Source organism: Aulonocara stuartgranti (assembly GCF_965226115.1).
Source record: "Aulonocara stuartgranti genome assembly, chromosome: 10".
Classification (NCBI taxonomy): Eukaryota; Metazoa; Chordata; class Actinopteri; order Cichliformes; family Cichlidae; genus Aulonocara; species Aulonocara stuartgranti.
In genome coordinates this window covers 21,641,220-21,702,167 of record NC_138946.1, presented here as the reverse complement: position 1 = coordinate 21,702,167, position 60,948 = coordinate 21,641,220, and the positions used below count along the sequence as shown (strand labels likewise).

The 60,948-nt window shown below is 41.4% G+C and overlaps 4 protein-coding genes across 7 annotated transcripts in view; 1 reads left to right on the top strand and 3 right to left on the bottom strand.

Annotated features, from left to right (window-relative positions):
* Positions 1-451: 451 nt before the first annotated feature.
* On the bottom strand, positions 452-14,288 carry adamts15a (ADAM metallopeptidase with thrombospondin type 1 motif, 15a). Its single transcript, XM_082550055.1, has 8 exons — positions 12,968-14,288; positions 8,143-8,275; positions 7,848-8,015; positions 5,826-6,109; positions 5,548-5,725; positions 5,276-5,448; positions 2,868-3,043; positions 452-2,722 (listed from the first exon to the last, which is right to left on the bottom strand). The coding sequence occupies exons 1-8, from the start codon at positions 13,895-13,897 to the stop codon at positions 1,930-1,932; spliced, it is 2,835 nt and encodes a 944-aa protein (XP_082406181.1). The 5' UTR covers positions 13,898-14,288; the 3' UTR covers positions 452-1,929.
* Positions 14,289-16,231: 1,943 nt separating this feature from the next.
* On the top strand, positions 16,232-22,614 carry stk36 (serine/threonine kinase 36 (fused homolog, Drosophila)). 3 transcript variants are annotated; one of them, XM_082548404.1, is made up of 20 exons: positions 16,232-16,860; positions 16,945-17,085; positions 17,188-17,265; positions 17,350-17,480; positions 17,557-17,806; positions 18,017-18,110; positions 18,214-18,401; positions 18,498-18,670; positions 18,746-18,851; positions 19,006-19,137; positions 19,225-19,401; positions 19,486-19,577; positions 19,694-19,757; positions 19,893-20,003; positions 20,091-20,165; positions 20,259-20,376; positions 20,467-20,593; positions 20,689-20,869; positions 21,101-22,027; positions 22,319-22,614. In XM_082548404.1, the coding sequence occupies exons 1-20, from the start codon at positions 16,777-16,779 to the stop codon at positions 22,436-22,438; spliced, it is 3,369 nt and encodes a 1,122-aa protein (XP_082404530.1). In that variant the 5' UTR covers positions 16,232-16,776; the 3' UTR covers positions 22,439-22,614. The 3 variants fall into 3 exon arrangements, with proteins under 3 accessions (XP_082404530.1, XP_082404531.1, XP_082404532.1); XM_082548405.1 differs by having other exon boundaries at positions 16,761-16,849; XM_082548406.1 differs by lacking the exon at positions 16,232-16,860 and having other exon boundaries at positions 17,047-17,085; positions 17,213-17,265.
* Positions 22,615-23,284: 670 nt separating this feature from the next.
* Positions 23,285-28,384, bottom strand: atf5a (activating transcription factor 5a). Its single transcript, XM_082548035.1, has 5 exons — positions 28,213-28,384; positions 27,995-28,116; positions 26,818-27,066; positions 25,293-26,481; positions 23,285-25,206 (listed from the first exon to the last, which is right to left on the bottom strand). The coding sequence occupies exons 3-5, from the start codon at positions 26,957-26,959 to the stop codon at positions 25,020-25,022; spliced, it is 1,518 nt and encodes a 505-aa protein (XP_082404161.1). The 5' UTR covers positions 26,960-27,066; positions 27,995-28,116; positions 28,213-28,384; the 3' UTR covers positions 23,285-25,019.
* Positions 28,385-37,375: 8,991 nt separating this feature from the next.
* phldb1a (pleckstrin homology-like domain, family B, member 1a) overlaps positions 37,376-60,948 on the bottom strand; it is a 29,446-nt gene continuing 5,873 nt past the window's right edge. Inside the window, exons 3-25 of one of the 2 annotated variants that reach the window (XM_082548033.1) lie at positions 60,929-60,948; positions 60,023-60,193; positions 58,900-59,022; positions 56,676-57,736; positions 52,757-52,984; positions 52,545-52,676; positions 52,245-52,382; positions 51,576-51,704; positions 49,688-49,843; positions 49,493-49,603; positions 49,278-49,367; positions 49,030-49,167; positions 48,568-48,690; positions 48,231-48,392; positions 47,916-48,056; positions 47,458-47,568; positions 47,302-47,380; positions 46,611-46,755; positions 46,224-46,314; positions 44,565-44,711; positions 42,463-42,682; positions 38,933-39,018; positions 37,376-38,329 (exon numbers count right to left, since the gene is read on the bottom strand). The exon at positions 60,929-60,948 is cut by the window's right edge and continues 104 nt beyond it. In XM_082548033.1, the coding sequence (XP_082404159.1) occupies positions 38,189-38,329; positions 38,933-39,018; positions 42,463-42,682; positions 44,565-44,711; positions 46,224-46,314; positions 46,611-46,755; positions 47,302-47,380; positions 47,458-47,568; positions 47,916-48,056; positions 48,231-48,392; positions 48,568-48,690; positions 49,030-49,167; positions 49,278-49,367; positions 49,493-49,603; positions 49,688-49,843; positions 51,576-51,704; positions 52,245-52,382; positions 52,545-52,676; positions 52,757-52,984; positions 56,676-57,736; positions 58,900-59,022; positions 60,023-60,193; positions 60,929-60,948 (3,943 nt within the window). In that variant the 3' untranslated portion in view covers positions 37,376-38,188. The remainder of the gene's footprint in view (positions 38,330-38,932; positions 39,019-42,462; positions 42,683-44,564; positions 44,712-46,223; positions 46,315-46,610; positions 46,756-47,301; positions 47,381-47,457; positions 47,569-47,915; positions 48,057-48,230; positions 48,393-48,567; positions 48,691-49,029; positions 49,168-49,277; positions 49,368-49,492; positions 49,604-49,687; positions 49,844-51,575; positions 51,705-52,244; positions 52,383-52,544; positions 52,677-52,756; positions 52,985-56,675; positions 57,737-58,899; positions 59,023-60,022; positions 60,194-60,928) is intronic. The other variant, XM_082548034.1, reaches the window with a different exon arrangement.

Here is a 60,948-nt window from a genome sequence, read left to right as displayed (position 1 = left end):
GCATATCTCAGCTGTTATACAGCAAGAGGCACGGTACATCCTGGACAAGCTAGGCTAACACAGAGACAGACAAACATTCACACCTACAGCCAGTTTATTGTCACATGATCTCATCTCGTTTATGTCTTTGGACTGTGGGAGGAAGCCAGAAGCCGGCGCAGGGAGAACAGAACTCCACTCAGAGAGGCCCCTTGCAGCACTAGTTAACAGGTATCCTGGGCAATGCACCCACAGAGTCCGTGGAAGCACCTTTGTGAATAAGCTTACTAGCTTGCTTAGAAGCCAGAGGCAATTGACTAATATTCACCTTCCCTAAAAATTAAAGCAAGATGACTTTGGCTATGTCCACCTTTTTACAGTCTATTGTGAAAAGCGGACGTCTTTCACCAACCGAATGAAGACTGATATTGACATTATATATCTACAGAGTTGAGAAAAGAAAAACAAAGCATCAGTTACAACGGTAATGACTTTATTTTTGGAATAAATACACTAGTCTCAAAGACCATTACAAATGCCTGTGTAAAAAAAAAAAGATTTTTTAAAAAAAGAGTATTTACATTATTTTTTGCACAGAGCTGAATAAATGTATACATAGTATACAGTACAGCCTGTGTAAGTCATTGGTTTCTTTTGCTGTACAAAGTGCAAAAGCGGATTTAAAAACAAACAAACAAAAAAACAGCCAACTAACATGAGACTTACCCTGTAGTCGGATGTTGGACTGGTGAATGTGACCCCTTCAAATAAAACAGAACATAATGGATTACAGGATTCCGAGTCTGTCGACAGAACAGCTTGGCTCAGGCTGTGAGGCCATAAGAAGATGGGGATCCAGGAAAACACATTCTGTCTGTGATTGTGTTATTGTTATATTGATAATAAATTAGCTGTGCTAACTGTGCCGGACGAGCATGACTTAACAGGCTTCACGACTGGCTGAACACTATGAACTACGAATAATGTTGCTGAGGTCAAATGAAGGAAGTGATCACGAGAGAGAGGATCTCAATGCAGTCTGTGTGTATTTGCGTGTTTATAGTATCTGGCTAGGCCGCTATCTTAGGTCAGTGTTTCCTGGCCTGTGTTGTTTAGTCAGTGTGACTTCATATTCAACCTTAAATTGAAACATGATGTGTACAACGAAGGTGATCTCTGTTCATGTTTTGAAGAAATCCTGGCTACATGATAATCGTATGTTTTGCATCTTTAACTCCTAAAACGTCGCAGTAATAGCAGTCTTGATTGACTGCAGGAGTTAATTACCAAACTGTAAACGGGTGGTGGTAGGAATAAACAGTGCCACATAAGTATTCACACAGCAATGAAAATGATATCAGTTTCATTTCAGAATCAGTTGGAAGATTTTAAAATTCCTTGTGATTCAAAAAAAAAAAAAGATGGCCGATAAAACATAAACATGCGTGAGATATTTTGAAACTATGTTTTAGTCAAACTGTTATTCATACATGTCACTCTTGGTATAGTTGCTATTTGAAAAATGACTGGAGTCGTTTTGTAAACTACCCACAGCTTTCACTAATCTGCAGCCTGCACAGTTAAAGTATTATGAAATGAAATGGGTTCCAGACTCAAAAGGTAAACTAGATTGATTGCTTGCAAATGGACATTCTGTATCTGCTGACAGTACAAGGAATTCAACTAAATTTTATTTGACCTTGATTATCTTGTATTGCCATAAAACGTACTCCTGAATAATGCTTAAAGTAAGTGGCAGTGAAAGATAACTTTCAGCATTCATCTTCCAGGTTTGAGTGTTGATATTCTTCCAAGCAGGTGTCCATCATCCTCTAACAGCCCAAGTGGAAAAATCCATGTCTGACAGATAGAAAAGATACTTGCAGATGGAATCAATTCACCCTTTTAAAACAGAAAAAAAACACTTGTGTCGCTTATAGGTTTAAGTTACTAGCAAGGCGTCATGTTACAGAAGTCCAGCTCCTGTGGTTTACGAACGCCAGTGCAGTGATCTCTTGTGAGAAGATGCCCAGTTTGGCTTTGGCAGTGCAGTGGTCGTCTCTTGAAGCCCTTCCCGCAGGTTATGGAGCACGGTGACCACTGGCCAATATACCACTCAGGACATGGCCCTTCACAAACCCTGGTGGCTGGAGGTCTGTGCGAAGAGTCACAGTTCCACCCTGGCTTCCCGTCTGGTTTCAAACACTGCACCATCCTCCTCTGGATCCCACGGCCGCAGGAAACGGAGCAATCATCCCAGCCTGTGGTAACCCACTTGTCCAGAATGGGCTCCTCCTTTTTGTAAGACATCTTTAGGGTATCTGTGTCTTTCTCCTTGACACTATCTTCACCCAGGACACTGTTTTGAGAGTTTACCCTCTCATTCTTCTTCAGAGTCTTGTCTTCCTTGACCTGACGGGCGAGGTAGAAGGAGTAGCGGATGCGAGGAGGTGTCAACTTGCCTGCACACAGGACCTCCACCGTCAGGGCTTCTCCCAAGGGCTTCATGGCCTGTATGGTCTCGGAGAGGCCGACTGTGCCACTGTAGCGCAGCAAGCTTCCCTTTACAAAGATGTCCTTCTCGCCAGTTGACACTATGTAGTTCCCATTGAGCAGGTAATGGCTGTCACTGTTCTTCACGGCCAAGTAGTTATCATCACTGACCATTCCCTTGTAGCCTCGCTGGCGGATGTCTATATTGGCTGCACCCACTGGCAACATGACAACGAAGTTGTAGCCATGCCTGCAAGCCAAAACATTTTAGAGTCAGTGGGGGCTTGTAATAATGGAGCGAAAATGATAAAGTTATGTTGAAGTGAGTGGGGGAAAAAGAATGACCTAAGCAACGCTTTGTAGAGCCCGTCCCATGATGACATAGTGATACTCACACAGGCTTTGTGAAGAGTCCAGACACTTTCTTGCAGCCCTTGTTGTCACCTCCACAGATTCCACAATTATCAAACTTTTTAGTGGAGCCAATTTTGCTGTCACAGCCGGTCTTAATGCACTTCCCCTGGACACACACTCCCGTGGAATCTGGTGAACATGGAGTCCCATCAACAACCTTGGATGTAAAAACACACGAAGCGTTAGCTTCTGCATTCACATCAAAAAACTGTTACAAATGAGTTCACTTGTTCCTTTTATACTGGGACAATAAACTACAGGGAGTGCAGAATTATTAGGCAAATGAGTATTTTGTCCACATCATCCTCTTCATGCATGTTGTCTTACTCCAAGCTGTATAGGCTCGAAAGCCTACTACCAATTAAGCATATTAGGTGATGTGCATCTCTGTAATGAGAAGGGGTGTGGTCTAATGACATCAACACCCTATACCAGGTGTGCATAATTATTAGGCAACGTCCTTTCCTTTGGCAAAATGGGTCAAAAGAAGGACTTGACGGGCTCAGAAAAGTCAAAAATAGTGAGATATCTTGCAGAGGGATGCAGCAGTCTCAAAATTGCAAAGCTTCTGAAGCGTGATCATCGAACAATCAAGCGTTTCATTCAAAGTAGTCAACAGGGTCGCAAGAAGCGTGTGGAAAAACCAAGGTGCAAAATAACTGCCCATGAACTGAGAAAAGTCAAGCGTGCAGCTGCCAAGATGCCACTTGCCACCAGTTCGGCCATATTTCAGAGCTGCAACATCACTGGAGTGCCCAAAAGCACAAGGTGTGCAATACTCAGAGACATGGCCAAGGTAAGAAAGGCTGAAAGACGACCACCACTGAACAAGACACACAAGCTGAAACTTCAAGACTGGGCCAAGACATATCTCAAGACTGGTTTTTCTAAGGTTTTATGGACTGATGAAATGAGAGTGAGTCTTGATGGGCCAGATGGATGGGCCTGTGGCTGGATTGGTAAAGGGCAGAGAGCTCCAGTCCGACTCAGACGCCAGCAAGGTGGAGGTGGAGTACTGGTTTGGGCTGGTATCATCAAAGATGAGCTTGTGGGACCTTTTCAGGTTGAGGATGGAGTCAAGCTCAACTCCCAGTCCTACTGCCAGTTTCTGGAAGACACCTTCTTCAATCAGCGGTACAGGAAGAAGTCTGCATCGTTCAAGAAAAACATGATTTTCATGCAGGACAATGCTCCATCACACGCGTCCAAGTACTCCACAGCGTGGCTGGCAAGAAAGGGTATAAAAGAAGAAAAACTAATGACATGGCCTCCTTGTTCACCTGATCTGAACCCCATTGAGAACCTGTGGTCCATCATCAAATGTGAGATTTACAAGGAGGGAAAACAGTACACCTCTCTGAACAGTGTCTGGGAGGCTGTGGTTGCTGCTGCACGCAATGTTGATGGTGAACAGATCAAAACACTGACAGAATCCATGGATGGCAGGCTTTTGAGTGTCCTTGCAAAGAAAGGTGGCTATATTGGTCGCTGTTTTGTTTTTGTTTTGTTTTTGAATGTCAGAAATGTATATTTGTGAATGTGGAGATGTTATACTGGTTTCACTGGTAAAAATAAATAATTGAAATGGGTATATATTTGTTTTTTGTTAAGTTGCCTAATAATTATGCACAGTAATAGTCACCTGCACACACAGATATCCCCCTAAAATAGCTAAAACTAAAAACAAACTAAAAACTACTTCCAAAGACATTCAGCTTTGATATTGATGAGTTTTTTGGGTTCATTGAGAACATGGTTGTTGTTCAATAATAAAATTATTCCTCAAAAATACAACTTGCCTAATAATTCTGCACTCCCTGTATTTGTTATATCAGGTAAACTACCTACATGACTTCGTAAGCGTACACAGAATGTCATAGTATAGTGCATGTTTTGAGATCAGCCCTATTTCCAGTGTGTATGCAAATGTGATATAGAAAAAGTGTGCAAGGTTTTTTCATCCTTAACTATTAACTTCAGCGCATTTTTTAAACTAAATTCTACATAAAGCCTGCTGCCGGCTAACTTTTAAAGCTGTGAGTCAGTGGTTAAAACATCCAGCTGACCTGTGCTGAGCTGATCTACGTGTCCCCTGAGTTCTCCCTATCTGCTCCTTCTCAGCTGATTTGATGGACTGAAGTGCGAACTCTGTCTCTCTGCTGCAAAAGCTCACTCTACGCCCTGCTATCTGAAAAAGATAAACTGTCCTCCTCCTCCTCTTCTTCATTCTTTCCCCTGCTCTGTTCAGAGACCAGAGGCAGCTGGATGACATATATTCTCTTTGCTATCGCTGCCTCTAAAAATAAAAGGATTTTAAGTGCTAATGTATTTTGACTTTTGACTGATCGTCAATCAGATTTTCTGTCTCTCGAGTGCACCTTATTCTTACCTTTGATTCCAGGACGTTGAAGTAGCCCGTACCATTAGCCCTGCAGATTAGTTTGCACCTGTCACTGAGGGACACTCCAGAGTACTTTGGTATCCACACCACTGAGTGGCTGATACGGTTACTGCTGAATCTCTGGCCGCTACTCTCACACTGCTCTTCACGGTATGTCTTACCTACACAGAGAAGGAGGGACGACATACAAGGTGAGAGGTGGGATTGCTCTAGCATAAATACGTAACTGGATATACTTGTCTGTGTTGAGAGATTTGTACCTGTGTCAGGGCAGCTGTTCAGGTTGCAAGAGCGGTATTTGACCCGAACTCCTTGGCAGTATTTACCCCCATTTGATGGAACTGGGTTGTTACACTCTCTTTTTGACAGCTGGACACCACCACCACATGTGCGTGAACAGGTACTGAACAGTCCCCACTTGCCCCAGCGGCCGTCCACCTGAAAATAAGAATGCATAAATAAAAATGCAAATAAATACTATTATTATTCATATCCTCATAAAGGTATGTCCTGACAGAAAGAACTGCTTGAATCTTACCTTCAAGTTGTGAAGCTGCTTGTCAGTGCAGACCCCTCGGTCGCAGACCTGTCCGTCCCCACACTGAGTGCCATCTGCCCAGGGAAAGTGCCGAGTCATACACACTAAATGTCCGCTGGACTTTCCAGTGCACCACAAACGACTGCATGGCGGCTGCATGAAGGGACAAGGCTTAGAGCCTTCACCAAAGGCGAGCTCACACTGGCGTTCGAGCTTGTAGGATGATCCTGGCAGCGTGTCAGGTAGGACTAGCGGTTTCTGAGGCTGGTCGAGCAAACAATCACCTAAGAAGAGGGAGATTCAATAAGCCACACAACGACGCAGTATGACCTTCTTCTTCTGTGGAGACTTTATGACACACAGGTATAAAAGATGCAACCAAAATACACAAATGCACGAAAAACACAATGAAAAACAATGTGTTTATGCTTATTCTCAAATATTTATATGGTCCTCTTCATTAAATGTGTGCTTTTTCTGCATGTTGTGTTGTGGTGGGTGGGATTGTGGGTGGGCACAGGAAGCAGTCATTGCCCTTGTGATTTGGCCTTTGATGCAGTATATGCAATGTATGCCACACACACAGAAACATGCATGAGCACACCACACACAGTCATCCCCACCCCAGTCCCTTCCTCAAACTCCCCCTAAAAACCCACAAGCCTCTCCTCTTATTTTCCATCCCAGCCTTGTTGCATGACTTGCAGTTAGACTAGAATATTGATAAAAAGGATATGAAGCTAGATAGTGCTGCAAAAGTCAAAGGCATCAAAAGCTACAAATACATACCTTTCTGGGAACAGACTAATATTAGGAAGAGTTTGGCAAGTAGGTGCAAAATGGAATCACGAAAGGCCAACATGAGTGGATGAAAAAGGTTTCCAGGAGAAGTTTTTTTATCCCCCAGAAACATGCAGAACTTCGCACTCTTATGGGGAATTTTCACATACAAACACATTAATCTGCGCTTGGAAAAACTGGGTTCCCCCACTTGAACTGTTGAGTATGCCATTCATGTTGTGGTGAATTCGCAGCACATTATAAGCGAACTGCGGTGTGGTGGTAACAGTCCCACAGATGTAGCAGAAAAACACACTGATTATCAGATAAGGCAATGCTGTACAAACAAATCACTCTACGCCAAAAAAGCTCAACCTCATCTCTTCCTTCCTAGTCTCTCTCCATAGAGCAATCATGGAAACAATAGCTGGTGGTGTGTGTGTGTTTAAACAGGTTACAAATAGGTCTGGACACAGCGCTGAATGAAAATTACCACAAGCATGTGGCAACATGCTTTTTCCACCCCACTGCTTTTTGAAGTTTAGATTTATGACAGATGGCCAGGAGAAACCAGGTTACGATGCTGTCACAGAAATCACTCCCTGATATCCCTCTAAACTAGTACTTTTGTCCACAGATTATTTCCAAAATGAATAGAGAGAAGCAACAAACAAAAAATGTCTATTTGGAGTAAACCTGCATGGGAAACATTGTGCAGATACACTTAGTGGTCCAAACCGCTGTGGTGACTCTCCCCAGACAAAAAGGCCTGTAATTTGGGACAGATGTGGGGGCAGTTTTAAAATAAAAGTTTAGAATTGCTCCAAGGCCAAGTGCTGTGGTCTGTCCTGTTTGGCAAACAATCTGCATCCAAATGAATGAATTTCTTCTTGGCTATTGCAAGCCTGTTTTTTAAGAGAGGTTTGGCAGATGTGAGAAATCAAGCATAGGTGGATATTGAAATGAATCCATTCTCTCGCTTGCATTTATCCAAAAAATGATTTCAGTAATGTTTGGAATCAGGGCTTGCTCTTCAAAAACAAAAGCACGGTTGTCATTTGAACAAAACACAGCTGTGTGACCAACACAGTGAGGACAATGCCTTGCTGTATGTTTGTAAGTCATTACTGCTTCAAGATTGTTTACAACTATCTATCCAACTCTGGCTTTCGACCTTTTCAAGCATGCTATGAGGCTGCTTTCAGGCTGGAAACACTGAGGTCAGAGGTCAAGAGTACTCACCATGCCCGCCGTCCAGAAATTCAGTGATGATTGCGGCACTGCAGGGGGACCAGGGGCTGGTACGGTTGATCTGAATAAGTGTGGGTGACATCATGTGGTTCTCCTGCATTTTTCCGAACAGGTCCTCACAGGATCTCACATTGTCATGTGGCATGTTGAACACATGCCCTGTGGAGAGGGAGTGAGATCTCAGATGTCTTTCATGAGTGCACAGACTGTGATTATGCATATACACTTTCAGGGACACTGAGATATTAATGTGGACTGAATGAAGGATGACGTCGACGGAGCATACCGAGCTCATGAGCAGTGGTGAAAGCTGAAGGAAGGCCGTCGTCTTCGATTACAGAGCAGCTCCTCTTGGGGTCGCACATGGTGCCAACATCTGCCATGCCAAGTGTGTCACAGGTGGAGGCGCCGCAGAGGTCCTGGATGAAAAAAGACATTAGCATGATTACATCTGAAACAATGACAGCTAAAGGCAAAGTCAAACATGGGCTTGCATCCATCCTTCCTCTTAACCAAAGTCTGAATCACAATGGTGCTCAAGGCTAGCCAAGCTAAGTTTGTCTCTCTATGACACAGAGACACAAAGAGAGTTACAATATTTGTCTTCATTTATCGTTTTAGTCACTTCTGGGTAGTGGGTACTATTTATAAATTTACCGCTGACATATTAACACCCTTTTCATTGAGTTAAAAACTCATTAACATACTTTAGCTGCCTATTTTACACAACAAGGAGTAAGTGTTGTTTAAGGTCAACATATTTGTGTTTTTAGCTGCTTTTTTGGCAACTTTGTTCGGTACACTAGAAAAAAAATGATGCCCAAAATGCTGACCTTAACTAATTGAATTACATGTAATTTTTCCATGTGATTTTGCTACATAAGTAAAATGTAAAACATTTAATTTAATGGACTCTGATCAAATGGAAGCACATTTTTCGTAATGATTAATTATTTCAATAGGTAAACTTTTTATTTTATATATTTCAGTTTCATTTTATTCAAGATTATTGCTTCATGATTGTAATTGTGTCACTTGTTATTGGTCTTTGATGTGTGATACTGAGAAACAAAATGGGCTGCAGTGGATTAACGGTAAATCAAAGTGGTAACAACTGTGTGCCAAACATTTAAACAGCACAGCGGCCTAAGACACTCCACTTTGTTTTGATAATGGCATTTGATGTATTTTTAAGATAACATAAAATCCAGTTGTAGCTAAATTAGACAATGATTTCTGTCGATGATCACAGAATGGCTCCCACTGAGTTATTTGCAGTGTTATGGGAAAGTGTGACAAAGCTAAATAAAGGTTATTCACACAAGATGGCTCAAGAGTTGGCAGTTTGTCTTGTAATCGGAAGGTTGCCGGTTCGAGTCCCGGCTCCGATAGCCTTGGTCGTTGTGTCCTTGGGCAAGACACTTCACCTGTTGCCTACTGGTGGTGGTCAGAGGAGAGGGTCTGGTGGTGCCAGTGTCTGGTAGCCTCGCCTCTGTCAGTGCGCCCCAGGGCAGCCGTGGCTACAATGTAGCTTGCCATCACCAGTGTGTGAATGGGTGGATGACTGAAAGTAGTGTAAAGCGCTTTGGGGTCCATAGGGACTAAGTAAAGCGCTATACAAATACAGGCCATTTACCAAGACATTTATTTTCAAGTGATCAGCGTGACCCCAGACAGTTTGGGTTATGAATCTGTTATTGGTCTGCATTTTTCTTTCTCAGAGATTGAAGTTTGTTTGAAACTGGACTGCAGCTTATCCTCATTCTTGCCCTGTCTGGCTTTTTTGTGGTGATGTCACCTTGTTCCCAGACGTCGACAATTAACTTGTCTGAGTGCGATGCTATTAGGCCGGTTGAAATCATGTCCAGTTTATGAAAGTACAATTATTAAATTATCCTTTATGTTGTCTTGATGTCATCGCAGCAAAATCTTCGTTTAAGAAATTGGGAAATTATTCAGTCGTGTCAAGCACTGCTTTCCACCACCCAGTCTTTAAATCTTTTTAGTGGGAAACAGTGTTTAGAGCACACCTTCTCCAATGAGGTAATTTAAATAACCCCAACCATAACATTTCCATGCCAGAGCAGAGTTTCCAGATGACCTATTTCTCTACCACAGGTTTTAAAATCCAGTCTTAGCGAGTATGCATTTGGAGCTGAACCTCCTAATCACAGGACAACTTCGGCAGTAACCGCTGCAAAGAACCACCCATCTGCCTGTTCCCTAAACAGCACTGTCCCTACATACCCCAAAACACAGAAAACCAGTGGTGGTCAGCTGTTACAGATAAAACACCAGCTGAGTCTCCTGCAGCCCCTGCAATCCTCAGCCGTGCTTAATGTAACCATTAAACACGGGGCCAAGTGAAGACCTCGAGTGCTATGACAAATCATTCCTAGAATAAACCACAAAACCACAATTGTACACCAGTGCAAATCTAATCCAGATGTCCTCATGTGCTTGGAGGACATCTGAAAGTTTGGGCCATTTCAGTAAAAAAAAATAGAAGAACTGCAAGATGAACAGGGGAGAAGAAACACCCAAGTCAATGAGTTTGTTGTTTGCTATGACCTACTTCCCACATCTGTCATCTGTCTTTGCAATTTTGGTGTTCCTGCGAATTAACAAAAAAGAATAGAAAAACAATACTTACCTCAGCGGACTAAAATTCCCATTTTGTTTTGTGTACAGATTTTATTGCTTTTAAATCCCATCCAGCCTGTTACCTGTTTGTGCTTTGGAAACAATATTCAAAAAGCTTTGAAAAAGGTGCATCTCAGAGTTTTATAGGTCTGATGCAGTATCCTGGACCGAGTTTATGACATCTGGACATTCTTTGGTGAGCTCTTTTCTTTCTCAGCCCATTATCTATCATGTAAGAAAAGGCTGTGAGCTAAAGTACAGTCACCTCCTCTCTCCCCGGGGGAACTTGCATTCTAGCAGATTTATGGTCAGATTTTATCTTTTGGCTGCTCTCCTACAATAAACATTCTGTGCAACTTAGCACACTTTGCGGCATTCTTTGCACAAAAATCACGCTGACTATACTGTTTCGGGACAACCGCAGTTGCCTCCGGACAACACAGAGTTGGTCTTCATAAAACCTACAAAATTACACAATGGGCTGGTGTTAAGTGGAGAATGAATGGGCTTTGAAATATCTGTTAAAAACTGTAGTAAACAAAGGAAAATACTACTCACTAATTGGACAGACTTAAAGTCATTGTGTCATGATGTAGCAGAATTGTTAGCAGACATGTCAGCAGAATCCTTGAGTTTAAGAGGGGAGACCGTTTAGGCCTAAACTGAGAAGAAAATAAAAAAGGAAAAAATATATGTCAATCTAATTGCAGTGAACAAAGCCTGACAGGTTTAACTACAATCTCATGATCAGTAAAGGCCTCTCATGCAGTACACCGGACCTTGAAATATTTAGAGCTTGTTAGGTACATGTTTGCAAACCCCACTATTTTATTTATTGCTTCAGGAAACAGTGATTGTGCTAATAGATTCAATATGAAACTGACTGTAAAAGGTCAGTGAAGGCCTGTATCCTCTAGATTCCTGGTGTTGAGCATGAGTTTGATTGGGTGGTACTGTAAAGAAAGTTTTATGCACCACAAGCCACTGTTTAGACTTTTCATTTGTACACTATGTTAGCATTCGCTCATAAACTCCATGTTTTGTTTTGTATACACTTTATATGTGATATTACACCAGGAATCTGTTGTTCAACACACAATGGTTAGAGGTGAGATTCCTTTGTTCAACCTGCTGTGTTAAAAGGAGGCTTTTTTCTGAATCCCTGCACTTGTTACACCTCACTAAACCTTTGATTGCTTGATGCCTGTCTTTTTGCTTTATATAGTAAATTACATCCTTGTGACTCTCCAAGCTGACTTGGGTCGTGTCAAGTGGCTGCAGAGTTTATAACATCAGCTTTAAACTGATGTTTAAAGCTGATGTTTAAAGCTGAATGTTACATTCTTGTAACATTCTTGTTTTTGGAACACTTTTATGGAAAATGCTGACCATCTTAAGCTGTCGATATCTATTCAGCTAGGACATACTGTAAAAACTTGTGCAGAACCACCGTGGCAAAAGAAATGGAGGAAGCATGTGACAGACTGAAGAATTGCCAGGGAAAGATGCAGTCCAGCTGCTGATGTGGAGGAGTTTGTTTCAACATAAAGCGAACAGGTGAGTCCAAAACATGCAGGCCTGTAACTCTGACATCCACAAAGGACCCCACCGCCACCACCCTCAGTCCCTCCATCCCATCCCTTCAGGGGCCTGTTTAATGAGGAGCAGGCAGCTGCAGCAGAATGGGAACAGCTGAGAAAAATAACACATCCACACAGTACATCCCCAAGGGCACTGACGCTCATTATATTCAGTAAATTTGCAGGTATAACAAGCAATAGTTCACTTATCATTATGTACTACTAAGGCTGACAGAATAGTACTATGTTACCATTGGCTCTTTTAACTCTGATAGCACAGGTTTTAAGACGACCTTGTGACTGCAAGCTAAAAACTTTCACTGTAACTAAATCAGTTGGGCTGACTTGTCAGCTTTATTGCAAGTTTTCACAGTGGTAATGGAAGCGCATACATCACACTGACCAATGAATGTGAGCAATGACTTCATCTCTGACCTTGTGTCATCTTGCAAATATTTGGGAGTGCAGGGAGAAGTCAGAGGTGGTTTGCAAGTCTATAAAACTGCCCTCTAAGGATCTATGACGAGCAATCAAGTCTGGTGCTCTGTTCAGCTCTGTGTGACCCAGCCTTGGTGTCAAAGCTGTGATGCTATTGGTGGACTGCCTGCATGCTCCCTGAGTTCACGAGAGGCGGAGAGTGTTTTCAGAGCAAATCAAAAACGCGTCAACTGGAGTTTTACTTATCACAAAGTTATAAGAGTACATTGCACATTTTCCTTCTCAAGATCAGAGGTTGCTTTACAGTATGTCACTCATTAAGGTGACACAATGCATGTGCGAAAAACAAACATTTACGTTTTCTGTGCGTAATTGCGCTTACAGAACATATCCCGCTCTGGTTTTACCCCAAACATGTGTAACATGAACGATACTAAAAGTTCTCTTTACCTGTCTGGTGAAAAGAATAGCTGTGTCCCAGTACTCGGGATGCTTGTCGTTGTTTTTGTTCATCTTTTTTTGCCAAGTGCAAAAGTTCCGCAGCGTCATGGCTGCGTTCCCGGACACCTTGGGTCCTTTGTCCTCCTCGGATATAATCATGATCTTCACAACTGTAATGCTGATGGAGTTGAGGATGCTGGGATGCTTGTACAGCTTCGCTGCCACTGCCATCAGTGTCAAGAGGTAGTGCTTTAAGTCATCTCCGTGGAATTTCGCCATGGACTCGTCCGCCACAACAAGCGTCTCCACGTATCTGGGGACTGAGGCGAACCTTTTGGCTCTCCCCATCCTATTCAGCATCGTTTCTGTCACATTGCTGTGGTCCGCCAGTCGCTTGTATTTCTCCAAGGACTGCGCAGCCTGGAGGCTTATGTCGCTGTCCACTGCGCACCTGGAGGTAGAGCTGGGCTTCAGGTTGTTGCTGGCTCTGCGCCGGACGATGTGCGCGCTCTCTGCGCTTCTGGTGTCATTTTGTACCGGGCTGATAAAATATTCCCAGCCGTGGAAGCCAAATGCACCTTGCACACCTTTGCAGAGACTGAGAGCGGCATAAGAGTACTGATCAGCGTTCACATATCCAGAATAAAAACACCGGGTCAGGTCAGTGGTGACATCGGTATCGGAGAGCCACAGTGCGCCTTGGTTAGAGATGGAAGGGGCAATGAAATTAGAGTCTCGCTGTAAATCGATCACTAATTCCTGCTTGAAAGCTTTAATCTTTAGGACATATTTTCTATTAAGGAAATCCACGTCGTTATCAGAATCCGTCCTTTCATCACTATTCATTCTAATCGGGAAGCAAAGTTCACTCTCCATGCAACGAGCGAGCTTTAAGAGTGAGACCACAAAGTAAAGGAGAAAAGTTGATCTGATAAACATGACGATGTTTGCATTAATCAAAGATTGCAATGACCAACGGGGGGGAAGAAAGAAAATCAGAATGATGAAGAATCTACAAGCTCAGTGGCGGCGGCGAGAGGATCGGGATGAAGAGCATAATCCAAAGCGCTAAAACAGTGCAGGTCGTACAAGTCCACTCAGAGAAAACTCCTCCTGGTCATTCTCCACGTGTGTACTCAGTCGACTGCTGCCTTGTGTGGAGCTTATGCATTTGGTCATGTGTAAAAATATGGAAACACAACCTTTCTTTGCTGGGGGAAGTCTTTCGAGGCGCTCATTGGATGAGCTTCAGCCTTTTCTTCTTCTTCTTCTTCTTTTTTTTTTCTTTTTTTTCTTGCCGCCTCTTAAAACTCATCAAACAGGCCAATCAATAAGTCACAACGTACAAAATATGGTGAATTAGCAGATCTTGCACTTTACACTCAGACTACTGCACATCCACTACTCCATTAAATCTTTAGCTTTTGGTCACATGGAGTGAATAAAAATCTTTAATGCCACATGCATATTCAACAGAAATCCCTGCACTTCATTTGTAGTTCATAAGGCGAATAAGAGCTACAAGTACTGCATGTTTAACGGAACACCGGACAACGGGCAGCAGGAAAATAACAGGCATGATTAAATAAGGGGTGACACAGGCCACTATCATACTGCAGCTGAAGTTCCTCGGAGGAAGATTATAAGTTGTAAGGATTCAGCATCACTTTTTCTCCATGTTGTGATTAGGTCCGTTTCTGAGAGAATCACATACGACATCTTGTGGACAGAATAATAATTCTATAGCAGGGGTCCGAGGGTATTCTTTTAAGACTGCCAGAAAATGTTAGAAAGTAACTACTCTAATTATTTTTACTCAGCTACAGCCTAATTTGATTTAATTTTACTTCTATACAGGTGGATGGGGCTGTTGCTAAATGATACTTCTTTATTATTTCTTTACGGATTAAAATCTTATTTGCAAAAAGTATCAGCATTTGAATTAAAGTTGTTATGTGAGACATATTTTGTACTATTATACATTTTAAATGCATTATACATACCTTACGGAGATCTAATATTAACAGTGCAGCTAAAGTTACTGTACTTCGGTTTTGTTAGTCAAACATAGATAAAAGAAATAAAGCTGAAATTAAAACACAAATCAAATCAAATCACTTTTATTGTCACATCACATGTGCAGGTACATTGGTACAGCACATGTGAGTGAAATTCTTGTGTGCGAGCTTCACAAGCAACAGAGTTGTGCAAAATACAATAATGTAAACAAGCAAAATACAAGCTACATCTGAAACTAATAAATATATGTACAATATGTAATAGTATATGCATTTCTGGATGTGTATACTAAATATTTTTCTACGTGTGTGTGTGTGTGTGTGTGTGTGTGTGTGTGTGTGTGTGTGTGTGTGTGTGTGTGTGTACACATATTTTACAAATTAAATAGAGTAAACAATAAATAAAATGTATAAAATAAATAAAATAAAATATACAGAGTTGAGACATGTGCAAAACAGTGGCATTACTGTACAGTATGGAGTGCATAATGTTAAAGTTCCAGTAGTGAAGCTGAGGTGTCTATGACGTGTTCAGCAGTCTGATGGTCTGATGGAAAAAGCTGTCTCTCAGTCTGCTGGTACGGGACCGGATGCTGCAGAACCTCCTTCCTGATGGAAGTAGTCTGAACAGTTTATGGCTGGGGTGACTGGAGTCCTTGATGATCCTCCCCGCTTTCCTCAGGCACCGCTTCCTGTAGATGTCTTGGAGGGAGGGAAGCTCACCTCCAATTATCCGTTCAGAGCACCGCACTACTCGCTGGAGAGCTTTGCAGTTGTAGGCGGTGCTGTTGCCATACCAGGTGGTGATGCATCCAGTGAGGATGCTCTCAATGGCACAGTGATAGAAGGTCCTGAGGATGCGGGGGCTCATGCCGAATCTTTTCAGTCTCCTGAGAAAGAAGAGGCGCTGCTGCGCCTTCTTCACTGTTTTGTTTGTGTGTACTGACCACGTAAGATCCTCAGCCAGATGTACACCAAGGAACCGGAAGCTGCTCACTCTCTCCACAGCAGCGCCGCTGATGGTGATGGGGGTGTGTACTTCTCTGCACCTCCGGAAGTCCACTATCAACTCCTTTTTGTTTTGTGTGTTGTCGTGTAAAAGTCTGTGGAAATCTTCATCTCATCCGTCTGTAGTAGTAAATATGATGATTGTGACTTTATGTGGTCTACTACTAGCTTTGCATCCACAGACAGACTTGGGCCACTTCCCTCAACCATAAGGATTTTTTAAAATATATTTATAATAATTTGTGGTATAAAATTTCTAATATGGCCCCAACGGGGTGAAAATAGTAATGTTGACTCTGGGAGTTATATCATTTTATTTAACGTTTAGCTTTGTTTGCGACGTGGTTGCTATGAACGCAGCTGCCGTTGCTAGACTGAGGACCCCTGCTTTTAAGTTGTCCACACAGAAGCCGGTCTTGATTTTGGCATTCTATCGTTAAAAACAGTTGAAAACCACGTTTGATGTCAAAATAAGCGGAAAAAAGTCGCATATTTGAATACTGAGTGTATGCAAACGACTTATCACACTTTGTTATATGTTCTGCGTCACTTTTTTGAATTGGCAGCTAAACTGGCAAGCGTCTGTGCTATTCGTTGACACCCTGCACACCGAAAAAATAACACTACTGAAGAGTAACCTCTGCTACCCGTCATAAGTTGTGAGTTTTAAAGTTAAAAAGTAAAACATTTTACATCCAAGCGTCTATTGTAACAAGAGCAATAATTTACCAATGGTCACAGTTTGAAAGTTACGGGGATTTTTGGGCTCTAACGGAACCAGCTGCCGCCGAAATGAACTGGTATCACGTTTTGTCGCTGGTGGGAGAGGGCTCATTTGGACGGGTTTACAAGGGAAGGAGAAAAGGTAGTGGCATGGTAAGCATCTACAGGAGCACAGTTTAGTTTCCTGTTTGTTTAACGACACTGCTTCACATCGTCTCTTCATCTTTGTCCCATGAGGTGGTGGCTCTTAAGTTCATGCCAAAGCTGGGTCGCTCGGAAAACCAGCTACAAAGTCTCAAAAGGGAAATTGAAATTATGAGGGACCTTCGGCATCCCAATATTGTCCAGCTCTTTGACAGTTTTGAGACTGAAACTGAGGTATTCTCCCATTTTCTCAAAACTCTCAAATAAGTTGCTGTCAACTAATTATCTTTACATAATCCCATGATCATTATAACCCCCTATATATGTTAATGACAGGTTGTGATTGTCACTGAGTACGCAGAGGGCCAGCTGTTCCAGATCCTTGAGGATGATGGAAACTTACCAGAGAGCCAGGTTTTCACTGTTTTTACACAATTGAACCAGATGTGAAGCTTTATTTAATGTTACGTTATTAAACTAGTCTTCCCTTCTTTCAAGGTCCGTGCGATTGCCTGCCAGTTGGTCTCTGCTCTGTACTATTTACATTCCCATCGCATTCTTCACCGTGACATGAAACCCCAAAACATCCTGCTAGAAAAAAGCGGTGTGGTGAAGCTCTGCGACTTTGGGTATGTTGATAGTTGCAAAGAAAAAAGTTTCAATCGTTTCTAAAAGAATAAATGACATGATGCAATCTTGCTGTAGGTTTGCCAGAGCGATGAGCGTCTCCACCTTAGTGCTTACTTCTATCAAGGGAACGCCCCTGTACATGTCCCCTGAGCTGGTGGAGGAGAAACCATATGACCACACTGCTGATCTGTGGTCTTTGGGATGCATCCTTTATGAACTCCACACGGGGGCGCCTCCGTTCTACACCAACTCCATCTTCAAGCTAGTGCAGCTCATTGTGAAAGACCAAGTGAAATGGCCAGACACCATGAGCAGCACTTGCACGGTACAGTAAAGCTACACTTTACTCACCTTGTGTTACATTTAGGTTGAAGCCAACATCTTCAATATGTTGCTAGCTTGAAAATTTTAAGCCTGTAAAAGATTATGTTGCAATTATAAGTCCCTTGAAGGGTTTATTGGAGACAAACCTTACACAAATTGTTTCCTAATGCAAAGTCTTCTATATTATTACTATCCAATGATTTCTTTGCAGAGCTTCCTGAAAGGCTTGTTGACCAAAGACCCCCAGAAACGGTTGTCATGGCCAGACCTCTTGTACCATCCCTTTGTTGCTGATGGTGTTCTAGGTGATTCTTAAAACTCCTGATTTTAGTAGAAAGCTTTCAAATGTTAATGACACATTCTCATGTCTGACATTCATGATTTTATTCCCATGTGATGTGTTTGCAGTTTTGCCAGCCACAAATGTGTCCAGGCCCTTGACGGTCACACCCAGCCCTGACATGCTGGCGTTGAAACTCCAACAAGTGGCAGAGAAGACTGTACCAGCTTCTGCAGAAAGCAGATTGTTGCGAAAGGTCAGGGAACAAACAGAAAACTGTAGTAAGAGGAAACCACCAGGAAAGGACAGTGCCAAAGTAAGTAATCAGTAATTATGATTATTTTATTATTTGTAAACGTTTGTATGGTGAGATCAGCGGAGGGCCCTAAACCTGTTTTGTGTGCACTGACAGAAAAATAAGGATGAAAGGGAAAATGGTGCGATGGCAGCAGCAATGTCCCCTAGAGTGTGCAACCCCATGCCCTCTTGTGGCGATGTTTCTGTTACCTCGGGTCAGCTGGATATGATGGCTGCTAATCAAAGCCTCGGACCGAAGATTCAAGCTAGCTCAACATCAAAGCACAGGTGTTAATGAAGGTTCAAAGTAACGATGAGTTATGCTATCATAAACAAATGTGTTTATAGTTCCTTTCTCTACAGGGGTCAGATAAGCATAGACTACGAACGGGAATTTCCCTGTATAGATATCGGGCCGCGACTTGTGCGGAGATGCAGGGAGGAAAGCCACACCTCACAGCGATTGCAGGTCAGAGACAGCTGCCTTTTCCACTCATTAGAAATTATTTACATATTATCTGTCAGTAGAGGATCTGCTTTGATAACACGCACAAAAAAAACTTGCTTTCTTAAATTAATATATTAATATATACCTGACACTGAGTCATTTCTTGTTCTTTCAGAATGTAAACAACAAAGAATACTGGGAGAATCTGGCCCAACTGTCCGATCCAAGCAGACAAACGAGAGAGATATTAGATTACAGCATAATTATATCTCAAATTAAATCAAAGATCCAGGAATTTAAAGCTCAGGTAATGTTTCAGCATTTCATTCGGCGTGAATTTTTTCTTCTTCAAAAGAGTTTTGCATCTACTCCTTTTTTTTCTTTGTTTGGGCAGCTAAAAGGGGGCGTGGTAAAAGAAGTTCAGCAGATTCAGCAACCAATGAGGGTTCTACATAATCTGCTAGTGATGGCCGAGGTTGAGAAGTTGAACGACGTCGGCCGTGAACTTGGGCTACCCCGTGTCCTCTTTGGCCTGATCCAGGATACTGTAGAAAGCTCAGATTTCATTAAGGTTGCTACCCTGGATTGAAACAGTGTTTCACAATGAACTGATCCTGCAACAATGTTTCTCACTTCTACTTTGGTACTTTGTCAGCATCAGCAGAGTATCCCCGTCCTTCAAGAAATGATCACAGTGGTCCTGGTCTACTGGGAGAAGAACTGTGCCTGGGTGGAACAGGAACAAAGGTTTGATGAGTCTTTTTTTCCCTCGCTGAAACTGACTTTGTTCATTTGTGAAATACTCAGTGCATACACACGAGATTCCAACTACAGCAGCTCACCATCTGCTTCTCACGCTTTAGCCTGGAAGAGTTCACAGAGTCCTTCAAAACAATTCTTAGTCAACCAAATCTCAGTCGTCTGGTCGTGAGTACCCACTGACATATTTCAACAGCATCAACCATGTTCAGCATGGTTTACATATAATATCCTGTGTCTGTACCTTTTTGATATGCATTCAGCTGGTCTGTTGTGTGAAACGCTCAATTATCTGTCTTTTAGCCTCTGGCTGCTTGTGTTTTGTCTCTCTTCACACAACACAATGTTGATGTCAAAGTTGATGTGGAGCATCTAGCATCCTTGCTGAAAACTCTGGTCTTGAACCCATGTGAGGTACTGAGCTCATGTAAACCTGGCAGTAATATGAAAGCTTGAAGGGACCTGAAAATGTATGATCCATTTATTTTTCTACATTATCAGCCCCACATTTCTCCACCCTCCGGTTGGGGACTCTGTGATGGCCTGCTGTCTTTGTTCCTAGATGCACTTAATGAGGTCAGACTGCAGATGAAGTTTGGTTAAACATGTATTAGTACAGATATTAGCAACGTATCTGTACTAAATGTCTGTGCTTTCTTGTTTAAACAGCATGAGAATGGCCCTTTGCCCTCGGGTTTAAATGAAGTTTTCTTTCTGAATCTGTGGAAAAAGATCGGTGCTTCCCTAAGAAGTGCAACATCAGACTCTGACTTCTGTTCAGCAAATGGTAATTGTACTCATCCTGTGAAACCCATGATGTCTGAAAACACTTCTAATGAAAAAGCAAACCTTGCTTCTTTGTGTGTGTCTGTTACAGGACTGTATTTCTTTCTCTCTGCTTTACTGTTTGCCTTCTGCAAGGATGCATATTCGTGCATTCCTGTGTTTTGTGATGTTGGATCAGAATGTGTGTACGCTCTTGGCCGCCTGCTGGGCACCGAGTGGTTAGTGTTGAGATGTCTTAATTAAACGAAATAATTTGTATTACAAGCCAGCTACAATGCCTGGAGCTAACAATAGCATCTTTTATACCCTACAGTCTTCATTTGTTTGCCAAGGGCAATCCTGGGAGGCCCAGGGTGGATCTGAGTCACAACACTTTATCCACACTGAGCTGCCACTTGTTATGTTTTCCATTCGCCCTGGACCTGCCTCCACGCACCATGTCCACAGTTCTCCAGTTGTACGACAGCTGTGGTATTGTTACAAGCCTCCTGCAGGTTAGGGCCTTATTTTGCTCCAATAAAGACCTCGCCGACAAACATAATTCTCTGATGCAACACAGGATAACTCTTGCACTAGTTTTGTGTCTGGCATGCAGTACTGTACACCTGGATGTGTCTGTACTTTTTTAAGAGCACTGTGTTGTTGTTTGTTGTTGCCTGTTTGATGTATGACGAGTTGTCTGTGTGATTTTATTTTTTATTATTATTTTTTTTGTGCTTTGGCAGGTAATTCAAACCCTTCCTCTTCATCTACTGGAGCTGCCTCTCTCCCTTCTGAGCCGCTTGCTCCTGTGTGATCCCCCCCGCTCAATTGACCACCTCACAAAAGCAGCTTCTTGCTTTTTCTTGCCATCCTGGGACGATCAGCTCCCTGCCTCCAGCCGTCAGAGTCCTCCAACCAGAACTGCCTGCTCTCTGCTCCCCGAACTCCTGCAGCTGGAAATTCTGTGGGAAGCTGCTGTGGAGCTCCTCACTCTATTGTCTGGGATAGCCCGTTGTCCCTCCTGCCCACTGCAACTTTATGTAGAAACCTCAGTGCTGCAGCATGCACTGGCTCACTCGTATGAGCAGATCAGGGCTGCCACGTGTAGATTTTTAGGAAATTTGGATCCATTCAGGCCTCTCACACAACACACCCTAAAACCTGACATTTTCAAAGCCATGATAAACTGCCTTAATGATTCCTGCATGCCTGTCCGGCAGGTTGCTTGCCGGTCAGTTGGAAACTGGTTGGGCTATATTGCAGCTGGGCTGCATATGGACAGACCCAGTGAAAAGGGGATACATAGAGGGAGATGGTGCATAGAAAAGCAACAAAATAAACAGACGTACTCAGATATTGAGGCAGCAAGTGATTTGGAAACATTAAGAGAGCAGAGAATGGAGGAGGAAGAAAGAAGGTGGACACATGAAGCCAGGAGGACAGTGGCCATGCTGGTAACTCTAATCTATGATCCTGATGCCCTCACACGTCGTCACTGCTGCGCCGCCCTGGGAAACCTGCTAAATGTTGATGGAGCCATATCCTTGTTGCTGGAGGAAAATGTGCCCAGCTTACTTCTAAGAACTGCATGCACAGATTACCACAGTGCAGTGAGAGAAGCTGCCATAGGATCTTTATACCTGTACAGCCAGCAGGATGCCATGCGTCAGGTAACGAGCAAGTCACAGCATCGCACATGCTCACATTACAATAAAACAATCTCTGTTTGGAGAATTTGGTGCTTTTGAAATAGTTCATTTTTACTTTTTAATTAGAAAAGCAGAAAACAGTTCACACCTCCTGGTATTGAATTTAAAGCTGTGCTCTTACGCCCAGAGCTTGTTCTGTCCTTTAGATAAATTTTGTTCACTGTTTAATCTTTCACAAGTCAGTAACACACTTTGAAACACACATTTATTGATTTATTTAGATTATTGCTCTTCTTTTGCATTCATTCAAAGGTCCTGATGTCTCTTGATGCCAGTAAGAAGCTTGTTCAGGCTTCACAACATGCTCCTCCACAGTGTGACTATCAGCGGCTCATTGGACAGCTGACTGCACCAGAAAAGTCAACAGCTTAAAAACCTGCTCCCTGTTTAACTTTACAGCAACATATTTGTCTGAAGCCATGTGTTAGTGAACGACCGAGTCCCCGTTTATGAATCAAAATAAAACTGTTTTACTGTTTAACGTCTCGGTTTGTGACAGCAAGCTGTTCTAATTTCACGAGAAAAAGGAAACGATGTAACTTCGTAAAAATCACGGTAGGTTTTCTTTTTCATCGATAAAATTGTCATAACAATAATTCAGTCTGTATAAAAGTGGCGAATGAGGAGTTTCATTCATTTCTGAGTTATGAGTATTTCTGCTGGCACCGCAGCGTGCTGTCGATTTTTGGAAAGCTTTTGTTTAGGTGTAGCGAACATTATTGATGGATTTTAAAAATGTTCCATATGCAGATCAACATGTGAATTTAGAGGCATTCGCATTTCAAAGCCCTTCGAGGTCTTCTAGAAGTCTGTGAATTTGGGCTAAATAAAGTAGAAAACAACGAAGCCGAATTTCCGAGGACTGGACGTCGAAAGCGTTTTTATGTGGTTTTATGTTAAATGTTGTATCGACTAAACTAGAAGAGATCGATACCCATGAAAGTTTTCAGTCCTCTCTGTATAACCGTCTGTCAGCTGTCTGCTCAGCGGGGCAGGGTGAGAAAAGAAGCGCTTGTCAGTGTCTGTCGGGCCCTGACCGGACTTTACTTTGATTTCCCTTAAAAAAAAATAAATAAAATGAAAACCCCGCGGATTTATTAAATCCAAAAACCAAGCACTTATTTTCACGCTCAGGCCGCAGATTGTACTTCGGATAACGCAGACAAAAAATAAAAATAAATCCCAGTAAAAGCACCAAAAAGAAAAAGCACAGCGGGCCAAGTTGATGATACACTTTATTTTTTTTAAAAGCAAAAAGATTGACATCAGACGAAGTTAATTTGTATCTATGATAAAATTGCGTTAAAAACACAACGCGCTAAATGTGCTGTTAGTACACACTTTTGGTTTAACCATCGGGATTGATAGTGCACCGCAGGGGGCTAAAAAAAAAAAAAGAAGCACAAATTAAACCCCATAAATAATTACGATAGTTTCGCTGTTATATTCAAGATTGTCTTAAAATAAATATGCATAGAAAAACAACTATCCTTGGTATAAGCATGGAGCAAATGACAGTAACAATGATTATTTGCTTATATGAAAAAAAGAATTGAGACCTCTTACACCAAAGCTAAAGCTGCAAAAGCTTTAAGAAACAACAAAATTAGGATTTTTTTTCCCAATAATTTTATAGAAAGAAAAGGTTAACACACTCCACTCCCTGAACATACAAAAGTTGTTACAAATTAGTGCAGATCAGCCAGAGGCCTATAAAACTTATTGCTTTAACAAGCAGTTTAGAGAGAGAATTATTTCTGAAACCCTAAATTTTCTATTCCAGAGAGTACATTTATGCAAAGGCATGCAGAGGAAGGCTGTTAGAATGATACTAGTTACAATATTTGTACACATTTGGAAATAAAGAAAAAAACAACAGTTTTATATGAGGAAACCCTGCAAGCTTCAAGTCTGTAATCTCCTCCCATGATTATCTACTGATGTTTGTAGAACTGGCGGATTAACATGTATCCTGAGCTGCAAAACAGATTGTACATTTTGCAAAATGCGAGGGAAGAATATCTTACTGCCACCACATGATAAAATGTTACACATTTAAAAATAATATGAAAAAAAACAGTTTTGGTCACAGAATGCATAATGCCGACATTATTTGAAGCCATTGCTAAAAGAAAGATAGCAAAGGTTATATTTGTTACATTTAAAGGGATGAAAATTAAACAAATGTAAATACAGAAGACAAAGTAATGTTTCCAACAAAGCTGGCTAAAATACTCTAAACATACAAATAAAATAATTCTGTTATTGACTGAAATAAACTGGAAGCAAATCAAATGTTTTACAGAAAAACAAACAACAAAATACACAATAAAGTTTCACGACTCTTTTGTACGTTAGCCGCTCTTTCTGCAATTGTAAAAGTCAAAGGATATTCAAGGTCAGTTCTAATAATTTTAGTATTAATGCCAATTAGTTTTTGCTGTTGCATAAACGCAGTTGATTTGAAATATTTGTCCACACTGAAATATCAACACCCAATAACGTGATCCAGCAACTGAGCATGAAAATAATTAAAAAAGAAAGAAAAAAAAACCCTCAAACAAACATGAGTTTCTATTGCTGACATCAATTTTAACGTAAGGCTATTACAAATATAAAACCTGCATAATGAGTTACATTACTTCTGAAATTACCTTATTTCAATAGTAGATTCACGAAGTGCGAGAGCTATCGAAAATGATTGTCATCTTAAAGCATTGCTATGCCACAGTGCCGGCTCAAGTGATTCGAGTACGAAAGCGATGGAAGAATTGGATAGTGTTGATTTAAAATGTAAAAAAGATTTCATATTAGCAAAGCATGCTTTTAACCCCTCGCTACAGAAAAAAAAAGAAAAAAAATTAACATTTGATTCAGGACAAACTTAAAGACAGAAAGAGCTGCTGATTCTCCCTGTTATGCTCTCTCTAAGTGTACTCGCAGAAGCTTGGTGTTACGCTGTTGTGTCCTGCTTAAGCCTTTGGCTACGGGCCTTGTAAACTTCAATCAGCAGGTCTTTAACGTACTGGATTTCACGTTCTACGGACTCTGCTTTGTCCCGGAGCTCCCGGTTCCTCCCTTCAAGGCAGTGCAGTTGTTCCTCCAAAGAATCGAGCTCCGCCCTTTTTCGCTGGCGATACCTGCATCGACCAAAAACGAAGACTCTGTGAAAATGTAAACTCGTGAAACTTTGATAACATTGACATTTCATCGAGAAGAATCTCACCTGTGAGCGGCAGTTTTGTTCTGATCTCTTTTCTTTTGTTTGCGCTCCCCGCCTTCACCTGGAATGATGTCCACTTCGTATTTCATTGCACAGTGGTCTTCCTTCAGCCGACATGCTTGTCTGTGCCCCGAAGATTCCAGGTTCAAACTATCCCTAGCCATTAAAAGACACTCTGGGCCCTGATCCTCAAGGAAATTACAGTGTAGATCATGCTGAGCTATCTGTAGACTCTCTGTTTTCACCTGCTCGTTGATGTTGCCCAAGAAGCTATGGTAGGCCTCAGACTGTGATGTTGTTGGAAGATAACAACCTTCGCTGCTCTCGGCTTTCCAAGAAACGGTGGCTTTTGTCACCTCCACACTAGTTTTGATACTGTTCAGCACATCACTGTTACCAGCACCTCCACTGACTTCCCTCATGCTATACATCAACAGATCCTCTTTCTTATGGGGGACCTCCAGTGATCCACCAAAGCCAAATCCACCACCAACAATCTTCCCACCACCTATCACATCTTGAGTGAAACAGCAATTTTTCTCTTCTTTTGGTATAACAGCACATCGTCTGAGCTCAACCGCACTACCCAAGCAGTAGCTTTTCCCTACCAACTGGTCGTCCTCTACACAGCCATAATTACCTGTAAGGGTCACAGCTGAGTTACCTGAGTTACTTCCTTTGGAACTCAACAAACTGCTGTCACAGCCTTCGCTGAACCTCGAACCATCAGGAACTCTTTTCCTACCACACCCACTGGGTCGACTGCAGCTATATGGGGCGTGTCTTGGAATTTTGGAGCGCCCAATGGGCCCGCCACAGATGCTGAGCAAGTCCAGTTCTCCGGTTGCCAAGGTAACAAGAAGTGGGCTGGATTCCGATTGGTTGGATGTAGCGTATGATGCGTATGGCAGCTGAGTGAATGGCGGAGGACCCGCAGGCAGTGGACCCCTGTCGCATTTTCCCAGCCTCGGCCCTTTCTCGGGCAGTGGCTCAGACAGGAAGTAGTCCTCTAGTTGGGCGAGTTCCTCTTGCAGCAGAGAGGTCATGACCTCCAAGTCAGAGGGCACCTGGATATCATTCTGAAGGGGTGAAGGGGGAAGGGAGGCATTAGTAGAGGAGGGAGGGGAAGGAGGGTTTGGGAGGTACGAGGAGAAATCCACTTCTTCCGTCATCCAGTCAGTGTTACCATCACCTATTGAGGAGGGGGGAAAAATTGCATCGGTTACAAGATGTTTGTCGGAAGGAAATAATGCTGCTAAAAAAAATAAAATAAAAAAATAACGTTCATGCAAAAAAAAAAAAAAAATCCATCAGTGCACGAAGCAGTTTCCCAAAATAACAATCAGATTTATAATAATAATAATAAAGGCAAATCAGATTGGGGGGTTTTGCCGATAAAGTTGCAGCGTTTTAATATAACAGACGTAGCTAGTTTATTACTTACTGCTCAAGAAGGACGAATGTGCTGCAGTGCCGAGCCCACCTGAAATGAGGAAAAATATAAAAAAGCGTACACGCTGCAACTCACCAATTAAGTGCTGACTCTCCTCTGACACCTCCCCCCTGCACCCCTGTGATTGGCTGTGGTTAGCCTGTGGGTGAGAGAGAGCGAGGGGGTCTGCCGGGCAGACACGAAGAGTCTTCCAAACAGGCGCTGATGTTGCCATCATTTTGTCTGTTGGTGCTTTGATTCAGTCCAAGTCCAAGCATATGCTGAGAGCAAGCAGGGTCTGAGAGATGGGCCACAGTGAGCAGGTCTGGGTGAGCATAATGAAACCTAGAGGGTAAGCAGAAAGAAAAAAAGGGGGATCAGATATATCTGAGAAAGATACGGCGTACTCAGTCGACTAATGGGGATCATCAGATGGGATTCTGTCTGTGCTGCCCTCTGCAAGTTTCTCTGCATGGTTTTAATGAGAGGCAACAAAGAAAAAATCACTTTCTGGTCCTCACTTAATTCATTTTCACACAAATACACTTTTTCATCTTTTAAACAAAAAGGCTTTACAGTAAATACCAAATACTGAAAAGCAGAAAAGTACATTATTCCCAAAACCAAGCCTCAGATGTGACACAGTGGGTGATAGAAAAGTGGGAGCAGTGTCCTGTGGGCTTTAATCTGGCTCAAAGCAAAATTAACCTGACGTCCTCAAAACACGTGGGACCCAGTGACGCTGTCAAGGGCCCAACTGTTGACAAGAAGCACCACAAGAGCTACCTCTACTCTGTAGGTGAGCTGCCCTGCTGGTCAAAGAGGATGAATGCTGATGAGCTGCTTCCAATCGCATGTTCCTTTTAAAATTAATTACCAATTCTTTTTTTTAATCACTTAAACAGATTGGACTCGATTACAGCAATGAGAGCTAAATTAAACATTGAAAGATTAAACGCTGGAAGTGACAGACGTGATGTATCTCCAGTTAGTGCACAGACTGAAGGCAATACATTTAGAGTAGAGGAAAAATCAATAAAAATCAAACTAAAACTGACCACAAAGCAACCACAATCAGTCAAACTCCATGAGTGATCGTAGTTTAAAAATAAAAAATAAAAAAGAAGAAAAAAGATGTTTGAATTTGTCAAAAAGGTTCATTTAAAGCGACGAAACCAAACAAGATGTAGCCACTTTACACCAAAATGATAACAACAACAACAGCAACAACAAAACAGCTCTATGTACAGCCAGTAGAGAGACTTTCACTTACTCCATTCTTGCAGAAAAAATTGTAGAGCACTTGGGGGTGCGTTGCTAAAGCAAAGCACGACGACTTTTCGGGTCCAACAACTTAACAAAAGATTAAAGAGCCATATTTCAGCTCGGAATATCCTAGACAAGGCAAACAGAGAGAGGTGCTGCTTTGTTGTGGTCGACCTGTAAACTGAGGAGCCGCTTAATTGTGACAAAGCATCACTTCATTCACACCTAGCAACCGACTGCGTCACCGGGGTAAACCAGGCTCCTCCGCGCGTGCAGATCCCTCCGCCCCCTCCCTCCGCGGCTCACCCAAGGACGTCCCACACTCTCGCTGCCCACACTTTTATAAAAGTATTGAGCTACTTTTTTGTTGTTGTTTCTGTAAAAGTAACACAGCTGCTCATTCAGGTGAGTAATGCTATTATTTATAGTAATAAATATATAGATAATAAATATACTAATAAAAAAGAAAATACTAAATTCAAACTGTGCAATTCAAGATACAAGTAACAACTGGTTTAAAAAGGGAATCTGAAAAGTAGCCTTTTAGCTAGACATTGTGCTAGTTTTTAAGCTCTAAAGGGTATAACCTCGTCTTTAAATTAAATAACGAAGTGAGAGGATTTGGTTTACGCGAACGCGATCTGTCGAGAAAACTACAGCTCAGACACTGTACTTTACAATAAGGCGTGCCGCTGTTTTGTTTAAAGCGCTATATGGCTCATAACACACTTTGTTGTTTAGAAGAAGTCTGTTGCATCTCCGTTGCATCAGTGGTCCACGAACAGTACCATTGGCTGCACGGGCTCAGACTGTCGTTCTGTGATTGGCTCAAAACGGCTACTTCTGAAATATGATTGGTCGGTGGTAGGCAAGGCAAAGCACCACCGTGTTGTCATCTTTCTCTCTCCCTCTGTCTGCAGTGCAGACTGTGCACATGTTTCATGTCAACAAACCGGGCGTGGAGGTCGGTGCTGCAGTTTTTGAAAGCAGAGAATATCGTTGACACTTTGTGATACAGTTTAAACAAACTCAGACACTGATACAGCATTCAGCTTGTAATGACTTAATCTGGCCGATTATGTCGCGATAACTAATGAACATGCAGCATATATCATTTATTACATAATTTAAATTAGAAAGTACTTAGAATTACATAATTGCTAGTCACCGTTGTGGATGTAATGTCTCTGTTTTATTCGTTTATTTTAATTTAGCTTGCAACTACTCTATTGTGATTATGTCTCATTTCACTTTTATTTTGTTGACTTGTTCATTTGTCTACCCAAAGCTTCCCAGGTGCAAAATTACACTAAGTCAGTGAATAATGGAAGATAAATTATTCATCCCTTGTGGTTGGCTGTCAGCCTAATACACTTTGCGAATCCTTATTTTTGTGACTAATTTGGTGAGACACAGCTGGTGGAACTAAATGAAGTTACTGGTAATGACTGTCAATTACATTTATGTTAGGAATAAAGCTTTGTTTTCCTCCTTTCAGCAAATCCCGAAGCTGAGCAAGTGTGCTGTTCTCCTGTTGCTATAGTAATAGCGGACACTGCCCCCTATTTTAGACTTGTTGTCTGGTTGCTGTTGCCATGGGATTTGCATCTCTCTCTTTTTCCCTTTCTCTCTCTCTCTCTCTCTCTCTCCCCCTACTGTTTTCCTTTTACCTCACATTTGTTTTGGCACTCCTAACAACCCAGCCATTCTCCATCCTATTTGCTGAGTTGCATTTCTGTTACTCTATCATTTTACCAAAACCAACAGGTTTATTTCCAGCTTTGCTGAATTAATAAATTGATTTGGCACTATGATTTAGCCTCTAATAGATTTGTCCACAGAGAAGCATGTCTGTGCGTTGAGTGAACATCTGAAAGTCGAATCGATCGCACAGAATCACATTATCCAGGATGGCTCCAGGGGAAGTTGTTTTCACACCAAGTGAAACATGTTCTTTGAAAAAGACCAGATGAAATTGAATTTGAGTGAAATGTCCCAAGTCTAATATACGCTGTCCGTCTGTGTCGATCTGATGCCTTTAAAAGGATGGCCCTGTTACAGCGGCGCTATTCAGCAAAACGCCCACCATGTGGTTGTTACCATAGGAGTGGAGCTCTGAGAGATTTGTAGAAAGGCAGCCTGATGCAATCGAGATAAATGTGGTCGTAATGGAGACCAGATTGAGATACTAGTAGCTGGTGAAGTTGGCAGGTCTCCCGGGAAAATCGCTGACTGCTCTCTCTGTCTGTATTAATTGGTCCACTGAGGGATTCCTGTTTGCGCATCATGAGAGAAATCTAAGGTGCTCCTTATGACAGCATGGCTGGATTTCCCTGCAGTCTCCACTATTAAGTACAGTTTCCTCTGTCATTATTTAGGAAGACATGTAAAATGTGTTATTTGCGCAGCAAAACACCTTCATGTCTCCCCCTCCTTCCTCTGGAAAATCTTAACAACCTCAGTATCCATTTGCAAAAACTGGAATAGATAAACTTTCCGACTTGTTAAAACAACACAGGAAAACGAGCCAAAGTAAACAACTCTGGATCAAACTAGACTTCAGATACTCTTGAAATATTTATTGTCGGTTTTTCTATAGCGGGAGTTGGAAGTCCATCACTCGATACCCAAATTCATTGTCTGAATATTGTGGATGAGCAGAGAAGTCAGAAAAGTCAATGCTGCATGCCAAGTGCATGTATGGCACGTTAGTAAGGGTTACACCATCATTTCATCATCATCTCTCTCAGAATTTATTGTCCTCAACTTTTGCCCCTCTTTGAACATACGAAGAAAACATGGAATTCAGTTACGACTTGTGAATGGAAGCCTCTCAGAGGGGATTTGTGGACGTTTCTGTGTGTGTTCAGCCTGCTGATCACTTGAATTTGTTTTTCGGTTTGCCGTGAAAACATGTAATCAAGTCTCAGGAAAGTGACAAGCATAGTATAATTTTTCATTCACGGATGTTTAAAGCAACTTCATTTGCATTCAGCTGTGACAGATAGGAACCAGTCAGTCATAGGGTTCTGTTTATTTGCTATTCCTCAAGGACTTCGTGGTATATTAGAGGTGTTTGATGTAAAGAACTCACTACAGCATCTGCTTTGTCTTCCTGTGGGATCTCACAGCTTTTAGTAGATCACTCATACCTAACTCCAACTTCTGAAAGCATGTTGAATGAAGCCGTGCGTGGCATACAGTGTAAGGTCTGTAAAAGAAAACAGTGCTACAATAACAGCAGGACAACAAAGAAAGTAAACGAATTGTTGCATATCACAGCTTTTTATTCATACTTATTGTCCGTGCATCACTTGTGTTCTCCAGAATTTCAGCTCTTTAAGCAAATGGGTCCCAAGTGGTTCCTCTGTGTCATTTACAGCACTCAGGCTGTGTGATGCTGCGCTGCAGAAACATTTAAAACCCCTGAGGCTCAGCGTCTGTCACCTATGAGTTTTACACAGCCGATAACCATCCAGGCCATATGCTTCGTGCTCATGAAAAAACTTAAACTGTTCACTCATCAGAGCTTAAGTTAACTCGTGCTGAACTTTGAATTCTAATTGTTAGTTTGGTAAGGCATGTTAACACTAGTTTACAATGTTATCTTCCATTGTTTGACTGTTTGTCATGGGGTCTCTGCTTTCTGCAAAGTCACTTTATTTAACAGTATATTTGCAAGCAAACAGTCCTTTACTTTGATGTGGAGCATAAGACAAAGTGTTAAGTGTTAAGCAACATAAAGACAAAAGAAATGCATCCACTCACTGACCACTTTATTAGATGCACTTTACTAGTTGGAACCCCCATTTTTTAAAATTCTTTGTTTCGATTCAACAAGGTGCTGCAAACATATTGACATGACAGCATCACACAGTTTAGCAGTTTTAAGGCTGCACAACCACAATGTTATTCTTCACGTCCCAAAGACGCTCTACTGAACTGAGATCTGGTGGCTGTGAAGGCCATTTGCATACAGTGAACTCATTTTCATGTCCAAGAAACCAGTTTGAGGTTATTTGACATTTTTCATGATATTTTTTCCCCATTCAAAGCATCCATCAGAAGATGCGTATGCTGTGGTCCCAAAAGAATGGCTATGGTCAGCAGCAATACTCTAGTAAGCTGTCGAGTTTAACTCATGCTTACTTGGTACTAAGTTGTCCAAAGTGTGCTTTTACCTCATTACAACACTACAGGCAGCCTAAACTGTTGAAACAGGACATAATGGATCCATGCTAACACATTGTCTACACCAAATTATGACCCTACCCTCTAAATGTGGCAGCAGAAATTACGACTCCTCAGAACAGGCAACACATTTCCAATCTGCTGTTGTCTGATTTTGTCAAAATCCAAATTGTAGCTTCAGTTTTCTGACTGACATCTTTTGCGGTCCCATTTGCTTCAAGGTTTGGCACATTCATTCAGAGATATTCCTCTGCATATCTCAGTTGTAATAAGTGGTTATTTGAGTGATTCTTGTCTTTCTATTAGCTTGAAGCAGTCAGATTGTGCTCCTCTGCCTTCTTGCTTCAACCAGCCATTTTTACCCAGAGAACTGAGGCTCACTGCATGTTTTCTCTTTTTCAGATGATTCTCTGTAAACCCTAGAGATGGTTAGAGAGATGTTGGAAAATTCCAGTAAATCAGCAGTTTCTGAAATGCTGATACCAGCCCATCAGGCATCAATAATCATACCATGGTCAAAGTCACCTAAATCACATTTTTTCCTCATTGTGATAGTCAGCTGGAACTTCAGCAGGTCGTCTCAGTCATCTCGACATGCCTAAATGCATTGATTTGCATGTAATTGGCTGGTTAAATATGTGGGTTAACATTTAGTTGAGCAAATGAACCTTTAAAGAAAAACAAGTGACCAGCGAGTTTAATTCTGCATCTAAAAATCGGAGCAGCAGCATATTTAATTTATGTCATGTTCCAGGTATGTGCTGATATTTTCCTGTTGATGAAGAGTGATGTAATAGCTTGACTTTCTAAAAAGAATTTTTTTCATACCTGCAATAGCACTAAAGAGCCTGTTTTAAGGTAGTGAAAATACTACTAGAGGTGCAGAACATTTCAAATTAAATTGAATTATTCTTGAAACACCGCTACATTGTATCCAACTTAAACCTGTCAGCTGACCTTAATACGGGAAGTCATGTCACGCAAAGTTTAACTTATTCAGTTTTTCTTACTCACTGCTTAATGGTCATTTTCATCAGTAATATTTCTAAACATTGTTAAAAGTGGTTATGATGCTGATATTTTTTGGCATAATTTAACCGTAACTGTTACAACATGACCAGTTTTTATGGTTTCTTCATTCTGTTTCTACAGTTTCTTCAGTTTTTTCTATTTTTTTCTGCTTTTCTTCATACGATTCTTTCACATCATTATATATCACTTCCTTCTCTTTCTTTTTTTTCACCTTATGCATGTCTTTATTCCTTTATTGTACTTTGTCACATTTGGCTTGTAACTCCTGATTTTTCCTCAGCATTTCATGAAGTGCACGCTTTTTATGTGTTTCCATCATCACTTCTCTTTATGCATGTCACCATTTCTCAGAACCTAAACTGTATATCGGTCCATATTTTCTCCAGGTGTTCCTTCTCCTCCTCTGTTTCAGTGTTTTTGTCTTTTGCTTTGTTATAAAATACTCACAGTTCTGTATTTTTCCTCTCGGAGTCTTGGAGAATACTCTGCATTTCTCTCTGTGTTTCTTCCTGTTGTTCCCTCTCTTTCTTTTTTCTGCATTTCAGTGTTACTTTGTAGTGCTTCATCAAACATTACTTGCAACCCTTCTTCTTTTTTTCCCCATGTCTTGGAGCTTACACTGCAGTATTCAGTGTATTTCCTCCTGTTGTTCCTTCTCTTTGTGCATTTCTGTATTCTTTGCAGTGCATTTTTTCAAGCTCCCTCTCTCACCCGCTCCCTTTTTACTGTCTGAGTGTGTCGATTCACTTTTCCCGTTGAGCTTGGCTGGCACACCTGTTTTCAATCAGGAGTTACCTGTGCATAAAAGAACCAGCTCTTCATCAACTCATCACCAGCTTGTTACAGCATGCAGTACAATAGCTAGTCTAGCTCTAGGAAGTCTTGTTGACTATTTTCTCCATCTGCTTTGGATCCCCTCTGGTATTCTCGTCTGCATTCCCTTGTTCAGGGGAACAAACAGTCTCTGTGAAAAGAAAACCTGTCTGCAAGAAAACTCACTTGTGGACACTCGCCTACCTGCCCACTCAAACCTCTTATGTAATAAAACTAGTGAGGCTGGTACTTCTCTCAATGCTTGCTTATGGGTCCAAAAACCTTACCAGTTATGACAGTTATGATAAACGGAACCAAAATCTGTGTCCGTTATGGTGGGAGACGTGTAATGTCTGTTAAATAGGGAAATTCTGATTGAAAGTTGTGGCCACTGTTTTAAAGGAGGGAATGTGGATGGGACTAGATGACCTTCAGCAAATATTTCCTTTAGGGCCTCTGTGGTGTCTCTGAAGTGCAGACACATGACTCATCAGACTAGGCAAGTTTTTTATTTTTATTTTTTTTAACTTCTGTTGTCCAATTTTGATGAGCCTGTGTGAACTAAAGCTTCACTTTCCAGTTCTTAGCTGACAGAAGTGGCACATAGCGTGGTCTTGTGCTGCTCAAACCCATCTGCCTAATTAGTGGTTATTTAAGATACCGTTGCCTAGGGCTGTTCGATATAACGATATATATCGGATGACGACATAAAGACGTCTATCGTTTCATTTTACGCTATCGTTTGTTTCGTGGTGTCGCAAAATAAACTGTTTACGGCAATATTTTTTCATCGTTTTGATGGTCACTGTAGTGGCTATATTAATTTCTTAAAGTTTTCTCTTTCTCTTATATTTTATATAACCACACTACAGACGGACAAGCGCCTGTTTTTATGCGTTGTCGTTAGCAACAAGACGGTAACACCATAGCGTGTCCGCTTGTTTATGTTCCACACAAACCTTTCACAATAAAGCTCAAGATCCTGTTGAGACTTTTCAAAATAACTTGAATCACGTGAAAGAGTAGATTATTTACGGATGAGAAGTAAAAAAAAAGAGCCGCCAGGTGCTAAAAAATAAACCTTAGACTTAAACGTTAGAACAGGCTTTTCCCCGCAGCACGCCGTGTAATAAATACTCACTCAATACTCAAAATGTGTAGTTTCATGCATCTGTTAAAACACTCGACTCCAGCTACATGACGCGCACCTGGAAACACTTCACGCAAGTCGAGCTGCCCGAGATTCACAGAATTTACAGAAAATGTTACATTTGTGTGATTTATATCGTTATCGGGACGATGGAATTCTTATATCGGGATATGAGATTTTGGTCATATCGCACAGCCCTACCGTTGCCTTCCTTTCAGATTGAAGCAACCTGGCTATTTTCCTCTGACATCACCTTTCTTCCTCATTCTGATGCTCACTTTAAACTTAAAGCTCTCATGACCATGTCTAAAAGTTTTAATGGATTTAGATGTTTCCATGTGATTGGTTCATCAGATATGTGGGTTAGCAAGCAATTGAAAAGGGTTACCTATGGGTGAATATACAGTTCCTTTTATATCTCAGATTATCAAAAAATCAATGCACATGTAAAGTGTGATTTTATTTAGTTATCAGAACACAAAGAATTATTACCCCACAGTGGGGGTGCCGTTGTGATGTGTCTCTGTTTTTGTTGTCCTCATTAGGTCAACATTGGCGCGTTTCCCCTCTGGATATTTTTTACACATTGTGCTGTGCGTACTGTGAAATCTGGAGAGAGAGAAAAAAACAACAACAATGTAATCGAATGCTTTGTATCTATTGTGTAGCCTGTTTTTGAATTAATAACTGTCGGTTTACATCCCCTTCAAAGAAAGCGAAGATGATTTGTTCAAAGCAGTAAACACTGTGAGTGCAACTTTCGCCAGTGTATCAGATGCATTTAGTGAAGGATGCTTTCATGTGTGATGTCTGAGCCTGCGTGTGTGCAGAGGGGGGAGTGTGTTAGGGGTTGGGCAGGAGATTTTTCGCTTTAATCTCCTAAATTAATCCGAACTCACATGTGGATATGAAAACTTATAAATTACAAATGCCTGCGCTGAAGTGTTGTGAAGGATATGAGAGCGGAGATCTTTGACAGGAGATGCTAAAAAACCTTCCCCCTGAGGTGACAGATGTTTTCATTTCGTCAGATATTTTCGGTTGTCTTGAGACGAGGCTAATATCTCCTATTAATATTGACAAAATCGTGTAAGACCTTTGCTAATTCACAGCGTCGACGCTCTCATTTGTGTGATAAAGGCCTTGGGAAAAAGACCAGTGTGAGCGGGAGAGTGTGGGGAAATCACCCCCTGTTTCATTAATATTTCACCAACAATAAGGCTGGGTGTCACTCTTGCTCGTCACCACGGTAATGAGCGAGCGCTGCCCTCTTAAAGATCTGTTTATTATTCAGCTGGGCACAGCAAAGACTCAGAAGTACTGAATGGCACGATGTGTGAAAATCTCTCCCAAGGTCAGCCAAATGCAAATGGTGTGAATGATATTAGTGAAGCGGCAGAAGTTATTAGTAGGAATCATTGGCTGCATTAAACTGAGGGTGCTCATTTCAGTCGACATCGCTGCACACAACATGTTTTTCACTTTAGACCAAGAAATTAAGAATTAACATTTCAAGTGCTGAATCGAATCAGTACCTGTCAGCAGCAAGGTGTGTTTCCCTGATTACCTGCACATTTGCTGAATATCCCCCTGGTCCCTGGAGTCAATTAATCATACCGCCCTGTCACAGGTTAATAGTAATCTGCACTTGCACCTTTAGAAAATTTGAACACGAGAAGATCCGCTGTGTAGATGTGAGGAATTTTTACTCTTAAGCGCCCACTTTGTGGGAACTTCATGAACATGGTTTTACAGTACGTGATTTGAAATTTCTTAATATTGAATCATGCATGTAAAGTCGCATGTAATTTCCCTTCATGTTTTTTTTTCCTTTTTTCATTTCCATGTCTCCCACCTAGTGCAAAGTGAGCAATATAATTAATTACGCTGCCCCAAAAATACAAACACAAAAAATACGGCTTCAGTGTTTCTTTTGTACTTGATCAGAGTTAACGAGCCAATTTAACTCATTAAACCACCTGATTGTTCTCATGTAAATAGACCTGTTGTAACGTTTTAAAAATGAACACCTTTGTGAATGTAAGCAACAAATTGGGGCGTGCGGGTTTTATTTATAGAAAGCTGGTAATTAACTTGTGTGGGAGACACGCTAATTAAGGAAGAAGTGCTAACTGAATGCATCCAGTTTAGGCAATTTGTCAGCAGCGTAGTGCTTTATGAGGCAAAAAGCAACAAAAGATACATCATATAGTTTTGTTTATTACACGTAGTTTTACAATCCTGTTATATAATTTATGATTCTTATTAAAATCATATTATTAGAGTTTAACTTGACATAGTACAGACATATTAAAGCTGTGTTATTAGCCTAAATGAGAAGCTCCTGGAACAATACATAAAGTGGTATTAACACTTGTGTAACAAAAAAAGAACAAATCTTGCACAGCATTACAAGTATTTGGCACCAAATAATATGCGTCTCAATAATATATTTCAGAGTAGCTGCTTGTAAGTTGTTTTTACTGTATAGTTGTTGTTTTGTAATACTGAGAGGCTATTTTGTAATATGAGAAAAGTTAACAAAGGGAAAAAGTACAAATGTATCAAAAAGGTTAGAGTGATAAAACTGCATGCATAGATCGGCTTCAAAGGTGTAAACAGGTTGAGCTTATATAAAGTAAGAATAAAGTATCGTATTGTAAATATTAACAGTACATTTGGTACTCGAATGTGATTGATGTTGCTGAGAAGTCCCTCGTGAATCTACTGGCAGGCTACTCAAAGTGTTTTTTTTTCTTCTACTCACACAGCTAGGTGAAAGATAAATACAACTCTCATAATCACTGAAATGCACCCTTGTCATGAGTGAGCCCTCATCTGCTCAAAGGCATCTGGCCCAAGGTTATTCATCCCTTTAAAAGTCCATCCGTTACACGCTGTCAAGCTGTTTGATTCCAGTCCCGGCTGCGGCAGGGAGCAGCTCAGGTTGGCTCGCAGGTGTCTGGGTGCTCGCTTGGTTTCCGACATCAACCAGATCGCTCACCCAGTGGTCCCTCAGCTCATGAACTGCGTATAGCCCTCTGCACCCGTTACTATGACATCCATCCAGATCCTCATGGCCTCAGGGGACGGGGCCACCATATAGTAAAGCCGGTCATGAGTTTTCACGCAGAAGGTCAAAGATGGAGTGGGGCTCTGTGAAATCAAAGAGGAGGGGGATTTTATCGAGCAAAAACTGAAAGCTGCACCTGTTGCTTTTTCCAGACGTTTTTCAGAACAACAAAAAATATAAAAATGAGTTAAAACAGTTAAAACAAACTCTGGCTGTAGTCTGTTTCAAACAAAAAGTAAACTAAAAGAAAAATGACTTGAGCATGGTGAACCTTTTGTGGGAGAAGTTGAAATAATGACAGAATGACAAAAATATTCCAGTCTTATCTGAACCTTTAGATCCCCTGAAAATTTTAAAAGGCAGATATTTGTTAAATCTGCCTTTTGAAAAGTAAGTTACACAGAAATGTTGCTTTATACTAAAGTTGCAGTCTCTTTTTTAAAGGCAGTATTGCTTGTTAAAATAATGTAACATAATGTAAAGTAATGTATCTAATTTAAAATCTGTACTTAAAAATGATGGCTGCGATTTTAAAAAACACGCCGTATAAAGCGTTGTTCTGGAGTTTAACGCATCACACACAAATCCACCTTTCATGAATTTATACTTGATTATCATGCATGCAAAATATTATAGAGTAATCAATGAAATTCTGAATTGTAAGTAATGGACAAAGGAGTGTTTACCTTAGTGGCGCTGCGTAGGTGATCGTAATAAACCTCTTCAATCGCCTGAAAGTAAATGAGCCCTTTCAGCTTGGTCTCATGCTTGTCTGAGAGAGAGAAAAGGAAAATAAATATATTAAAAGACATTACATTACATCTTGTACTGATGCAAGACCTCTGCCAGCCCAAGCGCCTTACGGCAGAATCAGCCAAGGATACATCGGTGATAATATGAATGGACCGATTGCATTTATTCTCACCTGAAGACGAGGGCAGACATTCAGTGACAAAATACATTTCACATTTTAATATGTGGTCTATTTTTCATGTTTTAGCCATTCAATCCTAATATAGGAAAGACTAAATATAAATAAAATAAATAACTGGGGTGAGTGTGAGTCCCAGCAGAAACGCGGATGGCTGAAGGATCAAGGAGCATAAAAGCTAAATGATATAGCAACTCATTCAAGCTAAGACTGAACTGTAAAAAAAAAAAAAAACTACACTAGTGTGACTTTAAGACTGTCTTCACTTTAAAACGCAGAAATTAATCTGTTGGTAATTTATATTTAAGTTTAACATAGTTTCAGAATGGAGCCCGAAACTGAGAGTTTGTAGCTGTTGCTGATTTTATAAAATTACATAAAACCATAATACACCATAAATACAAAGGTATGGGAAATTCACAGTGTAGATGTACATGTTGATTCCTTGAGTCCTTGGGTTTTATGTGCATGTTTCTCCTTTTTGTTATTATGACGTTTTTGGTACATTTTTCCATCTCACTTGACTTAATAGAACTTAATTCAAAGGCTCAAAGCAATTTATTAGTAAAAGCCAGATATTTTTTAAAGTGTGGGGTTTGTTTGTTGCATTGGATCACCTTACACAGAAATGCCCTTTTCTCTTATCTTAGTCCTATAACTTAAATCTAGATGGAGAAATCAGGCAAAAATGAGGAAAAAGGTGTTTAATGTTTTTTTCCCAGCAACACATAATCCATGAATAGGTATGAGCAGCGCCGTATCAGAGTAAAAGTTAATTAAAAGTGGGAGTCTATTTCAAGCTATGCCTGAAGTCTTTACCATCCTATTAATTTGACTTGTTTTCTTCAGTTGTACTTTCTGGATTGTCTCTGTGTTTTCCTTTTTTTTTCCCCTCCTGGCGAGGTTAAGAATTTTTATAAATCTTAAAAGGAAAGTCTCTTTTGAATACTACATTTGATCCTTCTGTTCAACATTTCCCTTGAAGCAGGTCAGACCTTCTGTCCAGTTCTTTGGATTTGTGTTCTGTACCCACAGGATGGCTTTAAGCGTTTTAAAATCACTAAGTGAAACCTGCATATGAAGCTCATCAGATACAGTTGATGGTTTTTTCTAGTTTGGGGCTAAACTATTCGCCGTTGAGTGTGAAGGAGTTCTTCAAATAAAATCTGCTAAAAGAGTTTCTGGATTCCAGTCTTGTTCAAATAAACAGTGGTCTATTTCATTCAGTCTCTTTCATGCAAACTGGAGTGCCCAACTGAGAACCAAACATCCACCAACAATTAAAAGCGGTCTTTTGAAATGCGTCCGGCACTTCTTCTTGCTTTTCCTTTTCCATAAAGTCAAATCTGCTTAGTAATGAGATAAATGTTTTTGAAATGTGAGTTTCGTTTTATTAGTCACGAACAAGCCAGGAGCTAGCCTCCTCCCCAAGAAAAACACATCCAGAGAAAGTATTGCATCTTATTTCATCACCGTCATCACCATCATCTTCGTCAGGAGTGAGGGGGTGAAAAGGCTAGGCGAGTGAGTGGGGAGAGCGAGAGGAGCAAAGAGAACGGGGTAATGAAAACACACTCGGGTTCTATTTTGAACTTGACTGTAAAATAATGGCTCAAAAACGCTTGTGAATTATTCAGAAAACAAACTGTTCTCAATTCGAATTCAGAGGGCAGTGTGATAGACGCCAATTACAAACTGGCTTCAGTTTCAACGCACAGGAACGAGGCGAAGAACTCCACTTAGGAGCGGCTTTAATTAGCAGTCGCTTGCAGGTGAATCAACACAGAAGTGTTTGGGACACTTTTACACTCATGTGTGCTTCTCAGAGGAGCCTCTGCACTGCTGTGGGGTGAATTGGATAAATCAGGTCAGGGTCTGGTGTACAGTAAGGAACCTTTCTACCAAATAAGGAACAGAGGGGTAGTTTGATCACTTAATGCTGAAAGTTTTTTCCGTGAATGAGGCTAGAGGCTAACTTGACACAATGTGATCCTTCTGCAGAGACATAGAGTCATCCTGTTAGTCCTTCATGCTGTGAAGTTTTGTTGGTGATGAAAGCACTGAGTAGTGTTTAACGGAGCTCAGCAGGAGCAAGAAGAAAGGGTGGATGAAAGTTTTTCACTTTAGTTGCTCTTGAAGTGCCATGTGAAGATACTGAAGTGGACTTTGAAAGACAAAGTGTAAATTGATTGGACAGATCCTACAAGCACGCTGTGTCTGCAATTTTAAAAGAAACTGAAAAACTGGAGTCAACAAAAATGTTTTATAAAAAACAAAGTGATGAATAATGGTGCTGTGATCCACTCAGGAGTGACTCCATGCCGTTTTCAAACCTCTAAAACATCTTTTAAAACATCCTGCCAGTTGTAAAAAGAAGCTTAAAAAAGTCATGATTAAACATGTTAATTGTAACAGTGCGTATCAGTGAGGACTGCCTCACGTGTCTCTGTTTCTGTTTTCCATCTTATATGGACAGCAAGACAACTGGAAGACAGTATGAGTGAACAAGAAATCTACCATTGCATGACCAGAAATCATCTTTAAGGGCAGGGATTTAATCAGAAAGTATAAAGCTTAAGAGGGTACGCAGTGACTGGACTGTATCATTGTACCATTATCATGCCAGTACAGCCATTATATATTTTTTAATGGTTTCATGAGTTTGATGGCATACTGAAAGCTGTGTTTTCTATCTCTGTCAGTCACTTTTTTATGTGATGCAATGACTTGGTGTGTCTCTTTTTATTTCTGCTCTAACAAAGAGCTTGTAAGTTTTAAAATAGTCTTTAACTATACCTCCCCTTTGTGCACTTTTTTCAGTGTTTTCTTTTCTCTGAGCAGTTTTTTATCTTTAAAAGTACCTCGAGGGCGCCTGCATTCACTGCGTGTGTGAAACTGAACGAGCGCACTTGAAGAAAAGCTTCATTATAAATTGGATAGCTGAATTCACACTTAATGGGGCACTAGATCACAGGACAGAGGAGCTTCAAAAGTCCACTTTGCCAACTCTGAGCTGGAAATACCGGTGTACTTTAATGCTATAATATACTGCAACACAAAGAGATGTTAGTTTTCAAACATTTCTGTGATTTTTAAAATCATATCTAGAGAGTGATGATGGTTTCGTCTGACTCTTTATCTTGAATACATGTGCTCTGTTCGCAGACCTCTCTTCCAAAAGACTTAAATAACTGAGGCTCGGCTTTCTTGCGATGTTATTCAATAATTAAATAAAATAAAATTAACCATTGTTTGAGGGAAAACCTCTCCTCGTTCAGTCCTCACCCACGTAATAACAGAAGTTCCTCTTGAGACGGTCAAAAACGAACCAGCGTTTCTTCCAGGATTTGATTTTGCCGCCCATCTTCACCAAGTGGCCCTTGCACATTTTTTCAGTGAGGATGACAAAGGGGCAGGTGTCTATGTTGTGGCCACATGACTCCACATGGGCACGCAGGTCAAACTCCTCCTTGCGGTTCGGCAGGTAGCGCGTCATTGGACGGGCCTGTAAAGAAAACATAGACACTGCGTCAGTGCTGCTTTTTAAAATTCTGGAAATAATCAGCAGAATTGCTTTCTGTGACTCAAGACTTCATGAGATAACTGGAAGATTTTCTTTCGAAGCTGTGAGGAAACAAGATCCTACTTTTTGAATACACGTGCTTACTGGTAATTTGCTTACTAATCAATATTTTAGTAACTTATTTTTACTCAATGATCATCTCTCATATGGACTATTGTTTGACGTCCTGGTCACTTGCTTGTCCAACAACACTTAAAACTATTGAAAACATTTATAAAAGACGTTTAAAACTACTTGACAAAAAACCGACTTCCCACCACCACTGTCATGTGTTAAAAAAACATAAATTACTGAACTTCAATAACTTAGTGAAACTTAAAAGAGTGTGTTTAATATATAAAGTCTTACACTCCCTTGCTCCACCACCACTAAAGCAGTTCATTAGGCATAAAGAAAGCTCAGACAGGACCACTCGAGCTTCAATCCGAGGAGACTTGTTTATACCCCACAGACGGACAGCATTTGGGCAGAACGTCCTCTCTGTCAAGGGAGGCCATCTGTGGAACAGTCTTCCTCAACCCATTAGAGAATGCTCTACACTCAATTTGTTTAAGGCAAAGGTTAAAAACTGGTTATGGACAAATCAAGTGTGTGATCATGTATGAGTTGTATAGTTTTAATGTTTTATTTTGGAACAGAATGGTGTGTATGTGTAAGTTTGGTGATGGAGTTTTTATTATGAATGAATGATGAATTTTTATGAATTATTATGTCTATTTTTTATGCTTAAGGACAACAGATGGAAATTAGCCCTTGGTTATAATCTGGTATGTTTACATTCATGTAATTTTTTTTTTACATTTATGTTCATTAACATGCACTGTCCTAAATAAATAAATAAACTAGTAATATTAAGAGTGAGGCCATACTACATTTTTGTTGTTCCTGAATTCAGATCAAACTAAACGTCATTGTGAATTAAACCTGCAGCTTATCTGATTTTTATAACCACAATCCTAAAACAATACAGTGTGATATTAAATACTGTTATCATTAAAGGTCTTTTGGAAGGGAACTTGTTTAATTCCAAGTGAAGATTTGTGTGTGGAAATTTGTGATATTGGGCTTTATAAATAAATCAAACTTAAATGTGTTCAGACACATAGTTGGCTCTTTGCACATCCAGAAGACTCAAGGCAACATTAGCATTCATTTGGCACCATGATCATCCGCCTGGCAAATCCACTACTTACCTTTTTTTTTTAGCTGTCTACCAACTCCTAAAGAAATATCTGGCTGCTTAGCTGCTAAATCGCCCACTGGATGGATGCTACCATTGTCTGACAGTAACATTTTGCACTGAGGAAGTAGTGTACAGTCTGAAACAGCTGTTTCATGCATGCAAATTTGATGCTGATAGGCAGGCCGGGTGATAACTGTTTGTAGTTTGGCTTTTAATCGGTTTTTCTTTTAAAAATAGTCATTACAGGAGCTAGATCAAAGCCTGCAACTCACAACAGCCTGATCTTGATGTGTTTCTCATCGAGTCTGCTGTGACGGACGCCGATAAACACTGATAATCAGCCGGGATTAAAGCTTGAATTATGTGTATATCATTCTCACACCACCTCCAATAATAACTTTCCCTCTGTTCTTCCACTCTCTCTCTCCACCCTCCCCTCCATTGTTTCCCCTGTCTCTCCCTTCCTTGACAATCTTTGATCTTCATATATACCCAGCCTCTCTTTAGTGTCTCGTCTCTCATCCTTTCCCCCCAAGTCTCCTAACCCCTCCTCTCCTCCCCTCTCGTCTCCTCTCCTCTCTTTTCTTCCCGCCGCCCGTCTCCTCCTTCTGTTCCACTGACCTGGGAGAACTGCTTCTCTCTCATCTTCACCTCCTCCTCCACCAGCCTCTGCCTGTGGGCCGTCTCGTCCTGAAGCCTCCTCTCGGCCTCCTCTCGCCTCCTCCGCTCCTCCTCTAACATCTGCCGCCGAGCCTGCACCTCCCTCTCCTGGGAGCGTCGGGGCAGGAGAAAGAGACGCAGATGGAGAGAAGAGAAGAAAAAATAATGGGGAAAAGGGAGACGGGGAGAATATGTTAATGGTAGGCAAATATTGCAATACAAAGAAAATGACTGTCAGAAGATGCTCGTGAGAATTCAAGTCCCAATCCAGGGTTTTGTAAAATATATCCCTTAAGTCTGTGTATGGAAAAGTAAGCTTTGCTGATGTAAAATGATCCTTTGCAGCTTTCAGAAACTTACATATGGGTCTACTTTATTTCCACATGAGGAAATAATACAAAGGTAAACACAATAATTACAACTTCATTTCACCACATCTGAAGTTCACCGATCACTTTGATCACTTTGATCAGGTTTTTATCTGCTGAGCGAGAGCCACACGAGAGGTTTTGCAATAGCTCAAAGTTGGAATGTGTCGACTCTCAGTGGAACTGGAATATTTGGCGATTGCAGTCATTTATTTATTTTACAAAATCTGTGATCGGTGATATCATAAGAACTGTACTTTTTTTTTAAACTATTTTAATTTAGTGTAAGATGCGATTCTTTTTTGATACAATATGTCAGAGCTGACTGTGTAATTATTTTGCATCAACGTTGTTTTGATTATTCAGGATTCTATTGTGATATTCAGAATTTTGGTATGGCTTTAATGACTGATCACAAAGGCTGCAGTTTACTATCCGCGTCCTCCAGCCTGCAGCTGGTAGGAAGTGACTCCAGAGAAAAATTTCTCCTGATATATTGTGTTTGTGTGTAATAGGCAAAAGGAACATGGCTTGTAGTGTAAACAGGACTAGAAAAATCTTCATATAAATGTAGTCATTTTATCCATACAGCACTGGACTGACTCCAGCTATAACCAGGAATTATTATGTTTCCCTGGCTGTAAAGTCATGTTTCAATAGTTGTCACAAACACTAATTACTGCAAATACTGATACTGTTGTCATTAATTTCATCAGCTGCCAATTATTTTCTTATCAATTAATCATTTTGTTTACGCAGTAATTGAACATAATAACATTTTTTTTAAACTGATGTAATTTCCAGCAGCTAAGAAGACAGACACAGACACAGATTTTTTTGTTTTTGTTTTTGAGCAACAGTGTAAGCAAGATTATTGGAGCTATAAAGACAACTAAACTAAAAAAAAAACTGGGTGTATGGGAAAACTAACAATCTTGTTTAATAAAAAAAAAAACGAACTAGACCGTTAGACAGTAAAAACAGTATAACTGAATTGAAAAAAAATTATCTGGAAACAAAAAATATATAAACAATATAAAAATGTAAAAACTATAATAACTCCCGCATATGTGAATTAAGGATTTTTAGTTTTAAAAAATGGCAAAAACAGCTGATTATTTAAACCAATATTACCTACGATTAATGGATGTGACTGTTTGTTCCAGCTTTTGAAATAAAGAGGATTCCGATGTTCAGCCATGTTAAAAATGGAGCCTTTTTTTTATGTCAGAACTAAAAGTTGGGAACTCACTCTGTTCTCAATCAGTCTGGCTTTCTCCTGCTGCGCTTCCTTCAGCATCTTTTCCATCTCTTCTATCCTCTGGGCCTCTAAGCCACAGGCGCTACAAGACACAGAATAAAGGAGCATTTGATGACAAAAAGCAAAAAGCAAACAGACATGCGTGGAAACAAACACTGGAAACAGCAGGAGAGCCAGACACAGTCATTAACATCAGTAAACTTCACAAAATAACTGGAAACTAGAGCTGGCTGGTATAGCAACAGTCAGTGTACCTAGGAGACACGTGAGCAGGCGTGTAAGAAAACATGTTGTCACGGGAACAAAGCAGCAGTGACCCTTCTCCTGAGAGACAGGGCAGACTTGAGTGTTCCCATGGAAACAGAGCCAGCCTCTCACCTTTCTGGGGTACAGGCGGAGTTGCCGGTGGAGACGCTGGTCTCCATGCTGTCTGAGCTTTCCAGACTCAGGGTGTCATACGCTTGGTTGCCACTGGGTGGCAGCTGGTGATGCAAGATGGCGTGATGGACTGTGGGAGATGTATCTGTGCAGGCAGAGAGGACACAGAGTAAAGTGTGACAGACTTACACCACCCTCTACTGCTGGTGACAGCTCATTGCTACTTTTAGATGAAAATCGCATCCAGACAGCAAGGACACAGAAAAACACAGCCCCACCATAAACTGTAGTCAAAGATGGACATAGCAACTGTGACATCACCTACTGGTTTGTGAAGAGCTGTTCTGAAGCAATTTAAACGCTATGGCCTTCATCAGTTTTCTCTAATTGTTTGTTTTATTTAGAGAAAAATTTAAATGCCTGTATGAGAAGGTGTAATTCTAGGTTATCAGTTAGCACATTAAGGCGCGTACAAACAATTTATGGGCGCCCGCAAAACAATAAGGGAGTTTTTACACCTTCATGGTTAATTGCTTTGCAACCTTTGGATGTACCTTGCTGCATCCCGGAATACAGCAAACGTGGCTACGGGACGTTTTGTAGCTCAGAATTGCAGTGCACACCTTGTAGTCTTTATCATGACAGTGGACACACAAGCTGAGACTATGCATGGACTGATGGACTCTGTTACCTCTGCTCGGCAAAGCCAACTGCCTCCTGGAGTCCATCTCCAGTGGGTTTGACATCTCTCTCAGCGCTAAGTGCAACCCCTAAGAAACACATAAAAAGGATCAGGTGGAGTAGACTTGACAGTTTACTGATTACAGTTCAGCTGTGTGAAACTGACCTTTGTGGAAGCATTTTTCTCCTGTGTAGCACCACTGGAGTGTGGCAACAACGTGGTGCTTCTGTTTGATGAAACCTGTCCAACTTCACCTTCTGATTTGGACTTTGACAGCTGAGAAAGGAAAAACCGCTTACTCAATAAGTTCATAAATGTAGAATGCTTTGATTTCAGTTTAGCATTTTGTGACCTGCAGTTCAACAAGATGTTGATTTTCATGGTGTACTTTGTGTTTTGTGTTGTGACGCATTAAATTAAATATATAAATGTTTTGTTCTGTCCCATCCTAATTTAGCTCATATGTTGTCTGAAAGCATTGATTGTTACCTTAACCCTTTTCCCCACTAGAGGGCTTTCTAGTCTTAAATATATGAACAGTGGCATAACTAATGACATCTATATTGCTTTAGTGCCCTTTAGCAAGACTCTAAAAGGTGCCCGGAGAGCTTAAGTGAATTTACCTGCCCGTGTCTGCGTGTGGCAAAAGACTTTGCAGGCAGTGGTGGAGGGCATGGCTGAGGCTCTCCAGCTGCCATGATTTCCTGGTACCAGCGCTCAAGATTAAGAGGAGGCAATGCATTCCTGCTCAGCTCAGGTTGGCTCTGCGGTGATGTAAAGCGTTCAGGCAAAGGAAAAAGGGAGCAGCAGAGCAACAGCATCATTAACAGAAGCATCAGGCAGGTAGAAAAGACTACCGGCTAGTCCTTGTGATAATATCAAGCTAGGACAGAAACGAAGATCACAGCAATTCGGTGGATGGCTGCAAATGAACAAACCTGTGCAGAGAGAAAGGAGGAAGGACCACGTGCAGTTGTGTGGCATGAGAAGGTGGATTCAGAGGAGGCGAGTTGGAATGCTGGCATAGAGGAGGAGGAAGAGGAGGGATTGACTCGCTGCATCCCAAAGATCTGACTTAACTGACTGACTGTGATGTACTCCTTTACACAGACATAGAAGCATGACATAGACACAAAACAAATCGGAACATGAGCAGAGAGCAGAAGGTGAGGAATGACATCTGGAGGTAATGTTAGTATACTTTTCTTGGTTTTAGTACTATGACATATCAGAGAAACATATCAGAGTGTTGCAAAGAGCAGAAAAGAGATCTACCTCAGTTGGCAAAGCTGGAGTTACAGTGAGGGAGAGGCAGTGGAGAGCAGCAGGAGAGGAAGAGTGAGGCTGCAGAGAAGCATTTCCATACATCCTATAGACATCAGACATCCTGAGGTACTCCTGCATCGACAGCCACAGCAGAAGAAGGCTGAAGGAGCGGCACTCGCTTAATTCAAAAGACTCACAAAGCAAACCCGACGATGTTTCAACACACTCCACTACCCCACTGTCTGTGAAATGAATGTCTAACATTCATACAGTTTAACCACCAAAGCTCGTCTTGCAAGCCTCAAACAATCACAGGGCAGATGTAGAGAAAGGCAGAAAGTTGACCTACTGACAAACACACTGCAAGCTCGCTGCTGTTTGTCAGTAAACGCTACCACACACCGTCATGCCCATTTTTTTAAATTGCAGAAACACAAGAGTTAGGATCTGTTAGGCTCTCTCGAGATTTACCTCTTGTAGCCTGACAGGATATAGCTCGGGGGAGGGGATGTGAGAGGATGAGGAGGAGAAGGAGGCAGAGGAGGGACAGGGACTATGAGGAGAACCGTCCACATAAATAAGGTCGGGCTCGCTGATGTGAAGCAATTCCTGTTTAAAAAGTTGACCTGAGTAAAAAGAAGTTCCACTTTGCAGTAATTTTCCTCCAGCTCAGACACCACTGGTGGTTGTGACGTGATGCTTCGCATGTACCTGCTCACCTCTTTCATGCTGCCACCGGGCTTTGGAAAGTTTCTCCCTCCTGTCAGCGTGTGGTATTTCTTCTCCAGGGCGCACAGCATGTCTTGTTCCTGAAAGCCAGAACCAACATGGATATTCAGGTGTTGCGTAGCAAGTTATAATTGCATGTTTGAATCACCATATGATGTGTACGCAATGCACTTTAGAGTAGGTTATTGAACAGTGACAGGCTAACCTTTTGTAACAGATGCAAAGTCACTGTCCTGTCCTTTGCCAGCCTTTCACAGTCTTGAGATGCCTGTAACCCCAGCTGCTTTACCTGAGCTTCCAGAGCAGCCATCTTTTCCTGCAAATCAACACAACTAGTTTCTTCTTCTGGAGGTCAGCTTCTACACAAAAACTGTGCATGTTTTCTGCCATGTATCCCCACCTTCCTCTTGGCCACACTGCAGTGATACTCGGCTCGCTCTTGGAGCAGTTGTGAGCTCTGAGCTTCCTTCTTCTCCTCTAGACGGCTCTCCTCTTCCAGCTGGCAGAACTCCAGCTCCTCAAACTGCTTGGTCCCAGACTCCAGAGCTTCAGCTTTCTGTGCACAAACAGAGAACTTATTGAAATCTGTGAAATGCTATTAAAGGGTGAGGCTGGTCATATCCTATGTAGTTTTTTTGTTAATAAAATGACAATGAAAAGACCAAAAAAACAACAACTATGTATTCACAACTTGGCACATGTTACTCCCTTGAGTGACACATTTCTTTTTATTTTCAACATGTTTGTTTATTTGCCAATGCATTATCTGGCAGCAATCCAGTGCATGTAAAAGATGAATGTAGCTTCTGGTCTAAACCTGCAATATTTCCAAAAACCAGCAGGAGGTGACTTCTCTAACTGCAAAAACAAACAAACTTCATGTAAAGTATATCTATCGGAAACTACCCTTCTGCTCACATGATCCATAACCTCAGTAAACACTTCACTTAAGTATTTATGGTCTCAATCACTAGGTAAATACAAAATACAACAACACAGCCCCAATTAGATTCAGAAAGGACAATGTATGCTTTAGGTGAGCTACTTTGTGGTAAACAATTCTCTAATGTATCAGCATGCAGTGTGTTTTTGTTTCACAGCGAGCTACCTCCTTTACGCCTGCTTTCAAAAATCTAAGATAGGACCACCTAAAACTCCTAAGCAGAGGCTTCAGAAACAGGAATTTATAAAGGAATCAGTGTTACCTGTAGGTTAGGTGCATCTGTTAAATACAGTTTAAGGAATAAACTGCCGCAAATCAATCAGCAGCTGAAAATATTCACTGACCACCACTTGCTAAAGAAACATAGCACAGAAACTGTCTTTGCCCCTTTAACCTTTTCTATTTGCTTATTTAATACTGTACTTAATAAGGCCTACTTTTGTGTAAGCAATGGTTCTTTCTGTCGATGTTCCTGGAAAGTCATTTTCTAGCTGACCATACAGGAGAAAACATGTAGCATAGTTTTTATGGACATGGACTATTAAACCACATTCTTCAAAAACCTGACTGTATTTTAAATCCTGCTGATACTTCCACACATAACTTTGCACATACCCACACACAATGCCATATTGGTTAGCTAAATTAAGGCTAAAGTTAGCAATGTTTGCACTAGCAGCCTTCTTTTCTTGCAGGATAGCAACTAAACATTGTTGCTGTCCAATAGAAGGGGCTGCTGGCTCACTAAACGTTGCCTGGGCTACTGAGGGCTCCCAGCATAACGTCTCAGACGTAAGTGAACAGTTTAAACAACTTACAACTCGTTAGCTGACTAGCATGTGTAGCAAGGTTGGGGAGTTTTCTTTGAGTATAACAACCTGTTTTTTTTTTAGTCTTTTCTTTGAATTCATTGACAAAAGTGGTACAGGCAAGGCGACACACTGGAGTTGAAATTGGGTTTGAGTGAAAATTACTCAAGGTTTTCGAACTCATTTTCTACTAGAAGGCAAGCACATTTTAGAGCAAAGCTGTTAATAATATTAATATTTATTACTAATTGAGACTGACATTGTCAAGCATCCAGAATGAGGGAATGGCAGCGAATAAGCAGCAGACTAAAACCTGCTGAATGAGATTCCTTTTGTGCACTGACGATTACAGGTAACATTAACATGATAAACCTGGTGTATTTGATGAAGCACAAGAGAAAATGAGGAAATGCACAGACTTATGAGTAGTTCTGAGTGCTTCAAGACAGAGTCAGTGTCGCTTCTGTGCAGTATTGCAGTATTCTGTATATTATAACTCACTATTTCCAGCCTGTGGGCTGCGTGAGAACACTGACCCTGCTGAGCTGCTCCTGTAACTGTTCCCTTAGAGACAAGGGGCACTTATCAAACTGCCTCTTCAGCTCATTGTACTCATTCCTCTGCTTTTCCAGGGCCTTCCGCTCAGCCGACACATTAGCCCTCCCCTAAAAACACACAGAAATACACACACACACACATACGTGCACACAGTTATGCCCACATTCAGACACACGTACAACACCAAGGAGAAAAATAAAGTCACGGGTAACTCAAATTCATGCAGTCAGGCTTGGAGGCTAACTGGTAATCAAGGCAAGTTAGAGAAGATTTAGAGGAACTAGAGGTTAGGCCAAGCAGAGGTGTTATGCATTTAAGATGTTTAGAGCATTTGGTAAAATGTAATTATTAAATATAATTAAAAGAGCTTCTGCATATCTCATAAGCACTTTTGATCACATTCGGCAAGACTTGAAGTTGTTCTTTTACTCTGTGTTTTTTAAACAGATGTGTGCATGTGTCTCTTGTGTTTTCGACATAAGCAGTGCAAGTCAGCTGACAAGATTGTCTATATGTAGATTTTAGTGTATCTAGAATATTTGCATATTCATGATGAATGAGTGAGATTCACGTGTTCAGATTCAAGAACATGTTATTCACGTGCAGTTTGTACATGTAAAATCAACGCCTACTGGATTTACGCCCACCTTGTCCTTCTCTTTCTGGGTGGCCTTGTCCAGCTGGTTGAGTTTGAGCTGTAGCTGAGAGATTATTTCATTTTCAGCCTCCACCTGCTCCTGTTCTGCCCGCCACTCTGCCTGCAGCAGGGCTTGCTCCATCTCCACCTACAGACAAATATGGAGTCAGAGTCTGCAAGTTAAACAAATACTATAAAGAGCTTCTGCTCCTCTTGCTGCATTGGTGAGTTGATCTAAGAGCACGCAAGCTAAAAGGTGAAATATTTCATTAATGGTTATAAACGGCAGTGTACATGTGTGCCTGCTGACCTCATGTTTGGTCTCTTGCAGCTGCTGCTCCAGCTCACTGACTCTGTGTTTCAAATCATCAACCCTGGCCAGGATCCTGTTCCTCTCCTCCTCCAGGTAAATCTCCTCCTGTCCAGCTAACAGCTCTTCACACTGAGTGCAGATTTACATATTAATAAAAATAACACAATTCAGATCAGCCACATCATTTAACACTAGGATGTGTATTTTACCTCTTGGTGCGTGCTCTCTGTGCTGCTAGACTCCTCTCTCTGGATTTCCTCGTCGTTCTCTCTCACCCTCTGGTTTCGGCCGTCTCCCGGGAGAGCCATCCCCCCTCCCGAGTCTGAACAAAGTCCTCTACCAGCACCCAGCAGACCACTCTTCTCCAGCTCCACAGAGCCGTCCTCATGATTATACTCTGCGCACAAATTCAGGATGGTCTCCAGTCTCTGTCGCTCCTTTAGAAGACATGCAAAATGTAAGCACGGCTGATATTAGAGATCACTGTATAGATTCGTGTCCTTGAGTGACATTGTCCCATTTAGGCAGCTGTCCCTCTGCCGCTGGCATGGAACAACAGTAACCCGATAGCAGCAGGGCTGAAGCTGATGCAGACTGTCTCTCGGGAGGGGGCTTCTTGGTCAAACCTGTCTGAGCTGCTTGAGTTGTTTATGAAAACACAGTCTGCTGTAACTAAGAAATCCCAAAAATGCAAGATCTGTGTGTGCTGGATGAATGTATTGCGGTAGATGTTGCACTTTTTTACAAACTTATTTTTTGCCTACTGCATCATCTCACATGGTTTGAACTTGTGGCCCAGTGTTGTCTCTCATTACAGCAGACAATAGCATGTTTGCTTTAATACTAAAATGATGTGGAGTATGTAATCATCATTCCAGCGAGGAGTCTGGCAATACGAGGTACAATTGTACCCAATGTGCTTCTTCCTGTACTCTGCTTTTGTCTGCTACATAAAAAAATCAGCCAGTTAAAACCACCAGCTCTGTTGTTGCAAGATTTACCCCTCAGACTGTCTGAGGGAAAAAAGCAGTACTGTGAAAACTATGAAATGACATTCTAGATTAGGAAAAGGGGCTAAATATATAGATATAAAGTCAACGTAAACCATAAAATGGTTTTATAGATTGTAACGCTAATTATTTTAAGCTATATGTTATTACATTTTTAATACAAGTGAGCATAGTAAAGCAGGTTTTAAGTTGATGATTCAACATTAATTCTTACTTAGTTTCACCCTTAGTTTGCATCAGTAGGCACAATACAAATTATTTTAATACCTCTGAGATGTTGTCTCATGGAGCACAGTTATTCTGAAAAATATGTATTTACATAAATATCTTAGATTTTCAGATCTCCAGATGCTGGAGAATCTAGATTTTCATTAACTTCATTAACAAGCGACCAGTTTCTCCACTTCACCACAGTGTCTGCTTCACCTAAAGGTAAATGCGTTTCATTATAAAGAAAAAATGGGGAGTGCCCACATTTCATAAACCCGAAGAAAATTTAGCATATGCACTTTATAACAACATTTCCACACACATATTAGTAAATGAGGGCCACTGTCAGAAGCCATGCTTGTTGGTTGTTTTTTATAATTGTAATATTTTATAATATTTTGTCCAATAATTGTCCATGAGGTAATTTTTGCAATGATCTCCACTCCTGGGAGGATTGGCAAGTGTCTTGAACGTTTACACTAGTGAATAATCTTCCTCACTGTAGAACGATGGATTTCATATTGAACGAGTGTGTACTTTTCTGTTCCACGTGACTGTATGAGTTGTTACTATAACCAACGAAGCAAATGCATGAATTTCATGTCTTATAAAGGAAACTTTCTCAATTAACTCCAGCTCTCTCTCAAAAATACCCTGTGGCCACTTCTCAGTGCAAGTGGTGCTAAAATTAAATTCTCTATTGCATTACTTCCTCTCTGACAATGCCCTTTGCTTTTCCTGAGAGATAACCTGCAGAATAGGGTTTTAAAGTGCAGGCAATATTATAACTATAGGTGGGTTCTGCATCTGTGCCAACTGTGCCAAGAGTGTGGCTTGCCAAATATAGGAATGTATTTTACTGAGAGGATATCCTCCTTTTGTCTGTCCCAGCAGGTCTGCAATTTGTGTGTTTTAGGGTTTAATACAAGATTATGATACTAAAAAACAAGAACGTATTAAAGGCCCTGAAAATGTTTCTCTACATGCCAGTGGGGTTTGTTAGCGCCATTCTACTAAAGAACCAAGACTGTGTGGTAAAAACGAGAGGGCAGGAGAGAATCACTGCTCCAGCTGACACTGGGAGAGAGCTGGATTATCACAGGGCTGACACACAAAGACAGACAACCATTCTTGCTTAAACAAGTTATAAATCTACCTAACAGACAATAAACCAGGGCACGTGGACAAAACCCATGCAGTTACAGATACTGAGGGAAACGAGAGAAAAATAACAGGCAGGTCTGAGCCCAGGACTGGCTTTGAAGCGAGATTGCTAAACACCACATGGCAACACAGATCAAAGCCCCCGGAAAATTAATGTAAAAAGAAAAATAAAAAAACTTCTAGAAACTGCTAAAGCTCATAATTTAACTTTTCATTCTTAGTAGGAGCCAGGTTTACACTTAAGGCACTTTTCCAACCTTTCTGCCAAATTAAGCCAAAAAAATCTTTTTAACCTCTGATCAGAGTCCGGCTATCCCACACTGGCCTTCATGCAAATAAGCTAATGAGCCAAACCTCTACATAATTATTATCTGACTTTACAATAATTAGTTAATATTACAGTTGCCTATTAAAATGGTCACAAAGTGGTTGGTCGAGTCAGAACATATGATTTCTATATGTGTGCTATTACTCAGTAAAGTTTCATAAAGCTTCTGCATAGGAAGGTGTTTGACAAAACAGCAAATGATACTGCTTTTAGCTTGTGAAAAACTAAAGTCAAATACTGGAATTAAATTAAAATATATATACACATAGATATAGATTTTCCACTTATGTAAAGTCCTCTTATTTCTGTCTTTTCACCTGCTTTCTTGGCCCTTTTCTTACTCTTTCTTCATGCCTGTCAAGCCCGGCATTGCCATATTACACTTGCACTTAAGAACAATAACAAAAATGAACAAGAGGAGCCTAAAGAGAGTATATAGTGCTCATTTTGGAAAAGCAAATATATTTGACACAATAGTGAATTCAGATCCCAATTTTGATTCCAAGAGCTGCCAGACAAGACAGGCTTATAAAGAAATAAATTCAAATATAGATCACAAGGGAAAAAAACTAACCAGCACACGCTTAGTTCAAGAAATATCTGTTCTTTAACTCCTTGGGTAGTAGGCAACGTTGTCTACACATGACACTGCAGGTGACTCAACACAATTCTAGAGTCGCTCAAGTAGTAACTATTTTATTTGTTACCAGAAACCCTTTGGGTCCTTAAATAGAGTGCGGACATGAAGGCCAGGCAGCGACCAGCCGCTGAGGTGGGCGCTTCAGCTGTCACTAAGCCGGCAGGATGAGGTGGGGCTGATGTATGGGGGTTGGGTAGGGGGTGGTGTGTGTGAGGAGTAGACTGAAGATGGATTACAAGTATACGATCTGTGATCGAGTGTGGGTACAAATAGGAAAGAGCCTTGAGTCGAGCGCAGATAGCTTTGAAAGTAAAAGCAGCTCATTCTCTTGGTAAATAACCAGCCCGACCCTCCGCTCTGGACCCCAACACTTCTGGAAGAATGTTCACTCCGTGTCATTCGGGCCACATGGGCTGACCATTCCAGTAATGCTCAGAGGAGATGAGCTGCTGGAAGTATGCAACAGGATTTAGAGAAGACATGAAAGCAGACATGGAGTCTGCTATGCCAGCAGTGCCTCTTCTACTTAACTGTGTTTATGCCCTTTATAGTCATACACTTTGTTATCCCTGTAGTCTTAGTCTTCATTCATAGTCCTGTGTTGTTTTTATTGCTGTGTATGAAGCTAAAGATCTCTGTTCATAGCGTGGAAAATAAACCAAATACGTTTATTTCCTTTCTACAATCAAACAAGATTCAAACACTGCTAAAAAGAGATTGAACACTGCACTTATACTTGTTTCCACAACTGCAAACCAGTATTGATGTTCACTTACCAGTTTCTCCATTTCCTGCTCACGCAGCCTCTCCTCTCTCTGCCAGCGATGGTATTCAAGCAGCTCGTCCTCATTGTCGCTGATCTCAGAGATGCTGTTTTTACGTTCCCGAGTGTATGGTTTTGGAAGATTTGGGTCCTTGCCGGATGATCCCTTGGCAGTCGGAAAAGAAGTCTTTCTTACGCTATGAGGGCTAGCGACAGGAGACAAGCCAGATGCAGAGCCTAAGCTTGAGACCATGGCATTTCCTGGCGCAGGCCTTGACTGCCTGCTTCCCTGCTCCTTCTCCAGCCCAGGGAGTGGTGATGGACTCTGGGCATACAGTGCCCGCATGACTTCTGCTTTTGAAGGAGTTGTGAGTTTGCGGTTGCCCTGGGGGCTCTCTAGGATGGGGTTAGCATTGAAGCCCTGTGAGGGAAGGGGCAGAGCCGAACCCTGCGATCCTGAGGTCCCTCTGCCGGGCACCCTCAGGGCGGTGGACCCAGACGAGTCTGGAGTAATGACCCTTTGAGATATGTCTACATGGGAAAGAGACTGAACCTGCTCTCGCAAGGGGCTCTGGGATCTCTTCTGTAGGGTGGAACCCCTTAATTGAGGGCTTGACGGAGTCTTTGGGTAAAACTTGATGGATGATGGTTTGTGGCTTTGGCTTAAGTTTTCTGCGCTCTGTCCTGACCCCCTGATATGTTGTGTGGGGCATGATGTTGCCTCTGCCCTTGCGTTCCTCAGAGGCTTTGGACTCTCCTGGGCCTTTTGACTTCCACTGGTACCACTTGCAGCCACAGAGAGTGAGGGCCGTGGATGCGGGACAGGGGTGTGATTGGTATGAGGTAACCGGGCAGGTGTTTTGCTGTCAAGGTTATGGCCCAGGAAGCTGCTGCTGTTCTCATAAATTGAGACATCTATTTTGGAGTTGCTAGTTCCATTGAGCATGTCTGGGGGAACGGGATGTTTACCAATCCCCGGTGATGATGAAGTCTTGAGCACCAAAGAGTCCTGCAAGGTTTTTGCCATACTGTTAATTTTGGAGTCATGGTTCCCATTCAGAGCCTTATGGGGGTCTGCAGGAGGAAGACAGAAACACTTGTGCATGAGCATTCCTGCTGAATAAAGGGAGAAGACAGTTGAGCAAACACATAAACACTCAGTGTGACATCTTTGTCCTTTTGACCTCCACCATGCCTCAGGACGGCTCCAGGACACAGAGGGTCAGTCCACACAAGGAAAAACACACCCCGCCTGCGCATGTTGTTGCACACGCACATTCATACATAGTGGCTTAATAGTGATAAATGTCTTGGAGCCCATAGGTTCCTGTATGAACCAGTGGTCGGGATGCTCCTTAGCTGTGCTGCAATCCTAAAGGGATCCAAAGCAGCTAAATATACATCGACAGCCATGTACCTCATTCAGAGCAGATGAAATCAGGGTTTGGTCAGGAAAGAGTGAACACAGTGGGCAGGGTGTGGCGGCTCTTACTGTTCAGGCACTGACAGCCAGAGCAGTAAGGTCAGAGGAGAATAGATTCTAAATATCACCTAGAGCACAGGGCAGCAGTTACAGTAGGCGGTGGGCCAGAGTAGTATAACATAACACAAATGTAAGTGTAACAGCTGACATATTAAAAGCAAGAAAAGATTACAGCAATCTTTTTGTGCAACGAGGTCACACACTGAGCGAGAATCACAGATTTAAGTGGAGTAGATCACAATGTAGGCCACAGATAATTAGCTCTGAACAAGCTATTTCTGCATCCTGTCAAAGATAATAATATTTCAGTCAAACGTCAAGACTAGCAGGGCTGAAAATGTTTGACTTTTTCGCTTTTGCAACAAGTATCTCAGTCAGATTTTGTTTACTGCTTAAAATCTCACTAACAAGGATCTAAGCCTTGATCTGTGGGTATTTTAAAAAGGCAACCACCTAAAGTTTGATGTCTGAATGTCATTCTACCCAGACATCCGGCCTCTTAATCACTTTAAACTAAACAGTGTCAAATTGTAAGGCACCTATTCAACTTTAACAGGAACTGATTGACTTTTACAGCAGGAAATTATGACTCCAAAGTGGTTTGTGTGCCCAAAGCATTTGCTCTGCCCAGAATAGCTGCTGAGCAAACTGTGCAACCCTCGTACACACAGTTGTTGCAACAAGATTATATTAGGAACACAGGAAATGTTGGAATGGTGTTTGCATTTAATAATCATTAAAATGGGATCTTTACCAGATGGAGTTTTTGTGGCGCTCAGCCCGCGGGTCCCCTCTGGTAGCATGCTCTTCATCCTCTGAGCCTCTTCGGGATGATTGAAACGGAAAAAGGCCGACTGACCGAAGCACAGCATGCACCCTGCCAGGGGAGGCGGCCATGGACATACAAAACTTTATTTGCTGTCAACATCATTCATATCACAATAAATCTACAGCAATAAAACTGGACTGTTGTTAATCTATGTATTTTTTCCAAACATTATAATTTAATTTAGATCTTACAACTTCATACTTTTTACAGACCACTGCATGTGTCCTACAGTATGCAGACCAATTCATGCTTTCCTTTGTCAGTAATCGGTACACTGGAAGGTGTGAGTGAGGTGTGATTGCAAACCACCAGATGAGGTGGTAAAATAAAGATTTCTTTCTTTTTTGATGATGAAATGCCGAGTTTGAACCTCCTAAACAAAGTTTTGACTTGTTAACTAACATGAGCTGACTAGTTCAACTTACATGTAATTAACCGGTAAGTGAAATCAGCTCCTCATCAGTAGCTTGCATTTCTGGAGTCTTTCAAGAATCCCTGATACTCCTGAAGTTTTGTACTGATATTCCACACGAAGTTTAACGTGTAGCTGATCCTTTAGAGTCCATAGACCCGCATCGTTGTTCCTTATGATGTATAAACAAAGCCATTTCCTCCATTTACGAGTACTGGTCTTTTTCAGTTGTCCTTTGAATGAAGCAAAGCCTGAAGTATTCTTGTTCAGCAGCTGCTGCCTCCACACATACCGGCTTCAAATGACATTTTGGTATAGCTGCTGGCTTGGATCTTATAGAGAGGGGACTGAGGGGGGTGGGACTGTAATGTCTTTTTTTTTTTATAGCAACTATGCATGTTACCGGAAGGGCTTGGAATTGTTTTGTCATCATGACGCCTGGCAGTGTTTTTATCAACGTAGCCTTAATTTAGACATTCGGATACTCAACATTTTATTTTCTATTGCGGCTCTGCAAAAGCAACTGTTTGCCCTACTCAGTCTGTCACCATCAGGTTTGTATTTTGTATTTTGGTAAAACTGGTAAACAGGGTAAAGAGCAGTTATTTTAGTTACTTAAGCCTGTGACGGTGCTACCTTGAGTAAGCCGATAAGGTTTGGTGAGGCGAACGCCATCTGCTGAGCACTGGTTTCCACATGGGTACAAGGTGATGTTGCCTCCCTGGTTTTCAATGTAGCAATGCTTAGCTGCGATGCCGGGGCCCTGCAGGGGGATATCTGTCCCCTCACTGCCCAGCGTGGTTTTCCCTGCAACAAGAAAGAAAAACATCTGTCAATAATTTTGGAGAGTCATGTGGTTCGAAATACATTAGTAAAACATTCTTAGACCTGCAGTTCAAAGCCAGTGATGATGTGAGTTGAGTCACAAATGGAACCAGCTTATGAACTCATGTTAAATAACAGGTGTAGGTCTCAGGAGGTGTGTTTAGCCTGACAGATAACAGGGATCTCATCAGTGGAAATTAATACACCCATCTGCTGACCCTGGTGTGTTGTTCTTAGGTTATCAGTTACATTTTGTCTGTAGGTACAGTAAATATAGCCTGACACAAACACATACTACATTTATATTTTAGCACAGAGGAAATGGAGCACACACACACACACAAATCCCCTCTTTTCTCTGGGGTGCCACAGCCTCTCCTCTCTCTCCTGTGAAATGTTAAGGCTCGGGGGAAGACAGAGACAAATGGTGCAAGGAAATCACAGGCAGCATTTGTAAGTGTGCCTCAGTACAAGTAACAACAACACGCTCAGAAGTTAGTGTGTCATCAGTCACTGTCACTTCATTACTCTTGACATTCTGTGCTGCTTACTTATTAAAGAACAATTGCCTCACATTTGGCAATTCCACTTAAGGAAGTGTCAGTAAAATACAGTAGACTCCACTTATGATTATAATTCTCCAGTTGAGACCCTAACTGTCAACCAAACACACAGATATATTCTCAAAACCACACACACACACATAAGGGTTGTGACCTTCCAGCAGTGGTAGTAAA

Excerpts from the sequence above, each read along its gene's own strand:
- adamts15a (XM_082550055.1), bottom strand. The coding sequence starts at position 13,897 with ATGTTTATCAGATCAACTTTTCTCCTTTACTTTGTGGTCTCACTCTTA. Across the intron at positions 5,449-5,547 it reads GAACAGCTGCCCTGACACAG|GTAAGACATACCGTGAAGAG; the intron begins GTACAAATCTCT and ends TTCTCTGTGTAG. Across the intron at positions 3,044-5,275 it reads TCAACGTCCTGGAATCAAAG|GTTGTTGATGGGACTCCATG; the intron begins GTAAGAATAAGG and ends TTTACATCCAAG.
- stk36 (XM_082548404.1), top strand. The coding sequence starts at position 16,777 with ATGAACTGGTATCACGTTTTGTCGCTGGTGGGAGAGGGCTCATTTGGA. Across the intron at positions 18,111-18,213 it reads TGTTGCTGATGGTGTTCTAG|TTTTGCCAGCCACAAATGTG; the intron begins GTGATTCTTAAA and ends ATGTGTTTGCAG. Across the intron at positions 19,138-19,224 it reads TCCAGGAATTTAAAGCTCAG|CTAAAAGGGGGCGTGGTAAA; the intron begins GTAATGTTTCAG and ends TTGTTTGGGCAG.
- atf5a (XM_082548035.1), bottom strand. The coding sequence starts at position 26,959 with ATGATGGCAACATCAGCGCCTGTTTGGAAGACTCTTCGTGTCTGCCCG. Across the intron at positions 26,482-26,817 it reads GGAGAGTCAGCACTTAATTG|GTGATGGTAACACTGACTGG; the intron begins GTGAGTTGCAGC and ends CCTCCTCAATAG. Across the intron at positions 25,207-25,292 it reads AACAAAACTGCCGCTCACAG|GTATCGCCAGCGAAAAAGGG; the intron begins GTGAGATTCTTC and ends TGGTCGATGCAG.